This window comes from Lactuca virosa, chromosome 7, assembly GCF_052849685.1.
Source record: "Lactuca virosa cultivar CGN04683 chromosome 7, Lactuca_virosa_CGN04683_v6, whole genome shotgun sequence".
NCBI lineage: Eukaryota > Viridiplantae > Streptophyta > Magnoliopsida > Asterales > Asteraceae > Lactuca > Lactuca virosa.
Window position 1 is genome coordinate 234,390,972 of NC_136432.1, and position 72,089 is coordinate 234,463,060.

General features: G+C 39.0%; 1 protein-coding gene across 1 annotated transcript; it reads left to right on the forward strand.

Annotated features, from left to right (window-relative positions):
• The first annotated feature begins 20,967 nt into the window (after positions 1–20,967).
• On the forward strand, positions 20,968–22,659 carry LOC145127643 (uncharacterized). The gene is made up of 2 exons (XM_079062797.1): positions 20,968–21,628; positions 22,220–22,659. Exons 1-2 carry the CDS (start codon positions 20,968–20,970, stop codon positions 22,657–22,659), a joined length of 1,101 nt encoding a protein of 366 aa, XP_078918923.1.
• The last annotated feature ends 49,430 nt before the right edge of the window (positions 22,660–72,089 follow it).

The window sequence follows — 72,089 nt, forward strand, 5'->3', positions numbered from 1 at the left end:
ACCCAAAAGTACGTCTGAATCCCTCAAACCAAGGTTATGATACCAACTTGTAACGGCCCAAAAATAAAGGGTAAAAATTTCATTTTTAATATAACTAAAACATTGATACCATTTAATTCAAACATTTCAAACCATAGTTAAGTAAATCATTTATCAGAGTTTATTCCAAAATCATTCATTGCGGAAATAATAGGTGTGTGCACTGCGATGAATCTGAGCTCTTCTTTTCCAAACCGATGATACCTGAAACCAAAACTGTAAACCGTAAGCACAAAGCTTAGTGAGTCCCCCAAAGCATACCCCACACACAATCCACATAACACATATCATATTAGCTATAAAAGCTATCTCTATCACATACCACATATCATATTAGCTATAAAAGCTATCTCTACCGCATACCACATATCATATTAGTTATAAAAGCTATCTCTACCACATAACATATATCACATGAGCTGTAAAAGATATCTCTACCACATACCACATATCATATTAGCTATAAAGCTATCTCTACCACATATCACATATCATATTAGCTATAAAGCTATCTCTACCATATAACATTAGCTCTAAAAGCTATCTCTACCACATATCCCTGCATAAGGATGTCATGGGCTCCCCCACATGGTCTTACTCCTAAGTGTCATGGGCTCCCCCATGGTCTTTCCCTGCCGGACAGCCATGGGCTCCCCCACATCGTCGTACATCCAAGTGCCATGGACTCCCCCTATGGTCCTTCCCTGCCAATATCACATAATCACTAACATACAACTTACCCTAAAGCTAACTATCATACCACATATCTCTACTACAGCTAGTGTACCACATATCATAAAATGGGTCGGCCTTCGTACCTTAGACCCATTGGTATGGTGAGGAGACTCACCAGGCACTGTCAACATCAAACAATACCCAATTAATAATTGGGTTCCAAGCCCAAGGTCCAACTCACACTCCAAAGGCGCAATAGACAAGTAATGGGCCAAAGCCCAACATATGGCCCAATTTTCCAAATTGGGCCCAAACCTCTACATGGACTTACTTTAAGGCCAAACCAATTATTCTAGTCCAAACAATTGGTATTCTGATAGCCCAATAGCTAAAAATCCTCAAGGCCCAATTATGGCCCACTTATGGCCTAATTTTCCAAATTGGGCCAAAGTCTTTCCAATGGGCCTTATCCTAAAGCCCAATAATTTCCTTAGTCCATAAATATGTTCCTAATTGGCCCACAAAGACCCACATCAGCTTAGTCCAATAAATGGCCCAATAAGAACCCAAAACCCGATTAGGGTTTTTCACATGAAATGACGATTAGGGTGAAGTGTTCCTTCTTAACCCATTAAGGGCTTAATCCATTAAGGACTTAATCCATTAAGTCCAAACATACAATGAAATCGGGCTTGATTAATATCTTCACTCCAATGGTCCAAAATGCGGGTCCTGATAAGTCCAAACCAATATTCCCAAAATTAGGGTTTCTAACCCATTACAATCGAATTAGGCCCAAAAGCTAAGTCCATCGGCCCATTAGGATTTTGCTAGATGGGCACCACCCACTACCAGCTCGGGTATTGGTGGTCAACGACGGCACACGACGACTCACGGCGGTGGCCACCACCTTACGGTGGTCGTTTTTGGGTTTTTTTTTATTATTCCTTTATCAAATACAACATACAACACAAGATCCCAATTAAACATACACACACACTAACTAAAAACACACACATACACACAGCCACCCTAGTGTTGGCCGGTAGTGGTACACGGTGGCAGCCACCACCTCATGGTGGTGGTGGTGGCCTTTTCTAGGTTTTCCGGCTAGAAAAAACATCCAATACACACAAAACTGACAGCAGTTTGAGAATTAAATCCATCCACCCACCTGGTGGCGTCCGACGATGGTAATAGCATGAAATGACGGACAACAGCGGCAATCACCGGTGGTTTGCAATGACAGCCACCACCTCATGGTGGTGGCGGTGGTTTCTTTTGGTCCACTGCCCAGCAAACACGTCTACATACGCGAGCCGAACACACGCGAACCAGCAACGAGTTGACTTAAAAAAAAACGGGTGGCGGTAGCGCCACCAGAGCTAAGATGCATCGCCGACGAATAGAAGGGGAATAGTGGTGTTTCAATGGCGAAGCTGCAGTGTTCACGGCCTCATCCGTTGGTTCAACAACTGGGTCGCGAATAGCGCATGGTAGCGAGGCAGCAGGCGGCGGCCTTGTCCGAACGAAAGAATACACATGGCGGCAGCCGAACGTCGAAGCCATGAAGGTGGAGTGGGGGTGGAGTCACTGACGGAGAAAGGGAGTTGCAACTCGATCAGTCCAAAGGAGTGGCGGTGATCGTCGGTTCCGGCAAGGCTAGGAGGTGGCGACCGGTAGCTTGGAGGTATAAGGGTGGTGCGGCTGCATGTCTTTTAGGCCTTATATACCCGACACAAGCGTATTGCCATAATGGCAGAACTGGTCCCTCCCCATATACATCTTTGCAAAATGAGTTCGAAATTTACCCTTTCTACCCTGACTTCAGAAATTCCTTTCAACTCCAACCCCAAAATTTACCCAACAGCCCTCAGCTTTCAAAATCCTTTCATATCAAGTCCAATACTTACCAAAAACCCCCTGTGTTCTAAAAATCTTTACAAAATAAATCCCAAAAATACACTTTAGCCCCCGAACAATCCAAATTATAACGTTTGGCTACCCAAAACCAACACTCCGCTAAATAATATGAATTTAGGGCGACTATTCGTTCATCAATTTTTATCTATTTATTTATTTAATAACTAGGATGTTACAACTCTCCCCCACTTAATTTAGATTTTGTCCTCGAAATCATTGCTTACCATCCCTTACACACCCGACAATTTGGACGACATGGTCATAATCCTGGGCACACCCTAGCCTTCCCAGGGTAACCGTGACCACCCTTCACAAGGTTCTAGATCCTAAAGATGAACGAATTTCCTACAACAAGATCACCTCTACCCCGTCCGACTTCCGAGATCTCGAGAGTGTCTATCTCCCTAACAGACCGCCCGCACTGAATCATTGTTGAACTCATTACACTTATCTCCCAACTGGCTACGCAACTTCTGATAACCTGAGGTTCCCACAAGAAAATAGAGTCACATACCAAATTTCCCTGCAGTACACTTATATCTGATCGAAGCTCAGATAATCCCTCGAAACAACGGACATCTAACCGATTGCTGAACCAACACACTCTGTAGTCCCATGCGACCTCTGAAGGATACCTCGTCCGAAAATAACTGCCCTAACTATACTGCCACTCATGGCTCATCTAATCATTCTGATCAATCCGATCGTGATAGACTAACAATCTGTCGCCACTGAATCCGACGCACAAAAAGGTGAATGCTACAAGAATAACTGTAGTATTACACCATACCCGGTCTCCTTCGGCCTACCATTCCCTGATTCCAATTATGTTGTGACATACTCAGAACCTTACGAACTGGCCCACACTGGCCTAAGTTATCCGAACGAATCTGTAAATGACACAGCCACCCTGCAGCATATCTGTATCTCCCACACTATCTGGCCGTTGTGAATGCTACGGCCCCCCCGTATTCTAACAACCCTTTCCACACTATCTGACTACTAGTGAATGCTAGGGCTCCCCCGTAGTTTTACAACACTTTCACCCTACTGACCATGAGTGTATGTTATGGCTCCCCCATAGTCTTACAACACTTTCATCATGACTAGCCATTAGTGAATGCTACGGCTCCCCCGTAGTCTTACAACACTTCCATTCCAACTGACCATTAGTGAATTCTACGGCTCCCCCGTAGTCTTACAACACCCTCATCCTAACACACCCGTAGACCAATACCTTACCCCTAATCTATTGATTCGAAATGCATACAGAGTCGAGCACGCACTCCACCGAACACCCGAACTGAACTCAATTCATGACTGGAGTCCAAACCTTCTTCCCCAAATTTCTGCTATCAAGCCCCCAAGAAGACACGATTCACATGCTGGGGAGTTTTACCGAACTCCAAACTCACACAACCCTCAGACCAAATAGCCACTTGGCCCGCAATCTTCCTCGATGAGGATGAGAAACCCATCCCGGTCTCATACATGTCCCTATCCTGAATACCTGCGCGATTCTCCCCCACTTAGATTCGACTAAGTCTTCATAATACATGAGATTTGAAGGATTCCCAATCCTTCTTACTCTTAAATAACCAACTGCTGACAACCTGTTTCTTACGCGTGCGAGTGCTCTATTGCTGGCTCAAACCCCAAAAGACCACACAACCCCAACAGACCACACAACCCCAAAAAAATCAGACGAACACTTCTTGAATCCAAGCAAAACTAGTAATCTTAGACGCCATGAGATGATGTCACACTTATATCTTGCAGTCCAACTAACCGATGTCGAGACCAAAGTCTCAACAGTATACCACTTCCCTAGCGCTTCCAAAAGCCAACTGAAGCATAATGGTTGAGTCACCAATCCTGACCGTAGACCTTCCGCATCATGTCTCTGAACCGATCCCAACCATAGACCTAGATAACATTGAACGCTCCAAACCATCAAAAAGGGAAACAACCTTCACTAACCACCCCGTAATTCACGGTATGCAAATCGCAGATGATCATGTTTGAAGGTACAATCCTATCATAAGCAGGGAAACAAACCCAAAGATACACTTACTAAACCTTGAAACAAAAAACTCAGGGTCTCGCACCTTGGCACACTCACCAGCTCTATCGTCCACGACTGAACTACAGTAGCTGAAGCAATCATTGCCCTAAGTCGGGCTACAAGCTACCCCCAAGACATAGTCTCTAATTCCGAAAGTGAAATAGATCTCACAATCAATCCTTGCCATTTGATACAAGAGATCCAAGGCGAACTCAAAATCCTGACAGTCCTTCCGCTACCTGGCTCACCACCGGAGTCGGGACCAAACCCTGGTCCTCCCTCATGTGTGCTCATCCTCATCTGGCAAAGCAATTATCCCCACTATTAGAACAAAACATAGAATTCTCCTTCCCATAAGCTTCTTAGATTCTCCAAGACTCTTACTGATTCGAGTATGGATCCTGTGCTTTCAGTAGTACGGGCCCATACTACCTTCCACACCTATGCGTACTTTCCTCAGCAATCCTCTCGAATCCTCCAAGTTACCTACTCCACTGGTGCACCAAGTATCCTCTAAACAGCAACACAATACCCACCAAAGCAACTCCTAGGCCTTCCCAGGTTCCCAACCTCACCCTGCCATCAGCTGCAGAAGAACTCCCCATGATGCCAGCAATCCACCTCCTGGATATATCGTCATATCCACTTAGTGGCTGACTCCCATCACTCAGAAGTTCCACAATGCACAAAGCAATCAACATTCATGTAGTGGCACTCCGATCCAAAGGACTATCATAGAATATTCAACCCATATATCGCAACTCGCGTTATCCACATCCATCCATCCTCACTATCGGTTGCCTTATGCATGCAAATTATACACAGAACAAGATGTAATAGACTGTCGAATAATAGACTCTACCCTAGGACCACAACCAGACAAGGAACAGGAAATAAGGAAAAATAAATTATTCTAAGGCCATAAGATCCTAACCGTATATAATTTTAAAAGCATACACATAGCAGTTACTAATAACAATAATCATTCTCATTCCAGCATGGCATCCAGTATCTCCAAGGCTACAAGCATCACATATCAGGCCAACTCTATCGCTGACTACTCAGCACTAGCATGCAAGTCTACCAACTCATATAACATATAAAGGCATCTCTCCTAGCCCTAAATAGCATGCGATTCACAGATTCATAATCAAATCAAAACATATAACAAATGTGGGTATTCTGGGGAAACTTAGTTAAGCTCGGTTGATTGCATGCACCACGCCCTTTCTTGTTTTAGAAAACTTTTTCCTTGAAAACATTTTTCTTTTTTCAAAACTTTACAGATCCTCAGTTTGAGTTCAGACACACCCAAAAGTACGTCTGAATCCCTCAAACCAAGGTTATGATACCAACTTGTAACGGCCCAAAAATGGAGGGTAAAAATTTCATTTTTAATATAACTAAAACATTGATACCATTTAATTCAAACATTTCAAACCATAGTCAAGTAAATCATTTATCAGAGTTTATTCCAAAATCATTCATCGCGGAAATAATAGGTGTGTGCACTGCGATGAATCCGAGCTCTTCTTTTCCAAACCGATGATACCTGAAACCAAAACTGTAAACCGTAAGCACAAAGCTTAGTGAGTCCCCCAAAGCATACCCCACACACAATCCACATAACACATATCATATTAGCTATAAAAGTTATCTCTACCGCATACCACATATCATATTAGCTATAAAAGCTATCTCTACCGCATACCACATATCATATTAGCTATAAAAGCTATCTCTACCACATAACAAATATCACATGAGCTGTAAAAGATATCTCCACCACATACCACATATCATATTAGCTATAAAGCTATCTCTACCACATATCACATATCATATTAGCTATAAAGCTATCTCTACCATATAACATTAGCTATAAAAGCTATCTCTACCACATATCCCTGCATAAGGATGTCGTGGGCTCCCCCACATGGTCTTACTCCTAAGTGTCATGGGCTCCTCCCATGGTCTTTCCCTGCCGGACAGCCATGGGCTCCCCCACATCGTCGTACATCCAAGTGCCATGGACTCCCCCTATGGTCCTTCCCTGCTAATATCACATAATCACTAACATACAACTTAGCCTAAAGCTAACTATCATACCACATATCTCTACTACAGCTAGTGTACCACATATCATAAAATGGGCCGGCCTTGGCGCCTTAGACCCATTGGTATGGTGAGGAGACTCACCAGGCACTGTCAACATCAAACAATACCCAATTAATAATTGGGTTCCAAGCCCAAGGTCCAACTCACACTCCAAAGGCCCAATAGACAAGTAATGGGCCAAAGCCCAACACATGGCCCAATTTTCCAAATTGGGCCCAAACCTCTACATGGACTTACTTTAAGGCCAAACCAATTATTCTAGTCCAAACAATTGGTATTCTGATAGCCCAATAGCTAAAAATCCTCAAGGCCCAATTATGGCCCACTTATGGCCTAATTTTCCAAATTGGGCCCAAGCCTTTCCAATGGGCCTTATCCTAAAGCCCAATAATTTCCTTAGTCCATAAATATGTTCCTAATTGGCCAACAAAGGCCCACATCAGCTTAGTCCAATAAATGGCCCAATAAGAACCCAAAACCCGATTAGGGTTTTTCACATGAAATGACGATTAGGGTGAAGTGTTCCTTCTTAACCCATTAAGGGCTTAATCCATTAAGGACTTAATCCATTAAGTCCAAACATACAATGAAATCGGGCTTGATTCATATCTTCACTCCAATGGTCCAAAATGCGGGTCCCGATAAGTCCAAACCAATAATCCCAAAATTAGGGTTTCTAACCCATTACAATCGAATTAGGCCCAAAAGCTAAGTCCATAGGCCCATTAGGATTTTGCTAGATGGGCACCACCCACTACCACCTTGTGTAGTGGTAACGGTGGTAGTTTTTGGGTTTTTCTTTTTATTATTGCTTTATCAAATACAACATACAACACAAGATACCAATTAAACATAAACTCACACTAACTAAACACACACACACACACAGCCACCCTAATGGTGGACGGTAGTGGTACACGGTGGCAGCCACCACCTCATGGTGGTGGTGGTGGCCTTTTCTTGGTTTTCCGGCTAGAAAAAACACACAATACACACAAAACTGACAGCAGTTTGTGAAATAGATCCAACCACCCACCTGGTGGCGTCCGACGGTGGTAATAGCATGAAATGACGGACAACAGCGGCAATCACCGGTGGTTTGCAATGACAACCACCACCTCATGGTGGTGGCGGTGGTTTCTTTTGGTCCACTGCCCAGCAAACACGTCGACATACGAGAGCCGAAAACACGCGAACCAACAACAATATGACTTCAACAAAAACGGGTGGCGGTAGCGCCACCAGAGCTAAGATGCATCGCCGCCGGATAGAAGGGGAATAGCGGTGTTTCAATGGCGAAGCTGCAGTGTTCACGGCCTCATCCGTTGGTTCAACAACCGGGTCGCGAATAGCGCAGGGTAGCGAGGCAGCAGGCGGCGGCCTTGTCCGAACGGAAGAATACACATGGCGGCAGCCGAACGTCGAAGGAATGAAGGTGGAGTGGGGGTGGAGTCACTGACGGAGAAAGGGAGTTGCAACTCGATCGTCCAAAGGAGTGGCGGTGATCGTCGGTTCCGGCAAGGCTAGGAGGTGGCGACCGGTAGCTTGGAGGTATAAGGGTGGTGCGGCTGCATGTCTTTTAGGCCTTATATACCCGACACACAAACATATTGCCATAATGGCAGAACTGGTCCCTCCCCATATACATCTTTGCAAAATGAGTTCGAAATTTACCCTTTCTACCCTGACTTCAGAAATTCCTTTCAACTCCAACCCCAAAATTTACCCAACAGCCCTCAGCTTTCAAAATCCTTTCATATCAAGTCCAATACTTACCAAACACCCCCTGTGTTCTAAAAATCTTTACAAAATAAATCCCAAAAATACACTTTAGCCCCCGAACAATCCAAATTATAACGTTTGGCTACCCAAAACCAACACTCCGCTAAATAATATGAATTTAGGGCGACTATTTGTTCATCAATTTTTATCTATTTATTTATTTAATAACCAGGATGTTACAACTCTCCCCCACTTAATTTAGATTTTGACCTCGAAATCATTGCTTACCATCCCTTACACACCCGACAATTTGGACGACATGGTCATAATCCTGGGCACACCCTAGCCTTCCCAGGGTAACCGTGACCACCCTTCACAAGGTTCTAGAACCTGAAGATGAACGAATTTCCTACAACAAGATCACCTCTACCCCGTCCGACTTCCGAGATCTCGAGAGGGTCTATCTCCCTGACAGACCGCCCGCACTGAATCATTGTTGAACTCATTACACTTATCTCCCAACTGGCTACGCAACTTCTGATAACCTGAGGTTCCCACTAGAAAATAGAGTCACAAACCAAATTTCCCTGCAGTACACTTATATCTTATCGAAGCTCAGATAATCCCTCAAAACAACGGACATCTAACCGATAGCTGAGCCAACACACTCTGTAGTCCCATGCGACCTCTGAAGGATACCTCGTCCGAAAATAACTGCCCTAACTATACTGCCACTCATGGCTCATCTAATCATTCTGATCAATCCGATCGTGATAGACTAACAATCTGTCGCCACTGAATCCGACGCACAAAAAGGTGAATGCTACAAGAATAACTGTAGTATTACATCATACCCGGTCTCCTTCGGCCTACCATTCCCTGATTCCAATTATGTTGTGACCTACTCAGAACCTTACGAACTGGCCCACACTGGCATAAGTTATCCGAACGAATCTGTGAATGACACAACTACCCTGCAGCATATCTGTATCTCCCACACTATCTGGCCGTTGTGAATGCTACGGCTCCCCCGTATTCTAACAACCCTTTCCACACTATCTGACTACTAGTGAATGCTAGGGCTCCCCCGTAGTCTTCCAACACTTTCACCCTACTGACCATTAGTGTATGCTACAGGTCCCCCATAGTCTTACAACATTTTCATCATGACTAGCCATTAGTGAATGCTATGGCTCCCCCGTAGTCTTACAACACTTCCATTCCAACTGACCATTACTGAATTCTACGGCTCCCCCGTAGTCTTACAACACCCTCATCCTAACACACCCGTAGCCCAATACCTTACCCCTAATCTATTGATTCGAAATGCATACAGAGTCGAGCACGCACTCCACCGAACACCCGAACTGAACTCAATTCATGACTGGAGTCCCAACCTGCTTCCCCAAATTCTGCTATCAAGCCCCCAAGAAGACACGATTCACATGATGGGGAGTTTTACCGAACTCCAAACTCACACAACCCTCAGACCAAATAGCCACTTGTCCCGCAATCTTCCTCGATGAGGATGAGAAACCCATCCCTGTCTCATACCTGTCCCTATCCTGAATACCTGTGCGATTCTCACCCACTTAGATTCGACTAAGTCTTCATAATACATGAGATTTGAAGGATTCCCAATCCTTTTTACTCTTAAATAACCAACTGCTGAGAACCTGTTTCTTACGTGTGCGAGTGCTCTATTGCTGGCCCAAACCCCAAAAGACCACACAACCCCAAAAATATCAGACGAACACTTCTTGAATCCAAGCAAAACTAGTAATCTTAGACGCCATGAGATGATGTCACACTTATATCTTGAAGTCCAACTAACCGATGTCGAGACCAAAGTCTCAACAGTATACCACTTCCCTAGCGCTTCCAAAAGCCAACTGAAGCATAATGGTTGAGTCACCAATCCTGACCGTAGACCTTCTGCATCATGTCTCTGAACCGATCCCAACCATAGACCTAGATAACATTGAACGCTCCAAACCATCAAAAACGGAAACGACCTTCACTAACCACCCCGTAATTCACGGTATGCAAATCGCAGATGATCATGTTTGAAGGTACAATCCTATCATAAGCAGGGAAACAAACCCAAAGATAAACTTACTAAACCTTGAAACGAAAAACTCCCTCGTGCAGTTTCCTGCAAGTACCGCACTAAATCCGGCCCCGCTGGCCTCTCAAAACTGACTCGGACTCTTGGGTCCCTTTCCAGGACCCTCCAATGTATGTACCTGATCTGATCCCCTCTTCTTAATGTGCTCTAAATCAATACCTGCTCTCGAGCTCTAGAAGTCATATCATTCCGGGTCTCGCACCCTGGCATACTCACCAACTCTATCGTCCACGACTGAACTACAGTAGCTGAAGCAATCATTGCCCTAAGTCGGGCTACAAGCTACCCCCAAGACATAGTCTCTAATTCCAAAAGTGCAATAGATCTCACAATCAATCCTTGCCATCTGATACAAGAGATCCAAGGAAAACTTAAAATCCTGACAGTCCTTCTGCTACCTGGCTCACCACCGGAGTCGGGACCAAACCCTGGTCCTCCCTCATGTGTGCTCATCCTCATCTGGCAAAGCAGTTATCCCCACTATTAGAACAAAACATAGAATTCTCCTTCCCATAAGCTTCTTAGATTCTCCAAGACTCTTACTGATTCGAGTATGGATCATGTGCTTTCAGTAGTACGGGCCCATACTACCTTCCACACCTATGCGTACTTTCCTCAGCAATCCTCTCGAATCCTCCAAGTCACCTACTCCACTGGTGCACCAAGTATCCGCTAAACAGCAACACAATACCCACCAAAGCAACTCCTAGGCCTTCCCAGGTTCCCAACCTCACCCTGCCATCAGCTGCTGAAGAACTCCCCATGATGCCAGCAATCCACCTTCTGGATATATCGTCATATCCACTTAGTGGCTGACTCCCATCACTCAGAAGTTCCACAATGCACAAAGCAATCAACATTCATGTAGTGGCACTCCGATCCAAAGGACTATCATAGAATATTCAACCCATATATCGCAACTCGCGTTATCCACATCCATCCATCCTCACTATCGGTTGCCTTATGCATGCAAATTATACACAGAACAAGATGTAATAGACTGTCGAATAATAGACTCTACCCTAGGACCACAACCAGACAAGGAAGAGGAAATAAGGCCAAATAAATTATTCTAAGGCCATAAGATCCTAACCGTATACAATTTTAAAAGCATACACATAGCAGTTACTAATACCAATAATCATTCTCATTCCAGCATGGCATCCAGTATCTCCAAGGCTACAAGCATCACATATCAGGCCAACTCTATCGCTGACTACTCAGCACTAGCATGCATGTCTACCAACTCATATAACATATAAAGGCATCTCTCCTAGCCCTAAATAGCATGTCATTCACAGATTCATAATCAAATCAAAACATATAACAAATGTGGGTATTCTGGGGAAACTTAGTTAAGCTCGGCTGATTGCATGCACCACGCCCTTTCTTGTTTTAGAAAACTTTTTCCTTGAAAACATTTTTCTTTTTTGAAAACTTTACAGATCCGCAGTTTGAGTTCAGACACACCCAAAAGTACGACTGAATCCCTCAAACTAAGGTTATGATACCAACTTGTAACGGCCCAAAAATAAAGGGTAAAAATTTCATTTTTAATATAACTAAAACATTGATACCATTTAATTCAAACATTTCAAACCATAGTCAAGTAAATCATTTATCAGAGTTTATTCCAAAATCATTCATTGCGGAAATAATAGGTGTGTGCACTGCGATGAATCCGAGCTCTTATTTTCCAAACCGATGATACCTGAAACCAAAACTGTAAACCGTAAGCACAAAGCTTAGTGAGTCCCCCAAAGCATACCCCACACACAATCCACATAACACATATCATATTAGCTATAAAAGTTATCTCTACCGCATACCACATATCATATTAGCTATAAAATCTATCTCTACCGCATACCACATATCATATTAGCTATAAAAGCCATCTCTACCACATAACATATATCACATGAGTTGTAAAAGATATCTCCACCACATACCACATATCATATTAGCTATAAAGCTATCTCTACCACATATCACATATCATATTAGCTATAAAGTTATCTCTACCATATAACATTAGCTATAAAAGCTATCTCTACCACATATCCCTACATAAGGATGTCGTAGGCTCCCCCACATGGTCTTACTCCTAAGTGTCATGGGCTCCCCCCATGGTCTTTCCCTGCTGGACAGCCATGGGTTCCCCCACATCGTCGTACATCCAAGTGCCATGGACTCCCCCTATGGTCCTTCCCTGCCAATATCACATAATCACTAACATACAACTTAGCCTAAAGCTAACTATCATACCACATATCTCTACTACAGCTAGTGTACCACATATCATAAAATGGGCCGGCCTTGGTGCCTTAGACCCATTGGTATGGTGAGGAGACTCACCAGGCACTGTCAACATCAAACAATACCCAATTAATAATTGGGTTCCAAGCCCAAGGTCCAACTCACACTCCAAAGGCCCAATAGACAAGTAATGGGACAAAGCCCAACATATGGCCCAATTTTCCAAATTGGGCCCAAACCTCTACATGGACTTACTTTAAGGCCAAACCAATTATTCTAGTCCAAACAATTGGTATTCTGATAGCCCAATAGCTAAAAATCCTCAAGGCCCAATTATGGCCCACTTATGGCCTAATTTTCCAAATTGGGCCCACGCCTTTCCGATGGGCCTTATCCTAAAGCCCAATAATTTCCTTAGACCATAAATATGTTCCTAATTGGCCCACAAAGGCCCACGTCAGCTTAGTCCAATAAATGGCCCAATAAGAACCCAAAACCCGATTAGGGTTTTTCACATGAAATGACGATTAGGGTGAAGTGTTCCTTCTTAACCCATTAAGGGCTTAATCCATTAAGGATTTAATCCATTAAATCCAAACATACAATGAAATCGGGCTTGATTCATATCTTCACTCCAATGGTCCAAAATACGGGTCCCGATAAGTCCAATCCAATAATCCCAAAATTAGGGTTTCTAACCCATTACAATCGAATTAGGCCCAAAAGCTAAGTCCATAGGCCCATTAGGATTTTGCTAGATGGGCACCACCCACTACCACCTCGTGTAGTGGTGACGGTGGTGGTTTTTGGGTTTTTCTTTTTATTATTCCTTTATCAAATACAACATACAACACAAGATCCCAATTAAACATACACACACACTAACCAAACACACACACACAGCCACCCTAGTGGTGGCCGGTAGTGGTACACGGTGGCAGCCACCACCTCATGGTGGTGGTGGTGGCCTTTTCTTGGTTTTCCGGCTAGAAAAAACACACAATACACACAAAACTGACAGCAGTTTGTGAAATAGATCCAGCCACCCACCTGGTGGCGTCCGACGGTGGTAATAGCATCAAATGACGGACAACAGCGGCAATCACCGGTGGTTTGCAATGACAGCCACCACCTCATGGTGGTGGCGGTGGTTTCTTTTGGTCCACTGCCCAGCAAACACGTTGACATACGCGAGCCGAACACACGCGAACCAGCAACAAATTGTCTTCAACAAAAACGGGTGGCGACAGCGCCACCAGAGCTAAGATGCATCGTCGGCGAATAGAAGGGGAATAACGATGTTTCGATGGCGAAGCTGCAGTGTTCACGGCCTCATCCGTTGGTTCAACAATCGGGTCGCGAATAGCGCAGGGTAGCGAGGCAGCAGGCGGCGGCCTTGTCCGATCGGAAGAATACACATGGAGGCAGCCGAACGTCGAAGGAATGAAGGTGGAGTGGGGGTAGAGTCACTAACAGAGAAAGGGAGTTGCAACTCGATCGGTCCAAAGGAGTGGCGGTGATCGTCGATTCCGGCAAGGCTAGGAGGTGGCGATCGGTAGCTTGGAGGTATAAGGGTGGTGCGGCTTCATGTCTTTTAGGCCTTATATACCCGACACACAAACATATTTCCATAATGGCAGAACTGGTCCCTCCCAATAAACATCTTTGCAAAATGAGTTCGAAATTTACCCTTTCTACCCTGACTTCAAAAATTCCTTTCAACTCCAATCCCAAAATTTATCCAACAGCCCTCAGCTTTCAAAATCCATTCAAATCAAGTCCAATACTTACCAAACACCCCGTGTCTTCTAAAAATCTTTACAAAATAAGTCCCATCAATACACTTTAGCCCCCGAATAATCCAAATTATAACGTTTGGCTCCCCAAAACCAACACTCCGCTAAATAATATGAATTTAGGGCGACTATTCGTTCATCAATTTTTATATATTTATTTATTTAATAACCAGGATGTTACACAACACTTTTTGGTAGGTTATACATTATCTTCCTATAATTTTATACTAGGTAGACCATGGATCCACGATATGAAGGTTGTCCCCTCAACATACCATCAGTGTGTTAATATGCCCACTTGATGGGGGACAGTAAAGATCACATGTGATCAACAAGAATTCAAGGAGTGCTACAAGACCACAATGAAATCTTCAACAATACCATGACAAGCATCGCAATTAAAGCAAGTGGCACGAGGTGTGCTAGAAAAAAGAGAGCAAGTTGTAAAAGAAGTGCCCCTAAATCATGAGGATCCTGAAGCCAAAGTCCTCATAGGATCCTCAATACCAGAACGAATCGAGCAAAAATTAACAAAGTTCCAAAAAGATAGAACGTCTTGAAGCATGAGGATATGACAAATATAGAAAAAAATATTATCACTAATAAACCTAACATTAATCCTTCTTTTAGACCAATACACCAAAAAGAAGTAAGTTTGCACCCGAGAGAAATCAGATCATCCAAGAAGAAGTAGAAAAAATTCTCAAGACAGGGATGATCAAGGAAGTGAAGTTCTCAGGGTGGCTGGCCAACATGGTCGTAGTACAAAATAGGAATGGAAAATGGCGAGGATGTATGGATTATACAGATCTTGACAATGCTTTCCTTAAGGATCCTTTCCCCTGCCACACATAGATTCCATGATAGATGCTACGACTGGCCATGAACTGCTAACGTTAATGGATGCATCAGCAAGGTTCCAACAAATTCAAATGGAACCATTTGACCAAGAGGATACCGCATTCATAACCCCAACAGGTATATATTGATATACTTATATGCCTTTTGGTCTTACAAATGTAGTTGCAATGTACCAAAGGATTATTAACCAGATGTTCAAGGATAAACCGGGGGACACCATGGATGTCTATATCGATGACATGGTGGTAAAATCAAAGAAAGATGAAGATCGCCGCAAGGATCTTGAAGAGGCCTTCAACATACTATACGAATACAACATGAAGCTGAATCCTTCCAAATGCCATTTTGGAATGAGACCAGGCAAGTTCCTTGGATATATTGTTAGGCCGGGATCCCAGATTTATATTTAGGATCCTTAAACATACTTCAGGATCCTGATTATTATCATCTATTTTCCTAACATCTATAACATATATATTCTTCTTTATTTTTCTCCCATGTGCAGAAATAGTCAACTAAAGACTTATTCTCAATGAAGAATCATCTTAACCAGGAAAAAGACTCGGAATACCAAGTCAAATAACGTCTATAAGCTGATCTCGGAGGATCCCAGAATTATCAGACTTCTTGTTGTTAGCATTAGACTATAAATAACACCTGTATTCATCACACTACACACACGGTTAGCTCATCTATGATATTTGTACTTACATTTTCACATTCATCTCTGTAATAAACATTTTCCATTTATAAAATCATCAAGGCAGGTGAACATTATCACCTCCCAAGGTTTTGTGTCGTAGATCCTAGCAAGGATCAAGGGCTTTCCTTGTAAACCGCTTGTGTCACTTTGATCGTTATTTTGTACTTGTTTTATCGTGAACATCACAGCCACTCACACAATTTTGTTAAGTTTCTCTTGTGTAATTTTTAACCAAAACAATTTGGGGCCACTGTGGGGCTGTGGTGTTCAAAATATTTCAAAAAATCATGTTTGTACAATCGACCCTGTCCTCTTCCTCAATTTCTCCCATTTCCTCCAAAAACCTTCCACCACCTTCATCTGGAGCTCCTAAGAAAGCCTCGGTAGCACCAAAGAAAAACACATCTCCGACCGCTACCCAAGGACTCCAGGATCCTCCTTTGCAGATTTCCTATAATGAAATCTTCGCTATGATGAAGAGACTGGAACGACAAGTAGCTCAACAGCAGCAGGATAACAGGACAATTCTCAAGGAAGTGGAGAGAACGAGGACAGAAATCCAAAAGCCTCAAGAAGCAGCACCCTCGGTCTTGCAGCCCAAGATCGTGAACTTTGATAACACGGGATGCCCTTTACTTTAGCTTCAAGGGCATTAAACTTATGATGGTCATGTTTGGAATATGGTTTTGACTTATAGGATCTTTGGGCCGAAGATTCGGCCTTCCTATTAGGTTGATCATTTGAGCTTGGTGGGCTGCTCCTTTTTGGATCTCATTGTCTTCTTCGAGCCTTATGAACCTTAATGATATGCTCCCAACTTTGTCCATCCCATTACATGGAGTTATTACGAGGTCTTCATAGAATGGAGAATCATTCTTTAAGCCCATTTCAACGGCCTCGACTGTAGTCGCCATGTCAATGTCGGGGATACTCAGAGCTTCCCGATCTTGGAGACAAAGTAAGATGGCCAAGAAAAGGAGAAAAGTCCACCACTTGGAAGGACAAATCTAAATGGTGTGCGTAACAAGAAGACTTTGGTCGTATCACGGACGATTTCATAGCTCTTAGGAAGGAGATCAGCTACCTCTTAGGCAAAGGATACCTAAAAGAAATCCTTGGAAGAAGAAAGGTGTCACACCCCGTTAAAGCGGAAACACGAAGGGTGACAGGCTAAAGTCTCATAACACAAGGTAAATAGGATTACCAACTATAATCATTGAGAATTTTACGTTTACATCATATTCAAAACAATATTATATTTTAGTTCCATACTACATAGTCTAGTACATAACAAGAGCAATAAACATACATCATTGTGGCATCTTAGACTAGCTCACTAACTGTTTCCTAAATAACATGAAAAAACGTGGGTCAACTATAAAATAGTTGGTGAGTTCACAGGTTTAAAAAGGTACCTCATTTCAGTATGAAAATATAGATTTGTTCAACAAAAGTTCCAACTCAAAATGAGTGTTGAATGCCAAAGCACTTTGTTCACAACCAAGCCTCATTCCATCATGTCCATGGTTCCCATGATGCCAGTTCACGGAAATATGCACTCGCTGTTCTCAGTTATTGGAGGCAGTCTACCCCAAATAGCCCTATCCATAAGACCGTCAACTCAGATACGAGTTAATAGGTTCTCGGGGACTTAACATATAAAGTTCATAGACTAGAGTTTATATCACCAAGTTCATATCAAACGTTCATATCATAAAGTTCATAGCACAAGTTCATAACACAAAGTTCATAAAAGAGTATCGTTCCAAGCTCATTAAGTTCATAAAACAATATTGTTCCAAGTTCAATAAGTTCATAAAACAAGGCTCAACAAGTTCATAACACAAAGCTTAGCAAGTTCATAAAACAATACAAATAGTTCATACCACAAAAAAGTAAAAAAGGGGGCTGTGAATACTCACTAGGGAGAGTTTGCGGTTTGAGCTTCATGGTTCGGTGTTGTAGACATCGATTTCTACTAGTGCCCTATGGAAAAATACTTTCTTGTGTTCAAAAATCCATAAAGGCATGAAAATGAACTCCAAAAATTGTAAAAATTTATATTCTTGTACTAACAGGGGGTATTAGTGTCCATTAATTTTATAGAAACTTTTGAATGTCATTTGTTATTTATTTGCAATTCAAGTCTAAATAATAGGAAGAATTCAAAGTAAATAGCAAACAATTGCAAAAATTCTGAAATTCATTTTACAGGTTCTCAAAATGTTACCAAAGTTGGGAAAAATATTGGTTTAAGCCCTTGAGTCCTATGACCTAGTTTTGTAAATTCATGCTCTAATTCAATAAAAAAATCTGAAGAAAATAGCAAATAGTGACCAATTTATATAAAACCTTATATGGGATCCTTATTTTGTGAATACATTTGTTCTACAAGTTTTCAGATTTTTATCGCATCTGTAAATTATTATTTTGAATTTATGGCCATTAAATTCTTATTTTTGTAGAAAAATAAGAATTTTGTTTAAGCAGTTGGGGTTTCACAGAACACCTCTTAAAATCATGAGGTTTCATAAAGCAAATTGGTTCAGAATTAATTCTGAGCTAAATGGGGGATTCAACCCCAATAAATTTTGAAATGTAGCACTAACTAGTGCATAAGTTTCAAATGTAGCTGGAAGTTCGAGAGTTTGTGGTGAAACTTTTATGGGGTTTTAATTCATGAAAATTTTGGCCTTATGTTATGGATGTGTTAAGTTTATAAAATATTTTTCCCCAGATTTATTGTGGGGTTTAAGACCTCTGATCATGTAATGGAAAACTAGGTGTTACGGAAAAATTGTTGTTTGCGCAACTGTTTTGTAAAAATCTCCCAAAATCAAATTATTAATGTTTTACAGTAAGGACACATAGGTTCGAATGTTAACTCAGGTAACTAGTCTTCAGAAAAAGAATATCGTGATTTGGCAAGAAATGAGTGAGTTATATCTTTTTAAAGTCGAGTAAACAAATCTGCCAGAATGTTGAAAAGTAAAACTCATGAAAACATAGTTCGAACTCTTATTGTACCAAATGATATCGGTTTCTTTTTCTTAGATTGAGATAGAAAAACATTATATTAAAGATATTCTACAGTAATACTTGTTTCTAACCATTTGATCTTACATGCAACCAATCTAGTTGAGACTAAACTTTTGAAAAATCGGTTTTTGGTGCTAGATAAGGCTTGCAGGTGCTCACCTTTGCTCTTGACTTTGGTTTCATCAAGGATCATCAGTATTTACAGAACATTCAACATGTTTTTGGTGGTGATCTACAAACATCATGATCAAACAAAGGTTCTTGGCAAGAACATGCCTTAGAAATTGAAAATAGAATGAGAAAATGACTAAAACTTGTAGATATTCGTTATGGGTCTTCAAGAGATGTATGATAATCACTTACTCTTTGATGTGGAGCTTCAAAAACACCCAAAATATGGCTGAAAGTTCGTGGTTGAGGGGCTGATTTCTAGAGAGAGAAAGTGAGGTTTCTAGAGAGAAGGAAGAGGAAAAGTGTGATTTTGTCTCTCTGGATAGGCTATCTCTCTCGTCGTCTCTTTGGGGCTATACTCAACCAAAATCGGACACTAAAGTACAAGAGTGTAGGTAAATATATGAACAATGGAGTGACTGAATCTCGCTCAGTGACTGTGAACCTAAGTTCGCTTTTTCGCTCTGATATTAACATGCAAAATCTGGTCTCGGGATTTTGCAATATAGGAGCCAAGATGTAATGTAAGGAGTGAGAGAGAGTGAGTAAGAGGTTGTGTATGGCCGAATTTTTGGGGAGGAGAGAGGGTTATTATGAGACCTTTCTTGGTAAGGGTACTCTCTTAGAGTCTTCCCTTAACTTTTACAAAAAATTGGCTTTAATTTTTATAAAAACTGTAAGTTTTTTCATAAACTTCCAACAGTTTATTTCTTGGTTATCTTGAATTAAGTTATAAAAATGATAACTTATGATTTGAATTAAGTTATAAAAATGATAACTTATGATTTGATTTTTATAAAATTGTAACTCGATTTTTTTTAGAAATAAATTCATAAACTTGAATTATCTTGAATTAAGTTGTAAAAATGATTACTTATGATTTGATTTTTATAAAATCAAATTTTTATGTTTCAAATAAATGAAATAAAGGTTCATAACATGTGAATTTAGGATTGGAAAATCATTGGATTATATTTTTGGCTCATAATTCAAATTATGATGTGTGGATATTATTTCCAACTTGTAATTAAATCAAATTATGATTTAATTAAATTGATTTTTATAAGTTATCAAACTAGTTAAGCACGTCATATGTTCCGATTATGAAATTCGGGTATTCTACATACCCATGAGCTTTGATCTTCCGACCACGGTTTTGGTGTTTAGTTTTGAGATTGAACTTTGGAACTTTACAACCTAGTCGGAGTACTCACATATCAATGTGACTGCTTAGTACAAGCTAAGTTACAATACTTATTCCAAGGGATCTATTAAGTCATGATCTAGCTCAACTTGTTGCATCTAAAGCCAAGTTATGTACACGCATGGAAATGACAAGGTTCTAGATGAGTCCTAACCTGAATTTTGACGGTTGTCACAAAAGGAGAGATCCAAAGAGAAAGATCAGGATCCTCAGAAGATCCTCGACATACCAGGATCCCCTTCTGCTGACGCCAAGGTAATCAATATGATCTCTGGAGGATCTGACATTTATGGTACCTCTTATTCTACTGCAAAGAGACACGCCCAGGTTTCAAAAAAAGAGAAAAAAAAAGGGCAACAGAAGAATACGTCAATCATAAACGACAAAGAGATCACCTTCGACGAAGCAGGTAGACAAGATATTCAGGATTCTCACCATGACGGATTGGTGATCACTCTATACATCGCCAACCATTTTGTCAGAATGATCCTTGTCGATGGAGGATCCTCAGTCAACATTATACTCCTGGACGCATTAAAAAGAATGAACATCCCAGAGTCTGATATAGTGAGAACATCCTCAATGCTGATTGAATTCAACGGCGAAACCAAACACACTATCACCGAAATAAAGCTACCTATCTACATTGAGGGGCTAAACTCTATGCAATGTTTTTGTGTAATTGATACGTTATCATCTTATAATATTTTACTAGGTAGACCATGGATCTACGAAATGAAGTTTGTCCCATCGACATATCATCAGTGTATGAAGATTCCTACCCCATGGGGAATAGTCAAGATCTCAAGAGATCAACAAGAATCTAAAGAATGCTACAAGAATTCGATGAAATCTTCGACGATACCACGACAAGCAACAATTAAATCAGGGGCCACGAGACTTACTGGAAACAAGAGAGCAAGATGTAAAAGAAGTTCCCCTAAACCATGAGGATCCTAAATTCAAAATTTCCATAGGATCCTCAATGCCTGAAAAAATCAAACAAAATCTTATAAAGTTCCTCAAAGCTACAAGCTAAACATTTTCATGGAAGCAAGGGGACACGACATGTATAGAAAAAAATATAATAACACATAAACTTAACATTGATCCATCTTTCAAACCAATACACCAAAAGAGAAGGAAGTTCGCACCAGAGAGAAACCAAGTTATACAAGAAGAAGTTGAAAAACTTCTTAAAACATGAATGATCAAAGAGGTGAAATCCCCAAGGTGGCTAGCTAATGTAGTCGTGGTACAAAAGAAGAATGGTAAGTGGATATTGTGTGCAGATTACACGGATCTTAACAAGGCTTGTTCCAAGGATCCTTTCCTATACCACACATAGACTCCATGATACACGCGACAGCAGGTGATGAATTATTAACCTTCATAGATGCATCAGCTAGATTCGAACAGATCCAGATGGAGCCATCCGACCAAGAGGATACGCCATTCATAACTTCGATAGGTATCTATTGTTATACTTCCATGCCATTTGGTCTTAAAAATGCAGGTGCAACATACCAAAGGCTAGTCAACAAAATGTTCAAAGAGAAATTGGGGGACACCATGGAAGTCTACATCGATGACATGGTGGTCAAGTCTAATAAAGTTGAAGCTTACCTCAAGGATCTTGAAGAAGCCTTGTACACACTAGAAGAATATAACATAAAGCTAAATCCCTCCGAGTGTCACTTTGGAATGAGATCAGGCAAGTTCCTTGGATACATGGTGACCAAAAGAGAATTTGAAACAAGACTAGAGCAAATCAAGGCCATCATCGATCTAAGATCACCATCCTCGACAAATGATATTCAAAGACTAACAGGAAGAATGGCAAAATGGTCCGTGAAACTAAGCACATATGACATAAAGTATGAGCCAAGATCCGCTATTAAGCCTCAAGCATTGGCAGACTTTGTGGTTGACTTTAGTGATGATCTACAAGCTTAAGTAGAATTAGAAGCCAAATACCTTCTAGAAGAAGAAAACATGGGAAGATGGACACTATTCATAGATGGAGCATCAAACCAAAGAGGAACTGGCCTAGGGATCATACTAAAATCGCCACAGGAGGACATCCTAACCCAAGAATTCAACTGTGAGTTCAATGCAACCAACAATGAAGTAGAATACGAGGCACTGATCATGGGACTATAGTTAGCCTAGGATCTTCAAATCAAGGATCTTCAGTTATTCACCGATTCTATATTATTAACTAACCATTTTATTGGATATTATGTAGTAAAAGGAGAAGGACTAGCATTATATCTCCAGATCCTTAAAAATTTAGCATCAGAATTCGAAGCATTTAGCGTAAACCAAGTTCCTAGAGAAGACAATGCGGAAGAAGATGCTTTAGCTAAGCTAGGATCTTCTCTTAGGATCCACCAGAAACCAGTATCCCGATAATCCACGTGGTGATCCAAGCGATCGAGGATCCTGCCAAAAGACTGAAGGATCCCAACGATCATGAGCAAACTACTAACGTCGCTACAATCGATGATCCTGATTCTCAACTTCCTTATCAGGATCCTAAAAGCAAGGATTCTTGCCCAACCTCAAGATCCTAGATCCAACCTATTCTGGAATACCTCCATAATAGCACGATACCAAAAGAAGAAAAAAATGACGGAACATTCAGAACAAGGGTCTCAAGGTTTGTTATAATCCAAGGTAAGTTATATAAAAAATCTATGGCAGGTCCATACCTTAGATGCTTAGAAGATCATGAAGATGCAGAAGTTCTAAACGATATACATGAGGGAGACCGCGAAAATCACACCGGGGGCAGATCCTTGTGCTCCACAGTGTTAAGGACAGGATACTACTGGCCAACCATGAAGAAATATTCCTTCATTCATGCTAAACAATGTGATTATTGTCAAAGACATAGCAACATCTGACATAAACCAGTAGAACCTCTACATCCTATCATCTCCCCTTGGCCATTCATGTAATGGGGGATAGATATAGCGGGCAAATTGTTGGTAGCTCCTAGAGAAAAGGTCTTCATACTAGTGATGACCGACTACTTCTCAAAGTGGATAGAAGTTGAAGCCTTTGTCCAGATAAGATACAAAGAGGTAGTCTCATTTATTAAATGCAATATCTTGACCAGGTTCGGGATCCCTTCCGAAATCATGTGCGACAACGGATCCCAGTTCATAAGAAAGAGGACAAGACACTTTTTCACGAGTTGGGAAGCGAGATGATAATGTTCACTCCTGTTCACCCTCAAGCCAACGGTCATGCAGAATCTAGCAACAAAATCATAGTCAATAACTTGACGAAAAGGATAGACGAAAAGAAAAGAAGATGGGCAGAAGAACTTCCTTTTCTACTATGGGCAGATAGGACCATCCAAAGTAGCCACGGGTCAAGCCCCATACTCCTTGATGTTCAGAGCAGAAGCAATGATCCCCACTGAAGTAGTGATCCCAACAACAAGATACCTACTTCAAAATCAAGAAAAAAATGACAGGATCCTGGCCCAAGATCTTGAAACTATTGATGAACTCAGGGATCTTGCCAATATCCGCATCGCTGCTCATCAACAGAGAACCACCAAGGCATACAACAAAAATATATAATTCAGAATATTCCAAATAGGAGACTTGGTACTAAGGAAAACATTCCAAAACACCAATGATCCTAGTGCAGGTAAACTAGCACCTAATGGGAAGGAGCGTATCTCATAGATGACGATGCAGGAAAGGGGGCATATTGGCTAGCTACTCCCGATGGAGATGTCTTGCCAAGATCCTGAAATTCTATACATCTTAAAGCTTATTATTCATATTCCAACATACTCAAGGTACACATACTCTTTACCTTTACCCTTTATTTTTTATTTTCTCTCTTCAAATACGCTTACTAACTTAAGCACCGAAGGGGCGTTAGCTAGACTAACGCCCACCCCTATCTAATGTTTGATGTGCGCAGGGATTCAAGGATCTTGACACATAAGGATCCTGACACACAAGGATCCTGACACATAAGGACCTTGACACATAAATATCCAAGGATCCTTACATATAAGGATCTTGACGTTTGAAGATCCTGGCACTTACGACTCCCATAGCTACAACGTTCTATAATTTTTTAACATAACTAAGAATAGAGACAGATCATCTCTAATATGAATAAGGGTACTTAATCCCCTCTAAGGTTTAAAGAGTTAATTACCTCTTTCATACGAGTTAAGGTTTCTACACCTTGCTTGGGCGAACGTTATCTGTTTTCGTCAAAAAATTACAGAAGTATAAATCAACCAAATTGAATGAGCGGCTGTGATGTTTGAAATGTGCAATAGAAAAAGGTAATGAGAATGACACGATTTTTTACAAGGAAAACCCTTGATCCTTGCTAAGATCTCCGACACAAAACCTTGTGAGGTAATAATGATCACCTGCCTTGATGATTTTATTAATATAAAATGACGATTTCAAAGAGTATTTCGGTAAGAACAAGCGAAAAAATTGGTAGAGTAAGCTAAGAGTCAGTAGAGTGTGTTGTGTGCAAGATACATGTGTCAATTTATAGTCTAAACTAGCTAACAAGATGTCCGATATTCTCGGGATTCTCTATGACCAGCTTTGTGAACGGTTATTGACTTAGTATTCTGGGTCTTTAGCATAGTTGAGACGAAAATGTATTGATAGTAAGTCTTCTCTTGACTATATCTGCACATGTCTTAGTTAAGAACGAAATATAACCATTGTAAATGTTAGTAAATAATAATAACGGTGATAGTCGGGATCCTGAGATAGTTGATGATCCTGAATATCTGAGGAGGTCTTGAGGATCCTAAATGCTTTGAGGATCCTGGCTCTAACAATTGCCCCCAAGTGATTCCTGAAAATAAGTGAGTTAGTTTCGATAATATTGAAGAAATACCTTAAAGTAAATAAATGAAAAAGAGATAATAGTAATTTTTAAATTTTAATCCTTAACGGCTAGAATAATTTAAATTCTAACAGATGGATTACTAGATGTTATCAAGTGGTCAAATCAGCTGTTGGTTTAGTATAAATAGAGATGGTTTGTCTCGTTATTTTATTTACTCTCGCTTGCTATCTTTCAATTACCGGGGATTTATTATAAGGTAATTATCTCTTTTTCTTCTACGTTTTTACTTCTTCTATCATCGTTAGAAAAATGGTTGTTTCTCGCAAAAACATCTTAGCTCTCCCTAAAGGCGACTTCATCGACCAAGGGACTCTCTCCTACAAGGAGACATGGTCCTTCGGCGACGATGGTATTGATTCTTTGGGACTCAATGGATCCTTCCCTCCTGAAGCTATTTTCAGGCCCTTCGACCATCTCATCCAACCTGACTTTGTTTCTCCTACCTAGGTGTGTTTCCCCGAGTACCCCTTCTCCCTCAATTTGAAATACTCTTTCCCTGGGATTGTCTCTGAATTCTTCAGGGTGAATGGATCTCATATATTCAGGCCATGCCAATTGTTTGGCGGATCCTATACTTGATTGACCAAGTAAATCAGTCGAAAGGCCTTGATATAGGTCTTCCTGAGCTGGCCTGCATATATGATCTCACAACCTTTGGGAATTCTCGCTTTCTCCTCAAAGTCAGAACCCACAGATCTCCTCTAGTTCTGAAAACCAACCATAATGACGGAGATTGGAAAGAAAAATACCTTTTTGTGAGACGTGACTATGTTCCTAGTAGGGATCTCCTGACGGATGCCTGGGTCAAGAAGGGTAGGATTCTTTTATATTAATATAAGGATCCTAGTATTCACATCTTCTTATTTTGTTTTCTTTTTTGCAGCTTTCAAATTTGAAGAGCTCGTCCCTGTTGCTGAGAAATCTGAAGAGAAGATCGAGAAGTTATTGGCCCTGTCTAAAGCTGATAGATCCTTTAGATTTGATCAAGCCACTCTGCAAGGAAGTTTTTATGCCACTAACCTCATGTCGAAGGGTAAGGACCCTTGATTCCTTTTGCTTGTGATGAAGATTTTTAATAGTCTTCTATTACATATTTATATAGGATCCAAAGTCACTCGCTCCAGTGCTCGCTTCACACTCACTGATCTTGACATAGCCATGTCGAAGGATCAGCTGATGGTGAAAAAGGAGAAGAGCTCATGTTCTCTTCCTCCTAATAGATCGACCATTGACTTGACAGTGAAGACCCCATGATCCCGGAAAAGGAAAACTGTTGAGCCTGTATGTCTATCTTTGGAGAGCCTTGGGGCTGAGGAAGCGCAACAAAAATTGGTCTCTTTCTCCCAAGCTGTAAGTATTGGTTTTATTCTCACTCTATCATTTATTCCAAAAATTTGTCTCTTTTATTCTCACTGTGGCTGACCGAAGGTTGGGAGAAGAAGGATGTGGCCGTTGATGACCAGGCTAAGCTCTAGGCCTGCAAGAAGTTAGTTTACGTAGTTTTTGTTTTCATCAGTAATGTAAAACAATTAATCTTTTTCTTGGGTTGGTTTGCAACCCCTTTTGAATGTAATGGTTGTGTTTTATTTTTATATATCTCTTTATTTTTCTACATGACTGTTACGATAATAGGATCCTTAAATAATCAGTATCCCGTAAAACTTTGTTCCTGCAAACAATCCTGAGACAAAATTCTTTCAGTGAATCATTTTAGTATACTCGAATTCTGATAACCTAATGATTTTTGCTTAGGATCCTAGAAAGTTCTGGATCCTTAAACATTACTTAGAGGTTTTTGAGAATAAGGATAGATGGAACCTGATTGTCTTCGGGTTTTTCCTTAAGCTTCATAAGCTTTTCAATCTTAGAATTTACTAAGGATAAATCTCAACTTAGGAAAGAACTTAGGATCGCTATCGACTTCTGATGATAAGGTTCTTACTGATGAGGATCCATACCGATGAGGATCCTTAATGTTGAGGATCCTTAAGGATGAGGATCGGTCATGATGAGGATCCTTAATCATTAGATCATACGGGGGAATTCCCTTCTTAGGATAAGCTGTTTAGGTTATAAACCTTGACAAAATTCTTGGGTAATATCATAAGTTCGATTGATAACATGTTAATGTTATGTACCGGGGAGGATCCCAACTTGTGAAGTATTTCATGGGAAAGATCCCTACTTATGATAACATGAAAATGTTATGATTCTTGTGTATTTTTTGGGGAAAAATCCCAACGTGTACTAACATGAAGATGTTACAAACCTTATGTAATTCCAGGGGTAAGATCCCAATTTTAGATAACATGAAAATGTTATAAACCTTAAGGATGTCAACTCATGTTCAAATATAAGAGGGTTGCCAAGCCACTGCATCGTGAAATAATCCCCTTATTCGTATCACATAGTTAGATATCGTGCGTTCAAGCGAGGTGTATAAACCTTAGTTCGTGTGAAAGAGGTAATTAGCTCTTTAAACCTTAGAGGGGATTAAGTACCGTTAAATGTAGGAGAGATGATCAGCCTATATCTGACATCCCCATTTTCACGGCCAAAAAAGACTGATTTTGTTTATGCTTTATAAAATTCAGAGTACCTCTTTTAATAAAAATGTTGCGGAATTTGTTCTCAGAAAAACATGATAAATACGTTATCAAATCATTTCCGAAGAAACGTATTTTTATTCATTTTCAAAACCTTGGGATGTCATCGTCAATACAGAAACATAAGCATAAATAAAACTAACATTCATTTACACTAGTGATCTACATCTTAATCTCTCAGTGTAAAGTAGCTTCATATCGACACATGTGATACAAATAATCTTGAGTGGGTCAGGTTGGGAAACCTGGTGACTACCTAGGGCTTTCAACCCACAATAATATAATTATTATGTTTAAACATCAAACAATCAACCCAATTACCCATCCCCATTATCTTCCTTACTCTTAAGGTCTACCCTAAGAGTCATTTATCCTGCATTCGTTCATTCTGAAGTCCATTGCTTCCAGGGTTTATATGACAGACGCTAAGTCCATAGCTGCCAATGCTCGTTCGTAAAGCACTAATTCCATAGCTGCTAAAGTTCATTTATCGGGTACTAAATCCATAGCTACCAGTGTTTATCTAATAGGTACTAAGTCCATAGCTACCAACGTTTATCTAAAAGGTACTAAGTCCATAGCTACCAACGTTTATTGAATAGGCACTAAGTCCATACATGCTGATGTTATTTGTTAGGTACTAAGTCTATAGCTGCCAATGTTCACTCATATCATCTTTCATCTCTCATCATTCATCTACCCATGTTTTACCCAACATATTCATAGATGTAAAATACATATACAGTATAAATTATTTAAAACATGTATAAAATCGTTAATCCAGCATAGATAACAAGTATATAGAGAATATGCACACATAGCATGTAATTTATATAAAATACTTCATATCTATGTGTAAGATGAAAGTAACAATGCACTCACTTGTTAAGGTGGTGATTCCAAACTCAGACAGCGCTTTGCTTCTTAAAAATAATTTCCTTCGACGAAACCTAGTATTTTTATCACTACATTTTAGTCTAATATTTACCATGACTAATTATTAGTCTTATTATTATTATTATTATTATATAAGCGTTTAAACAATATTTTCCAACCACTATGTACAAACAGGGGCCAGACATAAAACACCGGAGGGCAGGACCATTTTGGCATATAACACTTCTAAAGTCCAACAACCCTATGCTGCCCTTCAAACCAAATTCCCCGTACCGCGAGTAGTTAAAAAGATATTATAACGACACTTATATAAGTCATAATAATAGCCCAAATATTTATTATAAGTTCATAATAACAATACTAATTTTAAATATAAGCTATATTAAAATAGGGTAAGCATAACTTACTTACAAGGGGGGTTTAGCTAGGAGTCGGGCTCTGCAGGGGCAGAACTTCGTCGCTGAATCTTTCTAGGAAAGATTCGTGCAGCGTTTCAGCGCTCACCTTACTATATACTAAAACTACAGAAAGAGAAGTCGAATCACGAGGGACCGAAATGCTCGGGGGATAAGGAGAGAAAGACTCTTGAATCAATAGAATGGTGCAAGAAATATGAGAGCCCAAGGCTTTTATTTATAGTAATTAAATTTACAAAAACTACCCTCCATAATTACTTAATGACCTTATAGTTATATAAACGACTAAACACCCCTTCATAATACTATTTTAAATAGATTTAACGATATGTGTACTAAACTAATGTCGAAAGTACTCAACACTAGTCTTATAATGACCGCATCGTCGATACCTTTCTAATGATAGATACATTTGTATATATATGTATACGTATATATGATTTATACTTTATTTTAATACGTAAATATGCTATTATAATTTATAACTCGTTCATACGAACTCCGTTTTTGACATTCTTTATATGCACGCGTAGGCGAAACCGTACCCTACATCTTTCGTTTAGACTCTGTCGGCTAATTTTGAATTTATTTTTAAAGTTATATTTTTAACTGGCCGGGACAGGAAAAGTCTGTTAAAAATTCATAACTTCTTCATCCAACGTCCGTTTTCGTCTGTCTTTTTACCGTTGCGCTACTATTAACGAGATCTTCGATTCTCGTTTAGGTTGTGTCAGCCAAAAATCGACCGATCTAAAATTCGAATTTTGGGTTGTGCACTACTTTGACAAATCTTAGAAAAATCGTACCTTCCTCATACGAAGTCAGATTTTGACGTTCTTTTTATGCACACTCTTGGTTTAACGTATATTACAAGTTTCACTTAGATATCTAACGCTAAAAATTAGTTTATCAAAAATTCACTTTTTACGTTACGCGGTGTCGTGCCGGTTTCGCCGTAAAACTTCGACGGGCCATAACTTCATCGTTATAACTCGGATTTCAGCGTTCTTTATATGTACGGAACCCTTGTGAATAACTTGCTTAATATTATTCATTCTAAGTAATCTCCTATAAAAAAATTATTTTTGACGCTTATTGTCTCTAAAGTGACTAGCCCGAATCTGCAGGCGTTACAATTATCTTCCCCTTACGATGATTACGTCCCGGAATCATCAACGAAACAGGGCTTATATAATGACTCAATACGTTATCTCTTCAACCTAGGTAATAACCGTAACTTCTATGTTCCTTCGAATGAGTATCTAACTATTCGACTTCTTGACTGTTGACGGTGCTCAATCTTGCACCTGCTCTTCATACTATGTTGGACTTTCAATCGTAACCTTCGAGTTACAAATTCGATCCTTATTGGAGACTCCTACTCCTTCTTGGCAGACTTAAGTTAATATAGGTTCTTTCCTTTGATTATCGTAACATAACGATGGGTTATGTTCTAATGACCTCTCATTGTATGATGCAACGCTTAGACTCAGGTCTTTTAGAGTCGAATTCCTGAATGAAATATACATTCCTTCATGTTCTAATGTGACATAATCACATTTTAGCATGTAGCATCTCTTGCTATAAGCTTCTTACTTTAATAACGATCGCGATACTTCTATTGATCGCTTCGATTATCTTTCACTTCAATCTTCTGGCTTAAGTCAGACGCTACATCGAGCTTGGTTCTCTGAACCACGTAAAATACATATCTTACTCGGACTCGATATGATATGACCACTAGGGTCGGAATAGTAATCATCTTCTTAGTCATTACCGAATTGATGGTAACGACATACTTGAACAAAACGGAATTAATTACTAGTGCTGATGCGGGCCCTAGTGTGGAGGATCGGGCCCTTGCGTTCCTAGAGGCCCACGATCGTGTGACTAAAGGGGCTTCACGGAAATGGCCATAACTTTGGCTACGAATCTCCGTTTCGGGCCTACGACCATTCAAATCGAAGCTTGGAGCAAGGAGCACGTCTAGATAAGTACCCGAAGGGGACTTACCCATTTTTGAGTCCAGAAATCTCTTTCTAAATGGAGTTATGAACAATTTTGTTATTTTTCCTTAATTTTTGGGTTTTGTTTTTGGGTTTGTATTTGGCCCATGGACTTTTAGGGTTTCATTTTAATTTCTGCTTCTTATTTAACTGTTTTTGATGTAATTTGGATGGTCGATCATCAATTTTATGAACTTTCGATTTTCTCCCAAATTCTGTGTGTTAACCCAGATTTTGAAGCCAATCCCACGGTATTCGTAGAATCAACGTGGTTTTGAAGAGATTGTCCTGGCTATTCTTTTAGAATCAACAGGTTCATTCTTGGTTATCTTTGTGTTGTTTTTTTGCGCTGCATCAGTTGGTATCAGAGCCGAATTCCTGGTTCAAAATGCCTCCGAGGAGAAACAGGACGCCCGCTAATGTTCATGAGCAAGAACTAGAAGAACGTATTATGGCACGAATGGAGGAGAGGATGGATCAAATGGTTGACCAACTGACTAATAGGATGGTCGAACTGATGAATCAAGGAGGACAAAGGTCTCGAACACATTCTCAAGTGGAAGATGGTGAATTTGGGAACCCGTTCGGCGGCAGTGACGGTTCATATTCTGAAGACGATCTAGAAAGGCGGCCAAGGCGTGATCATAGAGGTGACAATAGGCGTTGGGAGGCCAGAATGAGAATTAATATCCCAGAATTTGATGGGGTCAGTTTGAATCCGGAGGGGTTCATCGACTGGTTGGCTACTGTTGAGGAAGTTTTTGAGTTCAAAGAAGTCCCTGAAAACAAAAGAGTGTCATTGATTGCTACCAGGCTACGTGGTAGGGCATCTGCATGGTGGCAACAACTGAAACTGACACGAGACAGGCTCGGAAAGTCAAAGGTCGTGACTTGGAGGAAGATGAAGAAGTGTTTACGATCCAACTTCCTACCCCATAACTTTCAAAGGTTGATGTACCAACGGTTGCAAAATTTGAAGCAGGGTGCCAAATTAGTTGACGATTACAAAACTGAGTTCTACCAATTGATTGCCCGAAACGATATCCAGGAGACAGAGGAACAACTCGTTGGTCGATATATTGGGGGTCTACGGGTCCAAATCATGGACTCTGTAATATGTTTGACCTGGTATCTATTTCTGAAGCGCACCAACGGGCGTTGGCTTTTGAGAAACAAAGTCGTCGGGTGGGCGGTTCGTCTTCAACTCCTAATATTGGAGGAAGTTCCGGGACGGGTGGTATGGTACCCCGTGTTGTGCCTAATCAACAAAGACCGACATCTAACAGTGTTGGACCAAATCCTAGGACAACTGTTAGTAGCAGCTTGAAGTGTTTTAGTTGTGGGGAGACAGGTCACCGACAATCAGAGTGCAAGAAGGTCGGAAAACGTCATTTGTTTGCTGAGCAAGATGATTGGCAAAATGATGATGCCGGTGAAAATTACGAAGATCCCCCTGTGTATGACGAAGAGCATCAATGCAAAGAGGAAGTTGTAACTGGAGATGTGGGGGTAAATTTGGTGGTAAGGCAGTCTTGTTTTACACCAAAAGTTATTGGTGATGATTGGCTCAAACACAACATCTTTCAGTCGACATGTACTATTTTGGGAAAGGTTTGTACTTTTGTTATTGATTCAGGAAGTTGTGATAACCTTATATCTGAAGAAGCAGTTCAAAAGTTGGCTTTGAAAACAGAAAATCGCCCTAAGCCTTACACGCTACAGTGGCTTAAGAAGGGTGGCGAGGTCACTGTATCTAAACGAGCCCTTATTCAATTTTCTGTTGGTACCACGTATAAAGATGATGTGTGGTGTGATGTGGTTGCTATGGATGCTTGTCATTTGTTGTTGGGCAGACCTTGGGAGTATGATCGTAACATAGATCATAACGGGTGGACTAATACTTACAGTTTCTTGTTTGGTGGTGTGAAGATAACATTGGTTCCCAGTAAGCCAAAGGAGCCAGTTCCGAGACCTTCGGGTACTCTACTGACCCTTAATCAGTTTGAAGACGAGTTGGAGGCGGAAGGTGAAATTTTTGTATTGCTCGGGAAGGAAGTCGCTAAGGAGGTTGAAATTCCTGAGGCTATGGTTCCTCTGCTCAAGGAATTCGTTGATGTTTTCCCTAATGAATTACCTGATGGTTTGCCACCTTTACGTGACATCCAGCATCATATTGATTTACAACCAGGAGCTCAGTTGCCTAATAGGCCACATTACAGAATGAGTCCCGGAGAGCATGAGGAGTTGCGACGACAGGTGGAGGACTTGATTTCAAAAGGTCATGTTCGGGAGAGCATGAGCCCGTGTGTTGTTCCTGCTTTGTTGACTCCTAAAAAGGATGGTACTTGGCGTATGTGTGTTGATAGTCGCGCCATCAATAAGATCACGGTGAGGTACAGATTTCCAATTCCTCGACTTGATGACCTACTTGACCAGATTAGCGGTGCCTCTATCTTTACGAAACTGGACTTGAAGAGCGGGTACTATCAGATACGACTTAGGCCTGGGGATGAGTGGAAGACTGCCTTCAAGACTCGTGAAGGATTGTATGAATGGTTGGTGATGCCTTTCGGTTTATCAAACGCTCCTAGTACATTTATGCGTGTGATGAACCAGTTGTTCAGGCCCTTTATTGGTAAATTTGTAGTCGTTTATTTTGATGACATACTTATTTACAGTGCTACTTTTGGTGAGCATGTCAACCATGTGAGGGAGGTTTTGACCGTACTTCGACGGGATAGTTTGTATGCAACTATGAAGAAATGTTTGTTTATGGTTCCTAAAGTCTTGTTCTTGGGGTACGTTGTTTCTGGGGAAGGAATACAGGTGGACGAGTCTAAAGTAGCAGCTGTCAGACAATGGCCAAGTCCAACTACCATCACTGAAGTTCGAAGCTTTCATGGCCTTGCTTCATTCTATAGGAGGTTTATTCCAAACTTTAGTTCTATTATGGCACCGGTGACTGATTGTATGAAAGGGAAGGCCTTTACTTGGACCGAAGCAGCAGAATCAGCTTTCCAATTAGTAAAAGAGAAGCTTACTACATCACCGATCCTTGTATTGCCAGACTTTTCTCAAGTGTTTGAATTACACACGGATGCTTCCAAGGTTGGGATTGGAGCAGTTCTAAGTCAAGGAGGACGACCGGTTGCCTATTTTAATGAGAAGTTGACGGGGCCAAAGCTGCATTATAGCGCTTATGATGTTGAGTTCTATGCAGTGGTCCAAGCTGTAAAGCATTGGCGCCATTATTTTTTTTCATAAGGAATTTGTTTTGTTCACAGATCATGATTCATTAAGACATATTCGCAGTCAAGATAAGGTGTCACACAAACATGGGAGGTGGATGTCGTTCTTGGAAAAATTCACTTTCGTGGTGAAACACAAGTCTGGGATGTCAAATCGGGTGGCTGATGCATTGAGTCAGAGGAGTAATTTGCTAGTTTCCATGAGGGTTGGTGTGCCGGGGATGGATGTCCTCATGGAGCAGCTAACGGTTGATCCTTATTTTTCTGTTGTTCTGCAGGGTATACAATCTGGACAAATGTCTGATTTTCTACTGCATGAAGGTTTTCTTTTCAAAGGCAATCAATTGTGCATCCCTGATTCTAGTCTCCGCCTTCAAATCATTAGGGAGCTGCATGGTGAAGGGCATGTCGGCCGAGATCGCAATTTACAGTTGGTACAATCATCTTATTTTTGGCCTACAATGCGCAAGGAGGTGGATAGATATGTTAAACGGTGTCGAATCTGTCAGGTGTCAAAGGGCACATCTACCAATGCAGGACTCTATATGCCTTTGCCTGTTCCATCACAACCTTGGGTAGACATCAGCATGGATTTTTTGTTGGGTTTACCATGTACTCAACGGGGAAATGATTCAACATTTGTGGTTGTTGATCGTTTTTCTAAGATGGTGCACTTTATTCCTTGCAAAAAGACGACGGATGCAGTTAATGTGGCCCAGTTATTCTTTCGAGACGTCTACCGTTTGCATGGATTGCCGTCTTCTATTGTTTCAGATCGAGACACTAGGTTTTTGAGTCATTTTTGGCGCAGCCTATGGAAAATGGTGAACACTCAGCTCAATTTTAGTAGTGCATATCATCCTCAAACGGATGGCCAAACAGAGGTTGTCAATCGATCCCTTGGTAATATTTTGCCGTGTTTAGTGGGTGATCATGTGAAGACCTGGGGTCAGAAGCTTTGTCAAGCTGAGTTTGCTCATAATCATGCTATCAACCGAAGTACTGGATATAGTCCATTCCAGGTGGTCTATTCTGTTCAGCCACGGGGACCACTTGATTTGATGTCACTGCCTGTTTCTAGGGTTGTTCCGAAGAAAGTGCAGGATTTTGTTGGAGGACTGCATGATGTTCATAAGGCTGTTCATGACAACTTGGTCCGAGCTAACTCCAAGTACAAGCAAGATGCAGATAAAAAACGCAGACAAGTTGATTTTTTAGTAGGTGACTTTGTTTGGGCTGTTTTGACTAAAGATCGTTTTTCGGTTGGTGAGTACAACAAGCTGTCAGCTAAGAAGATTGGACCGGTGGAGATTGTGGAGAAGACTAATTCCAATGCTTACCGTCTACAGTTGCCAAGCCACATTCGTTGTTCCGATGTTTTCAATGTAAAGCATTTGCTTCCTTATTATGGGGATTCTTCTGATGATGACCATGGTGCACATTCGAGGTCGAATTTTGTCTACCCAGGAGGGGATGATGCGGGCCCTAGTGTGGAGGATCGGGCCCTTGCGTTTCTAGAGGCCCACAAACGTGTGACTAAAGGGGCATCACGGAAATGGCCATAACTTTGGCTACGAATCTCCATTTCGGGCCTACGACCAGTCAAATCGAAGCTTGGAGCAAGGAACACGTCTAAATAAGTACCCGAAGGGGACTTACCCATTTTTGAGTCCAGAAATCGCTTTCTAAATGGAGTTATGAACAATTTTGTTATTTTTCCTTAATTTTTGGGTTTTGTTTTTGGGTTTGTATTTGGCCCATGGACTTTTAGGGTTTCATTTTAATTTCTGCTTCTTATTTAACTGTTTTTGATGTAATTTGGATGGTCGATCATCAATTTTATGAACTTTCGATTTTCTCCCAAATTCTGTGTGTTAGCCCAGATTTTGAAGCCAATCCCACGGTATTCGTAGAATCAACGTGGTTTTGAAGAGATTGTCCTGGCTATTCTTTTAGAATCAACAGGTTCATTCTTGGTTATCTTTGTGTTGTTTTTTTTTCGGTGCATCAAGTGCCTTGGTAACCTTGTGACTTTCCCTGATCCAAGTGCGAGTCCTGTGCTTCTGGTAGTATATAGGCCTCTACTACCTTTCACACCTACTCATACTCGTCCCAAGTATTGTCTCACAGTTCTCCAAGTTATTATCACAAAAACAATTTTAACACATACAAATGTGTCGAAACAATCATATAATTTTCCCTAGACTCTACTAGGACTTCTTCCATGCGTATCTTCAATCATTAATTCTACGAAAAGTTATATGCTAGTTCTAATACCGTATTTAAACGTTTAGAAATCTGAACACATAAAATTTCAAGATCCGGTCGGCAACAGACCATAGATCCGATCAAATGATAGCATAAAGCATCACAAATCATTTAGCACATAAAAGCATTTTAAGCATCTTCCCTAATTAAGCTAGTGCTTGTGTCTATTCAGGTGTACTTCCTAAAATATATTAGACACGCTGCTCATGATCATCTCTTAACATTCTAAGTTTAGGTCTAGAAATAAATCCTTATTCCTAGTTCGCTTAAACTAATGCTCTGATACCAAATGTGACATCCCCAGTTTCACGGTCAGAAAAGACCGATTTGTTACCAAAAAAACATGATAAATACGTTATCAAATCATTTTCCGAAGAAATGTATTTTTATTCATTTTCAAAACCTTAGGATGTCATCGTCAATACAGAAACATATGCACAAACAGAACTTACATTCATTTATACTAGTGATCTACATCTCTTTTAAATCTCTCAGTGTAAAGTAGCTTCATATCGACACCTGTGATACAAATAAGCTTGAGTGGGTCAGGTTGGGAAACCTAGTGAGTACATAGGGTTTTCAACCCACAATAATATAATTATTATGTTTAAACATCAAACAATCAACCCAATTACCCATCCCCGTTATCTTCCTTACTCTTAAGGTCTACGCTAAGAGTCATTTATCCTGCATTCGTTCATTCCGAAGTCCATTGCTTCCAGGGTTTATATGACAGACACTAAGTCCATAGCTGCCAATGCTCGTTCGTAAAGCACTAATTCCATAGCTGCTAAAGTTCATTCATCGGGTACTAAATCCATAGCTACCAGTGTTTATCTAATAGGTACTAAGTCCATAGCTACCAACGTTTATCTAACAGGTACTAAGTCCATAACTACCATCGTTTATTCAATAGGCACTAAGTCCATAGATGCTGATGTTATTTGTTAGGCACTAAGTCTATAGCTGCCAATGTTCACTCATATCATCTTTCATCTCTCATCATTCATCTACCCATGTTTTACCCAACATATTTGTAGATATAAAATACATATACAGTTTAAATTATTTAAAACATGTATAAAATTCGTTCATCCAGCATAGATAACAAGTATACAGATAATATGCACACATAGCACGTAATTATATAAAAATACTTCATATCTATGTGTAAGATGAAAGTAACAATGCACTCACTTGTTAAGGTGGTGATTCCGAACTCAGACAGCGCTTCGCTTCTTAAAAATAATTTCCTTCGACGAAACCTAGTATTATTACCACTAGATTTTAGTCTAATATTTACCGTGACTAATTATTAGTCTTATTATTATTATTATTATTATTATTATTATTATTATTATTATTATTATTATTATTATTATATAAGCGTTTAAACAATATTTTCCAACCACTATGTACAAACAGGGGCCAGACATAAAACACCGGAGGGCAGAACCATTTTGGCATATAACACTTCTGAAATCCAACAACCCTATGCGGCCCTTTAAACCAGATTCCCCGTACCGCGAGTAGTTAAAAAGATATTATAACGACACTTATATAAGTCATAATAATAGCCCGAATATTTATTATAAGTTCATAATAACAATACTAATTTTAAATATAAGCTATATTAAAATAGGGTAAGCATAACTTACTTACAAGGGGGTTTTAGCTAGGAGTCGGGCTCTGCAGAGGCAGCACTTCGTCGTTGAATCTTTCTAGGAAAGATTCGTGCAGCGTTTCAACGCTCACCTTACTATATACTAAAACTATAGAAAGAGAAGTCGAATCACGAGGGACCGAAATGCTCGGGGGATAAGAAGAGAAAGACTCTTGAATCAAGAGAATAGTGCAAGAAATATGAGAACCCAAGTCTCTTATTTATAGTAATTGAATTTACAAAGACTACTCTCCATAATTACTTAATGACCTTATAGTTATATAAACGACTAAACACCCCTTCATAATACTATTTTAAATAGATTTAACGATATGTGTACTAAACTAATGTTGAAAGTAGTCAACACTAGTCTTATAATGACCGCATCGTCGATACCTTTCTAATGATATATACATTTGTATATATATATGTATACGTATATATGATTTATACTTTATTTTAATATGTAAATATGATATTATAATTTATAACTCGTTCATACGAACTCCGTTTTTGACATTCTTTATATGAACGCGTAGGCGGGACCGTATCCTACAACTTTCGTTTAGACTCTGTCGGCTAATTTTGATTTTATTTTTAAAGTTATATTTTTAACAGGCCGGGACACGAAAAGTCCGTTAAAAATTCATAACTTCTTCATCCGACGTCCGTTTTCGTCTATCTTTTTACCGTTGCGCTACTAGTAACGAGATCTTCGATTCTCGTTTAGGTTGTGTCGGCCAAAAATCGACCGACCTAAAATTCGAATTTCGGGCTGTGCACTACTATGCCAAATCTTAGAAAAATCATAACTTCCTCATACGAAGTCAGATTTTGACGTTCTTTTTATGCACACTCTTGGTTTAACGTATATTACATCTTTCATTTAGATATCTAAGCCTAAAAATTAGTTTCTCAAAAATTCACTTTTTTACGCGGTGTCGTGCCGGTTTTGCTGTAAAACTTCGACGGGCCGTTACTTCTTCGTTATAACTCGGATTCCAGCGTTCTTTATATGTACGGAACCCTTGTGACATATAATATAACTTGCTTAAGATTATTAATTCTAAGTAATCTCCTATAAAAAAAATTCATTTTTGACGCTTATTGTCTCTAAAGTGACTAGCCCGAATCTGCGTGCTTTACAATTATCTCCCCCTTAGGATGATTACGTCCCAGAATCATCAACAAAACAGGGCTTATATAATGACTCCATACGTTATCTCCTCATCATAGGTAATAACCGTAACTTCTATGTTCCTTCGAATGAGTATCTAACTATTGGACTTCTTGACTGTTGACGGTGCTCAATCATGCACCTGTTCTTCATACTATGTTGGACTTTCAATCGTAACCTTCGAGTTACAAATTCGATCCTTATTAGAGACTCCTACTCCTTCTTGACAGACTTAACTTAATATAGGTTCTTTCCTTTGATTATCGTAACATAACGATGGGTTATGTTCTAATGACCTCTCATTGTATGATGCAACGCTTAGACTCAGGTCTTTTAGAGTCAAATTCCTGAATGAAATATACATTCCTTCATGTTCTAATGTGATATAATCACATTTTAGCATGTAGCATCTCTTGCTATAAGCTTCTTACTTTAATAACGATCACGATACTTCTATTGATCGTTTCGATTATCTTTCACTTCAATCTTCTGGCTTAAGTCAGACGCTACATCGAGCTTGGTTCTCTGAACCACGTAAAATCCATATCTTATTCGGAATCGATATGATATGACCACTAGGGTCGGAATAGTAATCATCTTCTTAGTCATTACCGAATCGATGGTAACGACATACTTGAACAAAACAGAATTAATTACTAGTGCCTTGGTAACCTTGTGACTTTCCCTTATCCAAGTGCGAGTCTTGTGCTTCTGGTAGTATAGGCCTCTACTACCTTTCACACCTACTCATACTCGTCCCAAGTATTGTCTCGCAGTTCTCCAAGTTATTATCACAAAAACAATTTTAACACATACAAATGTGTCCAAACAATCATATAATTTTCTCTAGACTCTACTAGGACTTCTTCCATGTGTATCTTCATGGATTATACCAAAAATCTTTCTTTCTGCTAATCGAAAGTGTACTTATCCCATACTAGACGTATTATTAATTAGATGCATTCTAAAGGCAAGCTATCACTCTTACGATATATTCCGATAGGTATCATTCACTATTGTAATCGTTCTCATTTCCTCCATTTGCTTAGTCTGCTATGAGTCCTTATCATGACATTCTATACACCCAAGGAGGCATTTGGGTGTATCAAAACGAGAATATAGATAGAGAAGGTTTAGATGTGTAATCCTCCTAATTACTACGAAAAGTTATATGTCAGTTCTAATACCGTATTTAAACGTTTAGAAATTTGAACACATAAAATTTCAAGATCTGGTCGGCAACAGACCATAGATCCGATCAAATGATAGCATAAAGCATCACAAATCATTTATCACATAAAAGCATTTTAGGCATCTTCCCTAATTAAGCTAGTGCTTGTGTCTATTCAGGTGTACTTCCTAAAATGTATTAGACACGCTCCTCATGATCATCTCTTAACATTCTAAGTTTAGGTCTAGAAATAAATCCTTATTCCTAGTTCGCTTAAACGAATGCTCTGATACCAAATGTGACATCCCCATTTTCACGGTCAGAAAAGACCGATTTTGTTTATGCTTTATAAAAATCAGAGTACCTCTTTTAATAAAAATGTTACGGAATTTGTTCCCAGAAAAACATGATAAATACGTTATCAAATCATTTCCGAAAAAATGTATTTTTATTCATTTTCAAAACCTTGGGATGTCATCGTCAATACAGAAACATATGCATAAACAGAACTTACATTCATTTACACTAGTGATCTACATCTCTTTTAAATCTCTCAGTGTAAAGTAGCTTCATATCGACACCTGTGATACAAATAAGCTTGAGTGGGTCAGGTTGCGAAACCTAGTGAGTACATAGGGTTTTTAACCCACAATAATATAATTATTATGTTTAAACATCAAACAATCAACCCAATTACCCATCCCCGTTATCTTCCTTACACTTAAGGTCTACCCTAAGAGTCATTTATCCTGCATTCGTTCATTCCGAAGTCCATTGCTTCCAGGGTTTATATGACAGACACTAAGTCCATAGCTGCCAATGCTCGTTCGTAAAGCACTAATTCCATAGCTGCTAAAGTTCATTCATCGGGTACTAAATCCATAGCTACCAGTGTTTATCTAATAGGTACTAAGTCCATAGCTACCAACGTTTATCTAACAGGTACTATGTCCATAGCTACCATCGTTTATTCAATAGGCACTAAGTCCATAGCTGCTGATGTTACTTGTTAGGCACTAAGTCTATAACTGCCAATGTTCACTCATATCATCTTTCATCTCTCATCATTCATCTACCCATGTTTTACCCAACATATTCGTAGATATAAAATATATATACAGTTTAAATTATTTAATACATGTATAAAATCGTTCATCCAGCATAGATAACAAGTATACAGATAATATGCACACATAGCACGTAATTTATATAAAATACTTCATATCTATGTGTAAGATGAAAGTAACAATGCACTCACTTGTTAAGGTGGTGATTCCGAACTCAGACAGCGCTTCGCTTCTTAAAAATAATTTTCTTCGACGAAACCTAGTATTTTTACCACTACATTTTAGTCTAATATTTACCGTGACTAATTATTGGTCTTATTATTATTATTATTATATAAGCGTTTAAACAATATTTTCCAACCACTATGTACAAACAGGGGCCAGACATAAAACACCGGAGGGCAGGACCATTTTGGCATATAACACTTCTGAAATCCAACAACCCTATGCGGCCCTTCAAACCAGATTCCCCGTACCGCGAGTAGTTAAAAAGATATTATAACGACACTTATATAAGTCATAATAATAGCCCAAATATTTATTATAAGTTCATAATAACAATACTAATTTTAAATATAAGCTATATTAAAATAGGGTAAGCATAACTTACTTACAAGGGGGTTTTAGCTAGGAGTCGTGATCTGCAGGGGCAGAACTTCGTCGCTGAATCTTTCTAGGAAAGATTTGTGCAGCGTTTCAGCGCTCACCTTACTATATACTAAAACTACAGAAAGAGAATTCGAACCACGAGGGACCGAAATGCTCGGGGGATAAGAAGAGAAAGACTCTTGAATCAAGAGAATGGTGGAAGAAATATGAGAGCCCAAGGCTCTTATTTATAGTAATTGAATTTACAAAAACAACCCTCCATAATTACTTAATGACCTTATACTTATATAAACGACTAAACACCCCTTCATAATACTATTTTAAATAGATTTAACGATATGTGTACTAAACTAATGTCGAAAGTACTCAACACTAGTCTTATAATGACCGCATCGTCGATACCTTTCTAATGATATATACATTTGTATATATATATATATATATATATATATATATATATATATATATATATATATATATATATATATATATATACGTATATATGATTTATACTTTATTTTAATACGTAAATATGATATTATAATTTATAACTCGTTCATACGAACTCCGTTGTTGACATTCCTTATATGCGCGCGTAGGTGGGACCGTATCCTACAACTTTCGTTTAGACTCCGTCGGCTAATTTTGATTTTATTTTTAAAGTTATATTTTTAACAGGCCGGGACAGGAAAAGTCCGTTAAAAATTAATAACTTCTTCATCCGACGTCCGTTTTCGTCTCTCTTTTTACTGTTGCGCTACTATTAACGAGATCTTCGATTCTCGTTTAGGTTGTGTCGGCCAAAAATCAACCGATCTAAAATTCGAATTTCGGGTTGCGCACTGCTATGCCAAATCTTAGAAAAATCATAACTTCCTCATACGAAGTCAGATTTTGACGTTCTTTTTATGCACACTCTTGGTTTAAAGTATATTACAACTTTCATTTAGATATCTAAGGCTAAAATTTTGTTTATCAAAAATTCACGTTTTACGTTACGCGGTGTCGTGTCGGTTTCGCCATAAAACTTCGACGGGCCGTTACTTCTTCGTTATAACTCGGATTTCAGCGTTCTTTATATGTACGGAACCCTTGTGACATATAATATAACTTGCTTAATATTATTCATTCTAAGTAATCTCCTATAAAAAAAGTCAGTTTTTACGCTTATTGTCTCTAAAGTGACTAGCCCGAATCTGCAGGCGTTACACTATAGCTTGTGTCTATGATAGTTTAAAGATCATACCATTGATATAATGGAATTCTTCAAGTGTCAAGATGCTAAGATATTCGTGTGTCAGGATCCTTATGTTTCAGTATCTTCAACCTTGAGGATCCTTATGTTTTAGGATCTGCAACCTTGAGGATCCTTCTTTCAGGATCATTGCTTATGGAGATCATTAGCTCTTTGTTCTTCTGCATAGTGAATGTTAGCTAGGGTGGGCGTTAATATAGCTAACGCCCCTCCGATGCTTAAGTTAGTAAAGTATTCGAGGAGAAAATAAGTAATGATGAAAAGTTTAAGGTAAAGAACATGTGCACCTTGGTTTTTTTGAAGATCAATCGATCTTGTTTACATATAGTATGCTTTGAGATGTATAGCATTCCAGGATCTTGGCAAAACGTCTCGTTCGAGTGTTGCTAGCCAATATGCTCCTTTTCCAGCTTCAGCATCTATAAGATATGGCCCTTCCCACTTAGGAGCTAATTTACCTTCACTAGGATCCTTGGTGTTTTGAAATGTTTTCCTTAATATCAACTCTCCTATTTGGAATCTTCTTAATTTTATGTTCTTGTTGTAAGTCTTGGTGATCCTTTGCTGATGACCAGCAATGCGTATCTTGGCAAGATCTCTGAGTTCTTCAACAGTTTCAAGATCATGCGCTAGGATCTTGTCATAGTTTTCTTGATTTTGGAGCAAGTATCTTGCTGTCGGGATCACTACTTCGGTAGGGATCATTGCTTCTGTCCCAAACACCAAGGAGTAGGGGTCTGACCTGTGGCTACTTTGGAAGGAGTCCTATATGCCCATAGGATGAAAGGAAGCTCTTCTGCCCATCTTCCTTTCTTTTTATCAAACCTTTTATTGAAGTTGTTTACTATGAACTTATTGCTAGATTCTGCTTGACCATTAGCTTGGGGATGAACAGGAGTGGACATTATCATTTTGATTCCCCAATTCGTGCAAAAGTCACTTGTCCTCTTGCTTATAAATTGGGATCCATTGCCGCATATGATTTCAGCCGGGATCCCGAACCTGGTCAAGATATTACGTTTAATAAATGAGACTACCGTCTCTAACCTGAACGAAGGCTTCAGCTTCGATCCACTTCGAGAAGTAATCAGTCATCACCAATATGAAGACTTTTCCTCCTCGATCTATTGGTAATTTTCCAACTATATCCATTCCCCATTTCATGAATGACCATTGAGAGATAATATGATGTAGAGGTTTTGCCGGTTGACGTAGGATGTTGCTGTGTCTTTTGCAAGCATCACACTTTTGAACATCTAGAAAATAATCTCTCTTCATGGATGGCCAATAGTATCTCGTTCTCAATACCTTGGAGCATATGGATCTGCCCCCAGTGTGATTTTCATAGTCTCCTTCATGTATGTCCTTTAAGACTTCTACAGCTTCAAGATCATCCAAGCATTTGAGGTATGGACCTTCCATGGACTTTTTATAGAGTTTACCTTGGATTATTATGAATATTGAGACTCTTGTTCTGAATGCTCTTTCGCTTTTTTCTTCTGATGGGATCATGTCATTGCGGAGATACTATATAATGGGTTGGATCCATGATAGTGGACTTCTTCGAGGATCCTATTTGTCGGGATCCATTCGAGGAAGGATCTGAGGTTCAGGATCTCTGACGGCTGCTATACTTATTGGTTGTTCAGGATCATCTAGTTTGTCAGAAAGGTTTTATATAGATAGAGTTATTATATGGGATATAGGGATCTTCATTTCTGGTGGGATCCTTAGGGAGGATCCTAAGTTGACTAATGCATATGCTTTTGTGTTTTCTTCTCTGGGCACTTGGAATAGGCTAAAGTTTTCAAATTTAGAGGCTAATTTTTTGAGGATCTCGATGTATAATGCTAATATTTCACATTTCACTGCATAAGATCTATTGAAGTAATTATTTAATAATAAATAATCAACAAATACCTAAATATCCTGGATTTGAAGGTCATTAGCTAATTGTAGTCCCATGATGAGTGCTTTATATTATGCTTCGTTGTTGGTTGCGTCGAATTCGCAACTAACTGCTTGGGATAGGATGACCCCCTGTGGGGACTTTAGTATGATCCATGGCCCGGTTCCTTTTTAATTTGAAGATCCATATGTGAATAGTGTCCATTTTCCCAAGTGTTCATCTTCTAGGAATTATTTAACTTCAGTGTCTACTTCATTTTGTAGATCATCACTAAAGTCAGCTACAAAGTCTGCTAATGCTTGTGACTTTATGGCGGATCTTGTCTCATATTTGATGTCAAAAGTGCTTAACTTCACTGACCATTTTGCCATCCTTCCTGACATCTCTGGTTTTCTCATCACATTCTTCATAGGATAATTAGTTTTCACATGTATAGTATGTGTCTCGAAAAAAATGTCTTAATTTAGTAGAAGCAGTTACTAATGCAAGAATTATTTTTTCGAGATGAGAATACCTGGTTTCAGGATCCAGAAGACTTTTACTTACATGGTAGATAGGATGTTGGCTAGGACAACACTTACCATACTTGAGGATACCGAGAGTTAGAGGAGAAGTGGTTCTCCATCTATAGGCTTCGCCAGCAGTGGCGCGGATCTTAAGTATCTTTTGCGTTCCTAAAAAGCTTCTTCGTGTTTTTCGGTCCATTCGAACTTCTTGTTCTTCTTCAAGATATCATAGAAGGGCTTACACCTTTCTGAGGATCTTGAAATGAACCTATTGAGTGCTTCTACTCTTCCGGTTAGCCTTAGGATGTCTTTTGTTGAAAATGGAGATTTCAGCTCGATGATTTCTTTGATCTGCTCCGGGCTTACTTCTATTCCTCTCTTGGTTACCATATGCCCAAGGAACTTGCCCGACTTCATCCAAAAGTGGCATTTAGACGGATTCAACTTCATGTTGTATTCATCTAAAACGTTCAAAGGCTTATTTAAGATCCCTGAGATGATATTCGGCTTTCATGGATTTTACCACCACGTCGTCAATGTAGACCTCCATGGTGTACCCCATCTTGTCTTTAAACATCCGGTTCACCAGTCTTTGATATGTTTCACCTGTTTTTTTAAGCCCAAAAGGCATTGCAGTGTAACATTATATACATGTTGGTGTTATAAATGTTGGTGTTATAAATGAATGCTTCATGGTTCCATCTGGATTTGTTGGAATCCTGCTGAAGCATCCATGAATGTTAAGAGTTTGTGGCCAGCCGTTTCATCTATCATGCAGTCAATGTGTGGTAGAGGGAAAGCATCCTTAGGACAAGCCTTGTTAAGATCCGTGTAGTCTACACATACTCTCCACTTGTCGTTCTTCTTTCGTACGACAACTACATTAGCTAGCCATCTTGGGAACTTCACTTCCTTGATCATCCCTGTCTTGAGGATCATTTCTAAACATTAGGATCATAGGGGGTTCCTCTTCCTCTTATTCATATTCAAGTGGTTTAACCATGTGATGATCTCGTCTGGAATAAGGCTTCGATTTGTAGGATCTTGGAGCCGAGAATTCGGCCTTCCTGTTGTGATTATCGTATTAACTTGAAGGGTTTCTACTCTTCTGGACTTCTTTATCCTCTTCAAGCCTTATGAACCTCAATGCTCGGCAGCTAACTTCGTCCAATCTCTTGCATGGAGTCATCATGAGATCTTCATAGAAGGGTGAATCCTTCCTTAGAACCATCTTGAAGGCCTCGACAACAGTAGTCGTGTCAATGTTGGGGATACTCAGAGCTTCCCTACCAAACCTATTAACAAAATCCATAAGTCGTTCCTTAGGATCCTGAACCACCCGATAGAGATCACTCATGATCTTCTCAAAGGTTCTGCTACAAGAAAACTGGTTATTAAAAATATTGACTATGTGTGCAAATGAAGTAATAGAATAGGGAGGAACGTTTAGCATCCATTTCAGAGTTGATCCCGTGAGGGTTGAAACAAAGCCTTTGCATAGGCAAGCTTACTTCAAGTGTACTTGGATGTGAATGATCTCCATCCTTTCTCGGTATTGTGTTATGTGCTCTTTAGGGTCCGTAGTTCCATTGTATGGCTTCAATCTAGGAGTCTGGAAGCGCTTAGGAACTTAGGTATCGGCTATCGCAGGAGAAAATCTAAAGATATTCTGACTTGTTGGAGATGTTTCTGATATGGGTTGAACTACCCCGGGTACGCTTGAGATCATCTGTTTCAACTGCCGAAGTTCCCTAGCCATGATTGGACTTATCCTTGCATCAACTTTCATAGAGTTAGTATTGATAGTACTGCTTTTTGAGAGGTTACTAGAATCAAGGTTTGTAGGAGTATTGAAAGTCTCATCGAGATCATTGATCATAGACGTTCGATTGTTCATAGTTGTTGCCCAGGGTGATGCAGCAGTAGCAGGAGTTGTGTTCCCTAGTTGATTTCCTGAGGATCCTGCATTGTCGTAGTTCAGGATCCTTGGTTGTACAACTATGGGCATCGTTTCCTGGGATCTTTGAAATTCCGTTTTCATCCTCTCCACTTCTCTAAGTAGTGTTCTATTTTCGTCTTGATATTGAGTCATCTGTTGCATCATTTTCCTTATCATAGTGAAGAGTTCAGTAGTAATGACCGGAGCAGTCGGATCCTGGAGTCCTGAAGATCTCAAACTTCCTTGGTTAGTGCCCGGAGGATTGTTTCTCTTGGAAGTATCAGGCGCCTTCCTCTGACCAGGGGGTCCACTTGGAGGAGGTGGTAGGTTTTTTGGTTGCAATGGAAGGAGCGCATGATGAAGAAAGGATCGGTTATGTTGACATGATCTTTCGAGGATTTTGAATACCACGGCCCCACGGTGGGCGCCAAATTGTTTTGGTCAAAAAATTACACAAGTATAAATCAACCAAATTAAATGTGAGGCTGTGATGTTCGAATTGTGCAATAGAAAAAGGTAAAGAGAATGACACGATTGTTTACAAGAAAATCCCTTGATCCTTGCTAGGATCTCCGGTACAAAACCTTGGGAGGTGGTAATGATCACCTGCCTTGATCATTTTATTAAAATAAAATGACGATTACAAAGAGTATTTCAGTAAGAACAAGTGAAAAAGTTCGTAGAGTAAGCTAAGAGTCGGTAGAGTGTGTCGTGTACGAGATACATGTGTCAATTTGTAGTCTAAACTAGCTAACAAGATGTTCGATATTCTTGGGATCCTCTATGACCAACTTTGTGAACGTTGATTGACTTGGTACTAAGGAAAACATTCCAAATAGGAGACTTGGTACTAAGGAAAACATTCCAAAACACAAAGGATCCTAGTGCAGGTAAACTGGCGCCTAATGGGAAGGAGCGTATCTTATAGATGTCGAAGTAGGAAAGGGGGCATATTAGCTAGCTACCCTCGATCGAGATGTCTTGCCAATATCCTGGAATGCTATACATCTTAAAGCTTTTTATTCATCTTCCAACATACTCAAGGTACACATACTCTTTACCTTTTACCCTTTATTTTTTATTTGCTCTCTTCAAATACCATTACTAACTTAAGCATCGAAGGGCCGTTAGCTAGACTAACACCCACCCCTAGCTAATGTTTGTTGTGCGCAGGGATTCAAGGATCCTTACACAGAAGGATCCTGACACACAAGGATCCTAACACGTAAGGACCTTGGCACATATATATCCAAGGGTCCTTACATATAAGGATCTTGACGTTTGAAGATCCTGGCACTTACGACTCCCATAGCTATAATTTTTTAACATAACTAAGAATAGAGATGGATCATCTCTCATACGAATATGAGTACTTAATCCCCTCTAAGGTTTAAAGAGTTAATTACCTCTTTCATACGAGTTAAGTTTTCTACACCTCGCTTGGACGCACGTTATCTGTTTTGGTCGAAAAATTAAACAAGCATAAATCAACCAAATGGAATGAGAGGTTGTGATGTTTGAAATGTGCAATAGAAAAAGGTAAAGAGAATGACACGATTGTTTACAAGGAAAACCCTTGATCCTTGCTAAGATCTCTGGCACAAAACCTTGTGAGGTAATAATGATCACCTGCCTTGATGATTTTATTAGTATAAAATGATGATTGCAAAGAGTATTTCGGTAAGAACAAGTGAAAAAGTTCGTAGACTAAGCTAAGAGTCAGTAGAGTGTGTCGTGTGCAAGATACGTGTGTCAATTTATAGTCTAAACTAGCTAACAAGATGTCCGATATTCTCGGGATCCTCTATGACCAGCTTTGTGAACGTTGATTGACTTGGTATTCCAGGTCTTTAGCATAGTTGAGATGAAACTCTATTGAGAATAAGTCTTCTCTTGACTATTTCTGCACATGTGTTAGTTAAGAACGAAATATAACTGTTATAAATGTTAGTAAATAAAAATAACGGTGATAGTCGGGATCCTAAGATAGTTGAGGATCCTGAATATCTGAGGAGGTTTTGAGGATGCTAAATGCTTTGAGGATCCTGGCCCTAACATTATCTAACTATGGGATGTGAATAAGGGGATCATTTCATGCTAAGCCCTCTTATTTGAACATAAGTTAAGATCCAAAAGTGAAAATCTAAGGTTTATAACATTTTCATGTTATCTCAAGTTGGGATCTGCCCTAGAAAATACACAAGGTTTATAACATTTTCATGTTATATCAAGTTAGGATCTTCCCCAGAAAACACACGTGGTTCATAACATTTTCATGTTATCTCAAGTTGGTATCTTCCCCAGAAAATTATTAAGGTTTATAAGTTTTTTATGTTATCATACAATTTGGGATCCTCCCTAGTACTTTGGTAAGATTGGGATTTTCCCCTAAGATTTTTCAAGAATTATGATACCAACATATTGGTTGAAGAAGGGATACTCCCCATAAAATATGCAAGAATTATAGCGCTATCATATTGCAAAAAAAAACGTTCCCTCAGTTATTTTCGAAGTTGGAGTCATTTCCAATTGATTCCAAAAGTGGGATGCTCCCTAAAGTCTACTAATTTGAAGACAATCAAGGATCCTTCTTGGTGAACTCCTAAAGAAAGGATCCTTCAATTTAAGAACTTCAGGATCTGATGGAACTAAGAGAATCATAACTTTACACTTCTCCTAAGTCAAAAGAAAGTGAATCCCAAAGGCCACAAAACCTAAAGATTATCAGGTTCTATCTATCCTTATTCTCCAAGTTGTCTTTCTTATGCGATGATTGAATATTTATCATCCTAAATGGATCTCTACTTTTTGTAGCCCATTTTGACGATCGGTTGTGTCACAACCCCGACCATCGGCAAAAACATCGAGTGATGTAACGTCATTCTTCGTATCACAGTTATATAACATACATTGAACAGTATTAAATAAAATACATACCTTTATTGACGATTGAAAATTACATTACTGTTTTTCTAGAACCTATTACATAATATCCGACTATTGTACACTTCTTATTGAACAGAAAGGTAATAGTAAAACTTCTCCTGTTCGAATACATACCAGCTTTTCAATTTCCTGAAAACACATGCATTTAAAAATACGTCAACATAAAGTTGGTGAGTCCACAGGTTTTGACTCCATATAAAAAATAATAAATTTTCCAAGTTCAAAAGTATAGTTTTGAAAGTATCATTTTGACTCTCCAACGTTTAGTAGATATATTAGGTATAATAGTTTACTTATCAATTAAGTGATATACCTAAATGTTCTATGTACCTAGGGTATAAGTATGGGGAAACTTATACTTAACATTTATACTTGTATGCGACAAAGTATAATGTTTCTAACAATTTGCTACCATAAGCCTGTAACCACTTCTATGACATAATACCTCTGATAAAACCCACTCATGATTTCCATGAGAAACAACACACTCATGATTTCCATGAGAAACAACACCGCGCGCTTCATCGACGCCGGAACAATAACAAGTAAAAGGATAGTTTGTCACGCGCTTATGGTTGACTGTAGTTAACAATCACAAGTGGGGTGGTCAACCCGTATACTAATTATACACGACTTCCTTGATCACACGGGATTAACGGTTACACTTCAGAGGCTTTCCGCTAAGATCCCCAATCTTAGTTGATGAATACAATTACTCATGTAGACTTCGACGACTTCCTATAGCTGTAACAACAAAAGCATTTTTATGTCTAAAATCCTAAGTTATTAGACTTTGCTTTTAAACATTTCTCCTAAGTTCATAGTACTTTAGGCAGTACAACCGTTATAACTTGAGGAAGAAACCAGGTTTTATCATAAAACCAACAATAACAACATATGAAATACCAAGTTTTATCTTGTCATAAAACTAACAATAACAACATATAGCATACCAAGTTTTATCTTGACATAAAACCAATAATAGCAACATACTTTGTAAATTAACATATAGAACTTCCGAATATAACTTCGGAACTATATCGCACACAACATATATATAGAATCATAAGTATAACTCAAGATCTACATTAGTATAATAAGATGCTAACAAGTTGATAATAGTTGTATATGTTCAAAATATTATATTTAGAACAACTATACCCCGGTTATTATAACTATCTACGTTGATACTTATATACTATCATATAGACATAATAGTAACGTATATACAATAATTAGCATGCGTTTTCCTCCGAAATATTAGAAAGTGGGGCCGTGAAACTCACCCTAGTAGCGTGATTTTATGTAATCTAAGCAGAAACGGTCACGGGTACGAGGTCGTCGGGGCTCGGGATGCAAGAGGGCTTCAGAAAATGAGAGAGGAGAAAGGGAAATGGTGTAAGGAAGTGTAAAGGTTGGACCTGCTATTTATAGGAAGATTTTTGGCCTCTCACGTCGTGAGCCATATAGTCTCACGTCGTGAGCCACGGCTGGTCACCCCGTAGACTTGTCATTTGCGTCCCTAGCTTCGGAAGGTGGCCATGTGACTCCTCACGTCGTGAGATATCCTTGCTCACGTCGTGAGCTTAGAACTTATCCCTTCGCAGCCTCGTCACACACCTTCTAGATCCGAAATGTGTCAAAATGACTCCTCACGTCATGAGTTTCTGTGCTCACGTCGTGAGCTCAGTCAGCTTAGGGTTTCTGACAGCTGAATTTTCGGAAGGTCGTAACTTTCACATACGAACTCCGTTTTTGACGTTCTTTATATGCACGTGTAGGTATTTACAAGTACTACAACTCTCTTTTAGACTCCAATAGCTAATTCTAAGTCTATTTTAAATTCCTTTTATTATAGAGATTTATAGTGTTCGGTTAATCATAACTTCTTCATGCGAAGTCAGATTCCGACGTTCTCTATATTTTTGGAATTGTATGGACGTATACTTTGAGTTGTATCATAAAGAAAGTTCATATTTGTATTAGAATTTATCACGAACTACATAGTAAGTTTATCATATTACTAGTTTAACAACATCACATTACATGATTGGCATAATCACATGTGATTGTCTATTGACCTATTTTGACTGGTGTTACATTCTCCCCCTGTTAGAATAATTTCCTCCCGAAATTTATCTTCTGGATGGGGTTTTGTCAAACAGTTGGGGGTATTTTTCTTTCATCTGATCTTCACGTTCCCAAGTAAATTCAGGTCTTCGTAAAGAGTTCCATCGAACTTTCACTATGGGAATACGACTTCGCTTTAATCGTTTGACTTCTCGATCCATGATCTCGACAAGGTCTTCTATAAAGTTGAGTTTCGCATTGACTTTAATCTCGTCGAGAGGTATAACAAGATTGTCATCGGATAGACATCTTTTGAGATTTGATACGTGAGAAACATCATGTACATTGCTTAGCTCTTCAGGCAACTTGAGTTGGTATGCGACATAACCAATTCTTGCTAGAATTTCAAAAGGTCCTATATACCGTGGGTTTAGTTTGCCTCCTTTCCCGAATCGAATTATGCCTTTCCAAGGAAAGACCTTCAACATTACTTTATCTCCATCTTGGAATTCAAAAGGCTTATGTCTTACGCCAGCATAGCTCTTTTGACGATCACGTGCAGCCTTTAATAGATCCTTAATTTGTACGATCTTTTCAGTTGTCTCGTGGATTATTTCTGGTCCAGTACGTAAGGTATCGCCTGTACGTTCTCTGGCCATCTGTGTATCTCCAACTTCTGCCCAACATATTGGGGAACGACATTTTCGTCCATAATGAGCCTCAAACGGTGCAACCTTGATGCTGGTGTGATGATTATTGTTGTAGGAAAACTAAATGAACAGTAAATGAGTATCCCACGCATTTCCAAAGTCTATTACACAGGCTCGGAGCATATCTTCTAAAGTCTGAATAGTTATCTCACTCTGATCATCAGTCTGTGGATGGTAAGATGTACTCATATCTAGACGTGTTCCTAAGGATTTTTGTAGAGATTGCCAAAATCGTGAAGTGAATCTACTATCTCGGTCAGAAATAATAGAATTTGAGACTCCATGCAATCTGACAATTTCCTTAAGATAAATTCTAGTCAGCTTCTCCATCTTGTCGTTTTCCTTAATTGGTAAGAAATGGGCGGACTTAGTCAATATATTGACTATTACCCAAATAGTGTCGAACCCACTATGAGTTTTAGGTAACTTAGTGATGAAGTCCATTGATATCTGCTCCCATTTCCATTCAGGTATTTCCGGTTGTTAAAGTAAACCTGAAGGCTTTTGATGTTCTGTCTTTACTCTAGAACAAGTCAAGCATTTGCTCACATAAGTAGCAATTTCTGCCTTCAAGTTTGGCCACCAATAATGTACTTTTAAATCTAAGTACATTTTGTCAGAGCCTGGATGCACGGAATATCTGGACTTGTGGGCTTCTTCTAAGACCAAGTCCCTGACTCCATCGAACTTAGGCGTCCAAATTCGGTTCATAAAGTGTCGTGTTCCGTCATCTTTTTGTATAAGTTGCTTTTCCATTCCTCACAAACCTTCGTTCTTGATGTTTTCTTCTTTTAGAGCCTCAAGTTGAGCTTCTCTAATTTGTGCGGTAAAGTTAGAATGGATAGTTATAGTTAATGCTCGTACCCGACGGGGTTTAATATATTATTTCCGGCTCAAGGCATCTGCTACCACATTTGCCTTTCCGGGATGATAACGAATCTCACATTCGTAATCATTCAACAATTCGACCCATCTTCGTTGTCTCATATTAAGATCTTTTTGGTTGAAGATGTGCTGGAGACTCTTGTGGTCGGTAAAAATAGTACACTTAGTACCGTATAAGTAATGTCTCCACATTTTTAGTGCAAAAACTACAGCTCCCAATTCAAGATCATGGGTAGTGTAATTATTCTCATGCACCTTAAGTTTTCGTGATGCATAGGCGATAACTTTTCCTTTTTGCATCAACACACATCCCAATCCTTGATTTCATGCGTCGCAGAATACGACGAAATCTTGTGTCCCATCTGGAAGTGATAGGATTGGTGCACTACACAACATTTTCTTCAGTTTTTGAAAAGCAGCTTCTTGTTTGTTTTCCCAGTTGAACTTCGTATCCTTCTGAGTTAGTGTTGTAAGTGGCTTGGCTATTTTGGAGAACTTCTCTATGAATCTGCGGTAATAGCCAGCAAGTCCTAGGAATTGACGCACTTCTGTTAGCGTCTTTGGTGCTTCCCAATTCCTAATTGCTTCAACTTTGGATGGGTCAACATGAATTCCTTCGTTGCTAACTATATGACCTAAAAATTCTACTTCTCTAATCCAAAACTCACATTTGGAGAATTTGGCATACAACTTTTCTTTTCTCAGTAGCTCCAAGATTATTTGTTAGTGTTGACCATGTTCTTCCTTGGTTCGTGAATATATGAATATATCATCGATAGATACGATCACGAATTTATCCAAGTATGGTTTGCAAACACGATTAATGAGATCCATAAACACTGTTGGGGCATTGGTCAATCCAAAAGACATAACTAAGAACTCATAATGACCATAACAAGTTCTAAACGTTGTTTCTGGAATATCATCTTCTTGTACTCTGAGTTGATGGTATCCTAATCTGAGATCTATCTTTGAGTAGTAGCTGGATCCTTGCAGTTGATCAAATAGATCATCAATTCTTGGAAGCGCGTAACGATTCTTGATCGTTAGCTTATTCAGTTCCCGATAATCAATACATATTTGAAAGGATCCGTCCTTCTTCTTAACAAACAAGATTGGTGCTCCCCAAGGTGAAAAACTTGGTCGAATAAAGCCTTTGTCAAGAAGTTCTTGTAGTTGGCTAGACAATTCTTGCATTTCGGATGGAGTGAACCGATAAGGAGATTTCGCTACTGGTGCTGCTCTTGGAATTAAGTCGATTCGAAACTCGACTTGTCGGACGGGAGGTATTCCAGGTAGATCTTCAGGAAACACGTCAGGCAAATCACATACTTGAGGTAGGTCCTTGATTTCTTTTGTCTTTCTCTTCTTATCTACAATGTGGGCTAAGAATGCGCTACATTTCTTATATAGATATTTCTGGGTCTTGGTACAAGAGATGACTTTGAGGTTCTTCCCAGATTTATCACCATAGATAAATAGGGCTTCGCCGTTTGGTAAGGGTAGTCGGATGGCTTTCTCATGACATAGAATTTCAGCGTGGTGTGAAGATAACCAATCCATGCCAATTATGACATCAAAACTACCGATAGGCATTGGCATGAGGTTGACGTGAAAAATGTAGTTATTAAGAGTTAACAGACAGTTTTCTAGGATTTCATGTGTTTTCTCGGTTTGACAGTTAGCGATTTCTACTTCATAGATTTCTTTTAATTTGCTAGACTCATGACTTAACAATTTTCTAAACGTCGGAGTTATAAAACTTCTATCTGCTCCAGAATCGAAGAGTATAGTAGCATATAAATTATCTATGAGAAACGTACCAAATATGACCGAAGGGTCCTGGATAGCCTCTCTGCTTCCGATCACGAATGCCCTGCCACGCCTTATGCCTCCTTGATTCCTTAACTTTGGACATTCTCTCTTGATGTGTCCAACCTCGCCACACTCAAAACACTTGCTTCCTTCATCTTTGCCTGTTCCAGTATTTGTTTGCTGATTGATTATTGCAGGTGTTGCGCTCCTGCAGTAACTAGCAGTATGCCCTTTCTTCTTGCAATTCGTGCAAACAAAACAGTCACCTGGGTGATGACGGTTGCACCGATTGCACCATGCAGACTTTGGTTGAGTGGTTACTGTCGTTGTGGCTGCATCATTGTTTTCCACTTCTTGTCTTTTCTCAGATGATTGTCTGGGATTCTTCCCATTAAACTTGCGCTTGTTTGTTCCAGATTTGGGAGACTCAGCCTTTGAGACCACTATTGTTCCTTGGATCTCTGTGAGGGTTAGTTGATGAGCTATTCTCTTAGTGCTATCGACGGTTGTAGGCTTTGATGCGATCACCATGCCTTTGATTTGCGATGCTAAACCCCACATATATATTGCTCAATTTTCTTATATTCAAGGGTTACAAGTGTTGGACACATTACTGCAAGATCATTAAATTTAGCGGTATAAGCTTTTATCTCTGAACCGTTCATGGTTAGGGTCCACAATTCTTGTTCCAGCTTATGTATCTCCTCCCTAGGAAAATACTCCTCTACTAGCATCATTTTTAGCTCTTCCCATTTCATGGATTTTGCAGTATCAATTCCCATTGTATTCACATGGCTGTTCCACCATGTAAGTGCTGCATCAGCGAAAGTACATGTTGCAAATCGTACTTTACAATCGTCTGGACAGAAGCTTATTTGAAAGACGGACTCTGTTTTTTCTATCCACCTAGTCAAATTAACAACCCCTTCATTTCCATGAAAGCTCTTTGGCCTGCAATTCATAAAGTCTTTGTAGGTACACGTTCTAGCGGTCCCTACATTGCCTTCATTTCTAACTCCACCTCTTGTGACATTAGATAGAGCCGCAACAATTCTTTGAGCTATGATTTCTTCAAGTTCTGTTGTACTCATTGGGGGGTTTGGTTCTGGTGGTTGTTGTTGTGGTGCTGATCGTTGGTTAGGGTTTAGCCGAGCACTACTCCTTCTAGGAATTTTGTTTTAGTTCCTATTATAAATAATAAGAATTTTATAAGTTTCATGAAGAATTAGTCATTTACTACACGAGTACTAAATACTTCAATTATTCTTCAAAGTGTAAAACATAATGGATAACACAATGATTACTGTAATATATGCTTCATATTATTACCAGCGGTTACATCAGTTTATTTAGGCTTATGAGAGAAAAGTTTCTATAAACATTGCAAATTTTGCAAGGTTTTCTACATCCTTGCTATAAACTTTACTCTTCTTGCCTTAACTAGTCTGATTTTTCTATTTACACAACCACTAGTTTTAGATTATCTACCAGAAACCTAAGTGATGACCTAGCACGTCAGTGACATTAACCACTTGCTCCTCAACTGCTTGAGTTCTCTGCTCTAGACTTCATGTGCGTTCTTCATTTCTTGAGGTTTGATTGTAGAGTTCTAACTCTGCAATCCTTGCATCGTGAGTAATCATGTCGTTATAAGCAAAATTTATACGATGATGGACATCCATCACCGATTCCTGATCTCGCGTCCTTTGTCCTTCTAGCCTTCGTACTCTTCCAGAGAGATGAGTAGCCCTTCCTTCGACAATTTCCATCTTATCTTCAATTTTCACACTTTTCACAAACAATTGAGATAAAGTGTTAACTTCAGAAGAATGTGGGGGATGTGGTCGAGATGATTGACCAGTCTTATACATCTTAGCAGCTCTTTCTTCTGCCACCCACCTATCAACGGTTTGTGCTATACGTGCAGGTTCATCTTGAACTCTATGACTTCCTGAAGATGACGCCTTCTAATTCTCTTAATCTTTTGCCATATCGGTATGGATTTACGAGCCGTGCGTTTCATCTTCGCTCCTCATGGAACTTGACGGTAAAGAGTGTTCATTGGTGGTAAAGATCATGCCACCGATTCTGTCTCCTCCATTGGTTCGCTCTCTTCCCATTCGTTGGAAGGTAAAGGTGCGCCATCGTCAGAAGGTATTGGATGAAAGGTGGTTGGATTTATAGGGTAGTAAGGATCGCCTACCATCATGGGGAATGAAACTTCCTCTTCTTCATCCGTATCCTCGATGATTATCCATTCTCGTGAATGTGCCATTTCGAATTCCTATATATTTTGGATCACCAAGAGTTTAGTCTATCAAATATTACTCCCAAATTAAATAGTTCATATGATCTGATCATAATATATAAAATGTAGTTGCGCACCTACACCTAATTGTGATAGAATATACCCACATATAAACTTTAGTTGGAATATTTTATCTAAATCCTTGAGATCAAAAACATTTCGGGTATTAAGGTGTATTCTCATCGCGGGTCTGAGTCTTTATATATGACTCTATATTCTTATTTATTGTATTCACGCTTTAACTATTGTTTGTTACATCAGGTCTATCTGATAAGGCTCCGGCCAGTCAGGACAGTCGAAAAGGCAGGATCATTTTGGCATATAGCCGTTCTGGAATCCAACAACCCAAATCGACATGTCTATCCTGTCACCGCTCCCGTAAGTAGTCCTTCAGGAGAGTAGTTAATAATACTTTTTAATGTAGGCTAAGGAATATACCTAAACCTAATAGAGTAAGCCCTAAACTATAGAAGTGCTTTCCTAAGAAAGTACTAGTTCACTATAGTTAAAAGCTCTGATACCAATCTGCCACACCCCCGCCCGTCCGCGGAAACACCGGGTGATGTAACGTCATTTTTCGTATCACAGTTATAAAACATACATTGAACAGTACTAAATAAAATACATACCTTTATTGAGGATTCAAAATTACATTACTGTTTTTCTAGAACCTATTACATAATATCCGACTATTGTATACTTCTTATTGAACAGAAAGGTAATAGTAAAACTTCTCCTATTCGAATATATACCAGCTTTCCAATTTCCTGAAAACACATGCATTTAAAAATACGTCAACATAAATTTTGTGAGTCCACAAGTTTTGACTCCATATAAAAAATAATACATTTTCCAAGTTCAAAAGTATAGTTTTGAAAGTATCATTTTGACTCTCCAACGTTTAGTAGATATATTAGGTATAATAGTTTACACATCAATTAAGTGATATACCTAAACGTTCTATGTACCTAGGGAATAAGTATGGGGAAACTTATACTTAACATTTATACTTGTATGACGACAAAGTATAATGTTTCTAACAATTTGCTACCATGAGCCTATAACCGCTGCTATGACATAATACCTCTGATAAAACAAACTCATGATTTCCATGAGAAACAACACACTCATGATTTCCATGAGAAACAACACCGCACGGTTCATCGACGACCGAACAATAACAAGTAAAAGGTTAGTTCGTCACAAGTGTGGTGGTCAACCCGTATACTAATTATACACGACTTCCTCGCTCACACGGGATTAACGGTTACAGTTTAGAGGATTTCTGCTAAGATCCCCAATCTTAGTTGATGAATACAATTACTCATGTAGACTTCGACGACTTCGTATAGCTCTAACAACAAAAACATTTTTATGTCTAAAATCCTACGTTATTAGACTTTGCTTTTAAACATTTCTCCTAAGTTCATATTACTTTAGGCAGTACAACCGCTATCATAAAACCAACAATAACAACATACGACATACCAAGTTTTATCTTGTCATAAAACTAACAATAACAACATATAGCATACCAAGTTTTATCTTGACATAAAACCAATAATAGCAACATACTTTGTAAATTAACATATAGAACTTCCGAATATAACTTCGGAACTATATCGCACACAACATATATATAGAATCCTAAGTATAACTCAAGATCTACATTAGTATAATAACATGCTAACAAGTCGATAATAGTTGTATATGTTCAAAATATTATATTTAGAACAACTATACCCCGGTTATTATAACTATCTACGTTGATACTTATATACTATCATATAGACATAATAGTAACGTATATACAATAATTAGCATGCGTTTTCCTCCGAAATATTAGAAAATGGGGCCGTGAAACTCACCCTAGTAGCCTGATTTTATGTAATCTAAGCAGAAACGGTCATGGGTACGAGGTCGTCGGGGCTCGGGATGCATGAGGGCTTTAGCAAATCAGAGAGGAGAAAGGGAAATGGTGTAAGGAAGTGTCAAGGTTGGACCTGCTATTTATAGGAAGATTTTTGGCATCTCACGTCATGAGCCATATAGTCTCACGTCGTGAGCCACGGCTGGTCACCCCGTAGACTTGTCATTTGCGTCCCTAGCTTCGGAAGGTGGCCATGTGACTCCTCACGTCGTGAGATATCCTTGCTCACGTCGTGAGCTTAGAACTTATCTGTTCGCAGCCTCGTCACGCACCTTCTAGATCCGAAATGTGTCAAAATAACTCCTCACGTCATGAGTTTCTGTGCTCACGTCGTGAGCTCAGTCAGATTAGGGTTTCTGACAGCTGAATCTTCGGAAGGTCGTAACTTTCACATACGAACTCTGTTTTTGACGTTCTTTATATGCACGTGTAGGTATTTACAAGTACTACAACTCTCTTTTAGATTCAAATAGGTAATTCTAAGTCTATTTTAAATTGCTCTTATTATAGAGATTTATAGTGTTCGGTTTATCATAACTTCTTCATGCGAAGTCAGATTCAGACGTTCTCTATATTTTTGGAATTGTATGGACGTATACTTTGAGTTGTATCATAAAGAAAGTTCATATTTGTATTAGAATTTATCATGAACTACATAGTAAGTTTATCATATTACTAGTTTAACAACATCAAATTACATGATTGGCATAATCACATGTGATTGTCTATTGACCTATTTTGACTGGTGTTACAGGTTGATGTAGAATAATAAGAACATCTCGAGTTGAGTACTTCCATGATTTTACTAGAAAAGAGAGATAAAAATAGTACATGAAAAACATGGGTTAGGAGAGATAACTCTCCCTTAGTGGGAGAGATCCCACCACACTATCTCTCTCTAGGAACTACATTTGTGCACTCTTACTTTTACATGACCACCTCTCTCTATATATAAGGAGACAGAAACAAAACAATACTATAAAGGGAATAAATAACCTAACTATCACTCATAATTTGTAGAGCATTTATATGCTCCAATATTCTCTCCCTAAATGCTTGCAAATGATAGGGGATACAAATGAAGTTACCAAAAGCTAAAATACAAAGTAACCGACTAGCATGTGTGGTAATAAAAATGAAACATAATGAGAACCAAATGCTGAAATGTATCTGAAACTCTGAAGTGTGTGTGATCTCTGATGCTGGCCATGAATCTCTAAACAGTAAAGGTTTTCGGCTTCAAAGCACCACCAATGAGGCAGAAAAATAAGATCCAAATCTTCAAACTAGTCATAAGCCCCATGATCAAGTAGAAGATCCAAAAAAACTCTTCAGCTTCTAGAAGTCTGAAAAGCATCTCTAGTTCTCGAATCATAATACACCCAAAATTCTTCAAAATAATAACTTACTAGAAATGTGAAGCATCCAAAAGTGATGTCCGAATAATAAATAATGTGAGTCCAAAGACATGGTCTAGCAATCCCAAAAATTTGATCGGAAGATCAAAAATAAGTGTCACGTCACATTGCCAAAATAGTCTTCGTCTTCAAAATATTCCAAATCCAAACTCGAGAAATCATAGATCTGAACCAGATGCAAAAACAAATGAATCATCATGTGGTAAAGTCTAAATAATAAATAATCTGGAATCGGGAAACATCTAGTGAAGCCAAAAAATTGATCAAGATGACCAAAAATCAGTGTCACATCGCATTACTAAATAAATCATCGTCTTCAGAACACTTCAAAAATCCAAACTCAAACAATACATAATAACATATCCGGATGATAACATAATATTCTCTCCTTATTTTTAATAACCAATGACCGAATATCAAAAATCAACAAATCATCGGGATGGAGAGTGTCCGATACCAAGAGCGATGCAAGCTCTCCCTAGATGTATGAAGGGTCTCGATAAAACATGAGAATGAGAGTAAAATAAATACTATGCAGTCATATGTAGCTGGTTCATTCAATCGCTGAAAAATTGCTCGAACAAATACCAAAGTAACAAATAGTAACTCTGCATGAAAAATCTCTGTTGCGCTAAATAATACCGATATACCCAAACTGTAGTGTCGGAGCTCCTGAAGTGGTCTTCAAAAGAAAATAAAGTCCACATGCTCAAGATAAATGGTTCATCACCTGGAGATCAAGAGGGACAAGTTATCAAAATCTCATAAAGCGGAAATTGTGAAACAATTTTGTTGATCAGACACAACTGCGGTGCAATCCTCACGAAGAAAAACATGATGTCCGACTGCGGTATGCAGTAGTCATCATGGAAAGAATAAAACTCTTCCAATATGATCAGCATGAAGTGAACCAATGTGACTATCATAGGTTGGGTGTTGGCAAAAATTTGTATATAAAAAAATAATTGGTTTTAATAAAAAAAATTGGCTTCAAACAAAACTGGTTCTAATAAAAAAAATTGGTTGTAAAAAAAAATTTGCGTTAAAAAAAACAAATAGTGTTAATTAAAAAAATAAGGCAAAATGAATGAAAGAAAGAGGGGGAGAGGGGGGCTACTATGAGAGGGGGAGGAAGGACGAGGAGGAATAGCTGAAGTGTGAGGAGGTACCAGAGAGGGAGGAAGTACTGAAGAGGGGGGGTCTGCGGGTGAGAAGGCGGATAGTGGGGAGGAGTACCGAGGAGGGCAGGAAGGGGCTGAAGAGTGAAGGTTGGTCTGCGGTGCGAAGTCAAAGACTACAGTAGGCGAAGACTGCGGTGCGAGGAGGAAAGTAGTGAAAGTGAGACTGCGGTGGAAGTGTAGTATATAGTAGTAGCGAAGGAACATGAAAGGACACGGGTTCAACACCTAGTCTGCGGTACTTCAGATATGTGTAAGAGGGTTCTCTGGTACTAGGTCTGAGAGGGTCTTCGGTAGCTGAGAAGGTCTCTGGTAGCTGAGAAGGTCTCCGGTACCGAAACTGAGAGGGCTACGGCAGAGGCTTCTAATAAGGCTTCACTAGGGCAGTTTTTTTTTTTTTTTTTTTGTAAATTTGGTCTACGATATGGGACTTGAGGAGCGGCATGCTGATGACGAAAAATGTTATTTTTGTGAAAATTTGATATCCAAGAGCCTAAGTCTTCATATTTATTAAGGGGAATCTTTCCTAAGGCATGAGGGGATGAGGTGGAGTGTTGGGAAGACAAAAAACTGAGGGGACAAGGCATGGGTCTAGGGAAAAAGGTTGAGTGTGCAGGGAAATTAAGGGACAAAAGGTGATGGGATTGGTCAAAGTCACATGGTTTTTGTCCTGGAGGGAAAATAAGTGTGGAGTACTCTTTCCAAAAAGAGTAAAGAGGACAAGTGTATTTTGCAAACCAGTTAATACATCCAAACTTCTCGTAAAAAGTTCTACAACAACAATATTTGAAGAACAAGAGAACTTCATACCTCTTTGAATGAACACAAGTTGTTGGAAATAGTCTTTGAAGAAATATATTTTCTCCACTTTCTTCAATAATAAGTCCAATATATTTTTGTCTTCATTCTTTAAAACAAATGCCTGGAACAAAAATCTTCAAATATTTTTTTACATAACAAATATCTTATTCTCCCTTTTTCTTCTTCCCCTTCAACAACATCATAAGAACACTTTGTAAACCCGAATTTTCTCAGCAGAAAAATGAACAAGCAACAACAACTTTTTTATTCTTCTAAGCTTGAATCAATACTCAAAATAGAAAAACTCACCATAAAAATTTCCAGTTTGAACTCGAAAATTCTTTCAAAAATCAAAAAATCTTCACGATAAACATCGATCGGTAGAAATTCCCTTGAACTAGTCGCTTGAACCTTTAAGATACGTCTTTGATACTTGTTTTTGTAGCCCGTTTTGACGTTTGGTTGATGCGGAATAATAAGAACATCTTGAGATTTAACGATAAACAGTGAAGAACATAAAAGAGATGAGTAATTCCATGATTTTACTAGAAAAGAGAGATAAAAATAATACACGAAGAACATGGGTTGGGAGAGATAACTCTCACTTGGTGGGAGAGATCCCACCACACTTTCTCTCTCTAGGAACTACATTTGTGGACTCTTACTTTTTACATGACCACCTATCTCTATATATAAGGCGAGAGAAACCAAATAATACAATAAAGGGAATAAATAACCTAACTATCACTCATAATATGTAGAGCATTTACATGCTCCAACACTACTTTTTTAAGATCCTAAATGGACTACTAACTATTTTTAGGTTATTCAGATCCTAAGAGTTCATGCAAATCCTGAACTCTTTAAGATCCTGATTATAAGGATCCTCGGAAATCTTGTTGCTGCAATCACACAATTCAATCAAGCATTCAAAGAAATATAAAACAACCATAGCATTAAAGGGGTTTCCCACCAACTCCACAAAATAAGAAAATAGAAATATTGTCTTACGTCCCTTAAAACCAAAAACTATTTAATCTAATTCTTTGTAGGCCTAGACCCTATACTAATCATCATTTCCTGGGGTCTTCTCCTCCTTGCCCGCCTTCGGTTGTTGCCCTTCAGGATCCTGACTCGTGTTCACAGGTTCACTAGTTAGTTGGGCAAAAGCAGCATGCCGCCCTACCAGGTTCTAGGATCCTGCATTGGCCAAATCTTCAGCTAGTTTGATCTTGGCTTCCCAGATAGCCACATCAGCACTAGCCTTTGCCTCGGCGATCAACTCCTCCATCTCAACGACGTGATCCTCTTCCTTCTCAGCGTTCTCCTTGCTCAAAAGTTCCACCCTTTTCAGGAGGTCCTCATTGGTTGCATTCCACATTTTCTCTTGCTCTTTGAGGGCTTGTTCGGCTCTTTCAACCCGGATCCTCAACTCAGCAGAGACGTGGTCGGAGAACTGAAACAACAAAAACATAAGAAATAGAAAAGAGTAAAAATGCAAAGAAAGAAGGATATTTGTTCTTACAGCCTGAGAGAAGGAAACCAACTTCCAGAGTGCATCTTCCGCCCCAAGATTCTCCAAACTCAACTTAGTGAATCTTGTGTTCTTTCTCTTCTTGGAACCCGGAATTTTCATGGTCACATCTGTAGGGGCTCTCATGAGAGGAATGGAGGGCAAGGTCTTCTCTTTCTTCAACACCAGTTGACCGCTGGACATTTCCATATCCAAGTCAGCAAGGGTGAAGTGTACCAGAACGGGTACTCTTGGAACCTAAGCAGAACAATAAAAAGCATAAGAAGTCAGGATCCTCTGTACCATAAAGAAGAAGAAATTAGGATCCTTACCTTTCGACATGGAGACAGTGGTAGATGAACTTTATTGATGATTGAGTTGGCTGAGTTTGAATGACCTCGCTAATTCTGACGAAGTAAAAAAGATTTTGATTTTGTCTTCTGTGTCTCCAGCGGAGGGAACTACCTTGTCGAACTTGAAAGCTGTAAAAAATCAAACAACATAATAGATATGAATGTCGGGATCCTCAGTATAAAAGTATGAAATCCTACCCTTTTTAACCCAGGACTGAGGTAAGAGACTCCCATCAGGAATGGAGTCACGTTTCATGAAAAAGTATTTTCCTTTCCAAGCATCATCATTATGCTTGGACTTCAAAACAATGGGAAATATGTCAGTTTTGACCTTCAACAGGGAACGAGAGTTCCCAAAAGTTGTAAGATCATAAATTTAGGATAGCTCGTTTATGCCAATGTAAAGATCCCTGGAGCGATTCAAATGATCAATCCAATAGAGGATCCTCCAAATTGTTGGCATGACTTGGATGTACGAGATTTTTGTGATCTGAAAAAATTCAGAAATGATTTTGGAGAAGGGGTAAGAGACACCTATGGTGAAAGGATACTCGGGAAAACAAACCCAAGTAAAAGAAACGAAATCAAGCTTAATCCTAGCATCAAAATCCCTAAAAACGGTGCCACAAAAGTTTCAGACGACTTCAACATCTGAATGTCATCGTCGGTGAAGGTACAAGTTTCCTTATAAGAAAAAATCTTCTGATCTGTGAAATCATCATTGGGTATAGCAATGATGTTTGTACGATATTGAGTTGTTTTCTTGCCCATGATTAGAATTGAATAGGGATGAAAAGAAAAGGAAACGAGTAAAGTACCTTCAAATGGTATTCGATGAACGTCTGAAATATGAGCTAAAAGAGTAAGCTAGAACTGAAAAGCTAGGTGTTCTGTTTATATAGAAATCACAGAGAGGTAAAAGGTAGATTTGACCTATTCCAACGGCTAGAAATTTAACCGTTGAAATTCAAATTACCCTATCCGCTAAACTTCAAAATCTTATCTCTTTTATTTTGTTTTAAATTATACCTTTAAATACTGGATAATTAACCTACATATTTTGCAAGAATAATTTGGGTGCAATTGTTAGGGCCGGGATCCCATAATTACAATCAGTATCCGTAAACATACTTCAGGATCCTGATTATTATCATTTATTTTCCTAACATCTATAATGGGTATATTCTTCTTTATTTCTCTCCCATGTGTTGAAATAGTCTGCTAAAGACTTATTCTCAATGAAAAATCATCTTGACTAGGCAAAAGACCTGGAATACCAAGTTAAATAACGTTTTTAAGTTGATCTCGGAGGATCCCGGGAACTAGCTCGTCGAACATGAAAGCTGCAAAAAATCAAACAACATAAGATATGTGAATGTCGGGATCCTCAGTATAAAAGTATGAAATCCTATGATTTTTAATCCAGGGCTGAGGTTAGATATTCCTATCAAGAATGGATTCGCATTTCATGAAAAAGTATTTTCTTTCCAAGAACCATCATTACGCTTGGACTTCAAAACAAGCGGAAATCTAACAGTTTTGACCTTCCAGCGGTGGGAACTAGCTCGTCGAACTTGAAATCTTCATAAAATCAAACAACATAGGAGATGTGAATGTCAGGATCCTCGGAATAAAAGTATGAAATCGAACCCTTTTTAACCCATGACTGAGGTAAGAGATTCCCATCAGGAATGGAGTCACGTTTCACGAAAAAGTATTTTCCTTTGCAAGCACCATCATTATGATTGGACTTCAAAACAAGGGGAAATCTATCAGTTTTGACCTTCAACAGGAAACGGGAGTTCCCAAAAGGTGTAAGATCATAAATGTAGGCTACCTCGTTTATGCCAATGGAAAGATCCCTGGAGCGATTCAAACGATCAATCCAATAGAGGATCCTCCAAATCATTGGCATCAGTTGGATGTACGAGATTTTTGTGATCTCAAAAAATTCAGAAATGATTCAGGAGAAGGGGTAAGAGAGCCCTAGGGTGAAAGGATACTCGGGAAAACAAACCCGAGTAGAAGAAACGAAATCATGCTGAATCCTAGCATTGAAAGCCCTAAAAATGGTGCCAGTAGGAAACGTTTCGGACGACTTCAACATCTTAATGTCATCGTCGGTAAAGGTACAAGTTTCCTCATAAGACAAGAGTTTTTGATCCGTGAAATCATCATCGGGTATAGGAAATAATGTTTGCAAGTTTCCTCAAATGGTATTCAATGAACGTCGTAAATGATAGCCAAAACAATAAGGTAGAACTGAAAAGTTGGGTGTTCTATTTATACAGAAATCATGGAGAGGTAAAAGGTTGATTTGACCTATTACAAGGCTAGAAATTTAACCGTTCGAATTCAAATTACCCTATCCGTTAAAGTTCAAAATCTTATCTCTTTTTTATTTTGTTTTTAATTATACCTTTAAATATTGGATAATTAACCTCCATATTTTGCAGGAATAATTTGGGGGTATTGTTAGGATCGGGATCCCAGAATTATATTCAGGATCCATAAACATACTTCAAGATCCTAATTATTATCATTTATTTTCCTAACATCTATAATAGATTTATTCTTCTTTATTTTTCTCTCATGTGCAGAAATTGTCAGCTAAAGACTTCTTTTCAATGAAGAATCATCTTGACCAGGAAAACACCCGGAATACCAAGTCAAATAACGTCTATAAGCTGATCTCGGATGATCCCAGGAACTAGCTCGTCGAACTTGAAAGCTGCAAAAAATCAAACAACATAAGAGATGTGAATGTCGGGATCCTCAGTATAAAAGTGTCACACCCTCAAAATCAAATGAACGGCGGAAACGTTCTGGGGTGGAGGACGTCATGTACAGTATCACAACAATGCAAGTAGTAAACAAGCAACAACATCATCCATTGCATTAATAATATAATTTCATACAAGTGTGTTCCGTTAAGTTTTTAAAGACACCAAAACAATATACATTAAAAGTATAAGATGAGTCTTGAACGAGCTCCATCTTCTCAAAACCTGGCTCCGGTACCTGTCTACTGGTGACCTGAGAATACAAGTTATTTTGAAAGAGTTTATCAGCTTTAGAGCTAGTGAGTTCATAAGTATATTAGTGTCTGTGTTTGTATGAAAGCATTTGTAAGATGTTTTGTAAGATGTACTGTGTGTTTGTAAAAGTTTTGTATTTGTTTGAACTATCCTAGAAAACCCTATGTTTCCTACTAAAAGTAGCCTTCAACCAAGGCATCTAGTGTCTATGCGTGTATCTTTTGTAAAAGTGAGTATTTTCCCAAATCCGACTATCATTAACCAAAAATATAGTTTTTACATTATTGTTTATTGTGTGAAATCACAAAGTAAAATGTAAAGGGAAAATGTTATAGTACTTTAATGTAGCATTATGAAACTACTGCTGTACTAACTACCTTAAGCCAATTGTATATTTTAAGGTAACATGTGATCGGCATGTATCTTGCTACCGACTCAATAGTAAAGTGACAATGTAAGATGCCACAAAAATGACGTTTGGCACCCGTAGACTTGCAAGTCCCACTGTAGCGAGCAGCAAGGTGTAGGATAGTCAATCCAGTATAGATCTATACACAAACTCATACGCTCCCCAATTAAGGAGATTCTGATACAAAAACAGTCATGGCAGGTAGTGCCATGCCCTGTTTAATGGCTCACGTAAATGTATTAATGTAAATGTTATGTGAATTGTGTGCTAGCTGTATTGTGTGTTCTTTCTCTGTCTAGCCTGTATGTTTGTTTCTCATCACTCTGTTTCATGTTTGTTTCTCATTATAGTATGTATTGACTCATGTATGAACTGACTCATTGTATGTTTCATCGTTCTAGTAATAGTATCTTCCTAAACTACCCCTATGGTAGCTTACTAGCAATGTATGAACATGTTTGTATACCCTTGCTACCCAAGGGTATGGACTTGAATGAAGGAAAACCTTTTATATCTATATACATATGCATAATATATAACTAGGATCCAAACGACCCTCGGACAACTAACCTTGATACCCTAAGACCACAATCAAACAAGAACAGGAAGTAGGGTAGACTAGCAGTCCTAAGTCCTTCCAATCCTACTTATATAACTATATTTATATAGATACACATACTATAAGTTAGAAGAGGTTGATAACAAACCTTTTATATCTATATACATATACATAATATATAACTAGGATTCAAACGACCCTCGGACAACTAACCTTGATACCCCAAGACCACAATCAAACAAGAACAGGAAGCAGGGTAGACTAGCAGTCCTAAGTCCTTCCAATCCTACTTATATAACTATATTTATATAGATATACATAGTATAAGTAAAAAGAGTTTGATAAATGTATTTGACAATAAAAGAGTTTGTAAAACAGTTTGAGGTAAAACAGTTTGATAAACAGTTTGAAAAGTAAGAAAACCATTTGCTTGGTAGTTATTAAGCACATGTGATTGATATAATAACTACAATTGTTCAACTTGTATCCCCCCCCCCTCCCATAAAAGCATTTAAAAACATTTAAAAGGTTAATTAAGGGGTATGAACTCACCTGTAGTTGGTGGTTTGGATGAACTGAAGAAATAGGATTGCTAGGTGTCAAGTGAAGACTTGTACACACACAATGATCCTATTTAACATATAAATACAACATATATGTATCTAATTAGCCTTTAAACAACTAATTAGCAAAGTTAAGACATCCTAAGGCAAGTTTAAACACCTTATATAAGTGTTATAATTCTCAAGGAATGCATCTAAGTGTTGTAGAACAATGCTATAGGGTTTAGGGTTCAAAAGAAACCCTAACTTGAGTTTACGGTTTTGTGACCTCAACCCAATGGGTTTACGGTCGTAAACCCTAGAGTTTACGGCCGTAAACTCCCCCTCTTTTGACCATTTGTTGATTTGAAGGTTTCTAAGTCCATTGAAGTGTTTCCTCTTGAAGTATAAGCCTAAGGAAGAAGCTAGGGCACCATTTCACTCCTATTTGGAGTTTACGGCCCAAAGACCACATCCCTTTGGGTTTACGGTCGTAAACCCTTATGGATGTTGGTGTTTTGATGATTTCAAGTCCTTAACACATCAAGGTAAGGATCCAAGTTAGTTACCTAGGCTTAGGAAGGGACTAGGGACATTTTGGTCCCTTAAAATGGGTTTACGGTTCAAGAATGTTCTTGGACCGTAAACACCATTTTCTTGGTGTTTCTTGGATTTTCTCATGTTATAATGAAGTATAGAAAGCTTAAACACACTCTAGGATAGAAGTACTTACTATATGGAAGCTTGAAATGAGCCAAAATGCCAAGAACACTTAGTGTGTGTTCTTGGTGTTCTTGGTGAAAATGGAAGAATCAACCTTTTGGAATGATTTCACGGTTAGAAAGGTGTTAAAACACTAGATTAAGTGATCTACTAACTTGAAATGGTTGAAAACACTTACTAGATCGAGATCTGGAATAAATCTCGGGATGATACTTGAGAGGATTTGCTTTTGTTCTTGAGAAATTTGGAAAAAATGACATAAAATGACAAGTGTCATATATATACTCCAAATTTCTGGGTTTTTGGCTGAAACTATTTTATTCCGGCAGTAAACTCCAATTTCTTGAAGTTTAGGAATAACAGTGTTGCACTATAACCCTAGGGCATCCTCTCTCCTGTTATCTCCTAAAGTGTATATCCTAAAATAATCAAACTTAAATCCAAAAGTCTGAAAATTTAACTGTAACTGATTTGACTTCTATTGAATTGACATGTTGTATAGAATAGAAATTTCGGGTTGTCATATCATCCCCTCCT

What these genes read in the sequence shown, in the direction of transcription:
- LOC145127643 (XM_079062797.1), top strand. Translation starts at nt 20,968, where the DNA reads ATGATCTCTGGAGGATCTGACATTTATGGTACCTCTTATTCTACTGCA. An exon ending in TGGAAACAAGAGAGCAAGAT is followed by an intron (nt 21,629 to 22,219) that starts GTAAAAGAAGTT and finishes TTAAAAATGCAG; the next exon opens with GTGCAACATACCAAAGGCTA.